General features: G+C 47.3%; 2 protein-coding genes across 4 annotated transcripts; both read right to left on the bottom strand.

Annotated features, from left to right (window-relative positions):
* Positions 1 to 32593: 32593 nt before the first annotated feature.
* Positions 32594 to 34826, bottom strand: LOC144732989 (aerolysin-like protein). Its single transcript, XM_078614665.1, has one exon. The coding sequence runs from the start codon at positions 34815 to 34817 to the stop codon at positions 33876 to 33878; it is 942 nt and encodes a 313-aa protein (XP_078470791.1). The 5' UTR covers positions 34818 to 34826; the 3' UTR covers positions 32594 to 33875.
* Positions 34827 to 53802: 18976 nt separating this feature from the next.
* On the bottom strand, positions 53803 to 70089 carry LOC144732988 (tripartite motif-containing protein 14-like). 3 transcript variants are annotated; one of them, XM_078614662.1, is made up of 6 exons: positions 69528 to 70066; positions 68749 to 68844; positions 67468 to 67689; positions 57329 to 57351; positions 56778 to 56893; positions 53803 to 54384 (listed from the first exon to the last, which is right to left on the bottom strand). In XM_078614662.1, the coding sequence occupies exons 1-6, from the start codon at positions 69675 to 69677 to the stop codon at positions 53834 to 53836; spliced, it is 1158 nt and encodes a 385-aa protein (XP_078470788.1). In that variant the 5' UTR covers positions 69678 to 70066; the 3' UTR covers positions 53803 to 53833. The 3 variants fall into 3 exon arrangements, with proteins under 3 accessions (XP_078470788.1, XP_078470789.1, XP_078470790.1); XM_078614663.1 differs by lacking the exon at positions 69528 to 70066 and adding an exon at positions 69440 to 69503; XM_078614664.1 differs by having other exon boundaries at positions 54220 to 54413; positions 69528 to 70089.
* Positions 70090 to 72089: the final 2000 nt, after the last annotated feature.

Below are 72089 nucleotides of genomic sequence, written 5' to 3'. Positions count from 1 at the left end.
TCCAGCCGAGCGAGTTCGTGTGCAATTAAAGCAGATCGTCGCTCAGGTCGAGTGCTGTCAGCTGAGTCTAGCATGGTTCTGATGTTCCAGCATGCGAGTTTGAGTCCTTTCCCACCTTTTAAGGCGAGTGGGATGCAGAAAATGGAATGGATTTGATAAACAATTTCGGGTCTTAATTGATTGTGTTCACGCTTACGGTGACTTTCAGACCGCATTCCATTTTCTGCTCCCCCCTCCTCTTTTCCGAAAATAGTCCATCTGGCCAACTGCCAAATCGCTGTCTGTGGTGCTGACGTTAGGAAAAACCGCCACTTTTTTCAAATTTTCTTTCTGTGTATTTCACACCTGATGATGATTGCTTGTGTTGCAGTCGAGACGTCGTGAGAATATTTATTGTTTTATATTTATATTATTTTATTGTTTCCCTTCTACGTGACTTTACCGAAAGAACCAAGAATATTAGCTGATCGTGAAAAACATTGTTCGGTCCATTGAGCTGCATGAATACATTCGTTTAGAAGTATTTTAGTCATTCGTTTCGTTAATTGCATAACTGTAGCAATGAATTAATTGAGGAAACTAAAATGTAAAACCATCTATGTTACGAATCTACACACTCGAGGAATCCTATTGTTCTTCTTGGTTCTTTCGGTAAAGTCACGTAGAAGGGAAATATAAAATAATAAAAATAAAGCATATTAGTAATTTTATTAATAATAAAATAATAATAAAAAAATATTTAACTAATTTTATTATGTTTAAATTTCATTATTTTATTATTTCCCTTCTACGTGACTTTACCGAAAGAACCAAGAAGATGAATCCCTGCAGTCACGAAAGCTTTAAATCGAATCCTATTGTGTTGAGATTTATTTATTTTGATGATGGAACCTTGCCCACGAATCAATTCGAAGCCACTGCCACACACTATTGTTCCAGGCCATGTGGCCAAATGGCCACATGGCCTCCACTTTTTGGACCACATCAATTCCAGACACCCATCCATCAGATTCACCATGGAAGTGGAGAAAGATGGTAAACTACCATTCTTAGATATTCTGTTTGAGAGGAGACCTGACGGATCCTTGGGACATTCTGTCTACAGGAAAGCCACCCACACAGATTCCTACTTGAAACCTGATTCCCACTACCACCCATCTCAAAAGAATTCTCTCATTAAAACGCTAGCAGGCGTGACCAAAAGATATCCAAAATTCTAAACAAACATAAGATCCAAGTCCGATTCAGTACAGTACATAAAATCCGTGATCTAATTCCATCTGTGAAATAAGTCATTCTTGACTTACAATACCATGGAGTCTACAAACTGAGTTGCAGTTGTGGTGATTGCTACATTGGAGAAACGAAACGTCATATCTCTGATCGTGTCCGCGAGCACAAGTCAGATCTGAAACACGGCAAAACTGTTTTTTCCGCCGTTGCCGATCATTGCTACAACGCTGTGGGCTCTCATGAAATTGTCTTTTCCGAGACCAAGGTGCTCTGCAAACCTCCTGGCTACCATCAAAGGTTTGTACACGAAGCCATCCAAATATACAAACACAGACATAATTTCAACCGTGATGATGGGTACAAACTTAGTAATCATTGGAAAGATGTTATTAACCATGCAAAAAAAAAGATTTAACTAAACATATTTGGACCATCTTATTGACAGGCACTATTCTTCAGTTACCGTATAGTTTCTTCTTCTTTTTTCACACACTGGTTTTCCTACTTTAAGTTGTACCACACATATTTGGCAAATCTAGAATTAATCCCAGCAACGTAGCAAAAGTGCTGTTTCATCTACATAACAAAGGCTCAGTCCTATTCACAGCAGCCGCACCTTTACATCAGCCGCCCCTTAACAACTCTTAGAACCTCTCAGTTCAACCAGTCTACACAACAAAGACTCATTCCTGGCAGCGGTTTCAGCCTCACCACCTCTACATAACAAAAGGCTCAGTCCCATTTACACGCACCTTCACATCAGCTTCACCTTAACAACTCTTTTCAACCAGTCTACACAACAAAGGCTCATTTCTAACAGCGTGCTTCAGCCTCACAATAATAATATCCAGGGCCTACCTTGGCTCATCCCACCCTCAACCAGTATTTATACAAGGACTGTTTTCTTGGAATTTCTCTTACTTGATACAGCTATCGTGCTGTGACGGTTCCACCTGAAGACGGAGGCTTGTGTTGCCTCCGAAACGTCGTGATTTTTATTTTATTTTTTATTTTACTTTCATTAATTTAAATTTTAAATTTTTACCTACGTGACTTTACCGAAAAAATCTAAGAATATGAATCCTTGCAGTCACGAAAGCTTCAAATCTAGAAGTATCACCCTTATCTTTATGGCAGACGCTTCGAGGTACGCTCTGACCATGCAGTGCTACAGTATGCACTGCGTATTGAGCAGCCATCTGGCCAACTTTCACGTTGGTTGGCAGTCCTCCAGGACTATTCCTCTACTGTTTCCTATCACAAAGGTACCCAACACACGAACGATGGGTGTGCGTGTTTCTCGGGCTCGGGGCACTGTAAGACACCTAGAGAGGACTCGCCCACTCTCCTTGCGGCGTTGGCTGAGGTTGAAACTCTGAGGAAGCCGAGAGTCCTGTGGCGTGTGACGATGTTATTGGATTGGACCATGCTTAGTGGGGGCACCTCCAGGTTGTGGACGCTTCCCTGTTCAAGTTACGACGCCATGTCAAGGAGGCGGATGGGGGTGGTGATCGACGGGGTGTAGCCTCTGTCATCCTCAGAGGTGGATTGCTCGTGCATTGGGATGGAGGGTTGCACCATTACAATATTGTCGTGCCTACTGCCCTACGGGGTAAAATCATCTGGGCGGTACACGAGCGACTGTTGCACCTGGGTGTGCATAAGACACCAGCCACACTTAAGCTCGACTTCTTCTGGCCTGGCATGGCGGAAGATGTAGCTAAAATATTGAAGGGGTGTGTGCAGTGCACGCAGCGGAAACCCCCATCTAAACCCTGTTGTCCACCGTTGCAATCCATTCAGGTCTCCCGCATAAATGAGCTGGTCGCTCTTGATATTCTTGGTCCATTTCCTACTACCCCTCGTGGGAATAAGTATATACTAGTGGACGATGGCCTGGCCGCTTCCCAACCAGTTAGCGGCGGTCATCACCGAGGCATTCCTCGATGGCTATGTGATGGACAAGGGGGCCCCTGAGCATCTTCTGACTGATCAGGGTAATATTTTTTCTTCGAAATTGCTGCGGGAGGTGTGTGACTTATTGGAAACAAAGAAAGTACGTACGTCGCTATACCACTCACATACAGATGGAATGGTGAAGCGCTTCCACAGCACTCTAACTTCGATGGGACATTTTCAAATTACCCCCTAGACCCCCAGGGAGAGTAAGCCCACCTCCCCTAGGGGCCCAGCCACAAGGACTTGATCACAAACTCTTCGGTTTTCGTGATCCCCATACAAACACGCTCCCACACCGTCAGTTGGTTGTCGCACTCGGCAGGCCGTATTGGTTATTGGCTGAACCTGGCCTTTATTGTGCTTGCTGGTGTTGTTACATGGTTAGAGTGGGAGATGCGGGTGCTGGAGGGGGTCCCAAGGTTTTGCGTGTTACTGTGTTTTTTCTCTCTCTCTTCCCTTCTCTCTCTTTCTTTGTCTTTGCCTATTGTTGTTCTGTTCTTCCGTCCCCTTTTCCCATTAGTTACTGTATATTCTGTATATAGTGTACATATTGTATCGATGGGTTGCGGTATTTATTTGTTGAGGGGGTTGATGTAGTGACATCGCGGGAAGGTACGGCGTGCTGTGTAACGACATCACGGACACCACATTGGTGTGGGTGTTGTACCGGCCCTAGAGAGGCCCGGTGTGCAGTGCCAGCCCTACAGTACAAGGTGTGGGAGTGCTAGCCGTAGGAATGAAGTTACTAAAGGCCATGGCACTCTGGTTGACCCGAGAGGACACGTGACCAGTTAAGTCTACAAATGGGCCCAAGTGACGGCGAGGGGTGGTCACGTGGTTGACATCCAGATGCTTCCCGAGGATTCTGGAAGGTGGTCGTGGCCAAGGGCAGAGCCAGCTATGTCGCATAGATTATAAGCCTTGTCCCCAAGGGGACCGGCGTTGTTGTTTATTCGTCTACATTTTACGTTCTCTGCTCAACGAGTCTCCAACACGTGGACCTGGCCCCGAGCTGTGGTCCCGGTCCGTAGTAGCAGTTACGTTGTAATTAGTGTAGTTAGCCTGGTGGTTACCACCATAGGTTGTTATTCTGTTAAGGGGAAGTTACCCCCGTGTGTTGGAGTTAAATAAATGTGTTGCCCCCAAGTATACGTCTCCGACTCAGTTGAACTCACGACACATATATTAATACTGATATTACCTATTTTTTATGTAATAGATTTTCCAATATATATGGATAGCTTTACTATCCGGCTTCGCCCGGGCCTTGGATTCTTGTCTTGGATTAATTTCATATTCCCTCATATTTCCCTGAAAAACCCTGAAAAAATTGATTATTGCAAGAAAGAAAAAAGCCGAAACACAAATTATTTATTCACAGTCTGATTATTTCAACACTTGGCCGTACACAACATTTTAGGTTTCTGTTTCATCATCGGTCACAATGTATAATTTTGTTGGATCCTTTGCTCTTGACATTCCAACATACAGCTGTCCATGTGAGAAGCATTCGTCTGTTAAATCCAAGCCCTGAACTTTAAGTGACTGTCCCTGCGATTTATTAATGGTGATTGCAAATGCAAGCCGAACAGGATATTGTGATCTTCTTGGTTCTTTCGGTAAAGTCACGCAGAAGGGAAGTAATAAAATAATAAAAATAAAACATAATAAAATAATTTTTTTTATTATTTTATTACTTCCCTTCTACGTGACTTTACCGAAAGAAGAAGATGAATCCCTGCAGTCACGAAAGCTTTAAAAGGATATTGTGAGTAATGCATCACGTGGTAACACCGTGGGGGTATTGTGAGTAATGCGTCACGTGGTAACACCGTGGGGGTATTGTGAGTAATGTATCACGTGGTAACACTGTGGGGGTATTGTGAGTAATGCATCACGTGGTAACACTGTGGGGGCCTTAACCCACTTATACGTAAGGTCGATTTTGGCAACTCAGGAAGGGAATGACGTCGCGAGCGTTGACTTAGAAATTCCAGACAGCATTAGCTGTGCAAATTTCATGACGCCAGAGCTCAGCGTTCGAGAGTTTTTACTGCTTCACACAAACAAACAGATGCATTTTCTGGGAGAGGCATCTAGCGGTAATAATTAGAAACTCTATGCCCCACCCTTTCAAGTGGTAAGAGATTAATTCATGGGCGGTTCGTGGTTGCAGAGATATAGCGATTTCAAATCGTGTCCATCTTTTTAAAACACCCTGTATATGGATGTAGCGAGTTCCAAAAAAAAGATGCAGTGACGCATAAATGAGCACTCCTCCCTCGAGACAACAAAAGGCCGAAAGGAACACTCCACCTCTGCCTCGCCCACACAAGATATCTGGAGGTTAATTACTGCGGAAAGTTGTAAAACTGGAATAACTACACTGAGGGACAATTGAGAGTATCTGTGTCCACCACAGGCCATCAGATGACTGAAGGAAGGGGAGAGGGGGGCCAGGCCTTGATGTGACTTAGGAAATTACTTAAATAAATTAGAACAGACAGACACACACACACACGCACACCAGACAAATGGTCACAATCAAAAGGACAGTTGTTCCGTCGTAAGAGGAAATTGATCAATCACAGGCCGCGGAGCGAAATCAAAATAATTCCGGTCCTTTGTGACAAGACGAGACGGAGGCGAAACATTTTGGATAGAACAGAGAAGCCGAACTACCCAAATCAGACTTGCAACGGCAAGCTCTGGGGTATGGTCCTCGAAATCAAACTTTGGGTGTCACTGGCGGAGCCAGTGGAGGGGGGGGGGGTGGCACGTGCCCCCCCAATGATCCGATTGAAATCCCTAATTTCTATCGGATCATTCTGGTTATTAGTTATAAATCGGCATTTTGCAACCCCCACTGTGACTGTGTAGCATATTATTACGTGCCAGGGACTCTATAAGATGATAGGACAATAGACCGAGTCCATAATTGGCAATAAGTAACGGCAAAGCAGTTATAAGTGACCCACAGAATTGTGCGCAGTTGCGCATACAGTACACGACTTCCAAAAGGCATTCACTTTCAGCGAGCAGGCTGCCAATCACCCATGGATCGAATTCGACCCTCAATCGATGGCTGCACCATCGCCGCACACGTGTCGAATAAAAAGCACGGGACAAGTCCTTACTTACTAACAATTCCTATCATTTTTCATTGCTGGAGGGGTTTCCCTCACTACCTGAAAATCCTGGCTCCGCAATTGTTGGGTGTCGAGTCTTGCAGAAGAGAGGCGATGTGTTGCTAAGTGATGAGTTCGGCGCTGACAGAGTATTGATGAAAGTTTTATTCCACATTTATCCTGATGTTTTGAGTCCCTTGCAGAGTCAAGGACTGAGATAAGTTGTATTTTACTAAGCTTTAGAGTTTGAGACGCTAAGAGGTGTGCGAATGCATTTTATGAGTTTTGGAGAAGTGAGTGAGGAGCTGCGATGAGGAGCGACGAGCAGCTCACAGCAGGGGCCCACCTGGAGAAAGGGGGTGGCACCAAGGGTGGTCGCATAAAGCCAGCTGCTACTCACAGGACCAGCAATGCAGCGGCTAACAACTAACCACGAGTGTGCTGACTCGGAAGCCCCGAGCGCACTCCAGCAAAGGTCGAGCTCAAGGCTCAACAGTGTCTGGTGCCAAGGGGGGCGGGGGGGGGGGGGGTGATGCGCTGCAGCCCGGCGGACTAGCTGCGAGTACTATCTGGCGATGGGACCATTTCACACAACGACCCAGACGGAGCCGGACCCATCATCCCTGCCAGCACGGGCACGGGCGCCAGCGTGAGCAGCGTGCAAACTCAGCAACCACCCCAGTGGTTGAGAGAGACTAATGGCACAGCCAAGAGCGTCGTGTGTTCGATGCACATACGCCGACCCAGCGCCCCTTGCGGAGGACCTGAAGTATTTTCGGTACAAGTGTAGGGGTGTTACGGAGGGGCTGTATACATAGGATCACACGATAAACAAACACAGTGGGTGGGGCTTCGTGAGTGCACGGGGAGGTGCTCTCAACGACGTCCGCACAGGGCAGCCTGGGGGGGCTGGCCCCACCCCTCAGCGGGGGGTTTTGGTATAAAAGGGGATGAGCCGGAGAGCTCGGGGTACAATGTTAAAGCTAAACCAGTGAAGACCGAAGATCGTCTAGCTAGAGCCCTGGACTCCCCTGGGTCGCCGCCCTTGTCAGGGCCACGCAGGACCGAGCCAGCGGCGTGGTCCCGAGAACCAGAGCTAGTGCTCTGGGACTCCGGGTACCGTAGCCCGACTTACCAATGTCGGGCCAGACAGCCTCCCCTAGCCCGTTAGTGGAGGACTAGGAGGTAGGTCAGAGATAGCTAGCAGTGTATTCCCAGCTAGCCGGGTGAGGGGGCCGATACCCCCTGCAGTGTTGTATGTCCGCGGTTGTGACAACTGTTGCGGAATAAATACGTGTGCCTCAACCCCGGCATCCAAGAGTCCTCAACGATATTACATCTGGTGACAGAAGTGAACGACCACGAACATGGACACGCGCCGGACAGCTCGAGCCGGGGTACCGGAGGCGTAGGACACCGCTGAAATTGTGGAGCCCGGGACGGCTGAAGAAGGCATCGAGCAGCCGGGCCCGGACGCATCCTTACCGCAGCATCGGGATGAAGGGGAGCCGTCAACAGACGGACTGAGGCTGGCTCACGCCAGACTGGCGGAGCTGCTGTACGCTGCTGCCGCCACGCTCGAACACATCACACGGCTGGGGGCTGGTGGACCGCCACGGGGCGAGGACAGCCGACGACCGGTGCGCCTTCCCGCCATTTCAACGGAGCACAACTTTGAATCTCCCGCCATCGCCGCAGCAGCTGCTGAGGGCGTGGCCGGCCTGAACCTCGGGTCCGACATCGGCCTCACAGGTGCTGCCGCGTCATCACCAGCGGACAGAGCGTCACCACTGGTGCGACCGGCGATGCCATCCGTCGTTCGCGCCGAAGCCCAGCCGAGTAACGGGGACAGCGGAGTGCGAGCTTCCACGGCGGCCGCTGCACTGCACCAACGGCTACCTCCACTCAAAGAGTTTGTGGGCGAGGAGGGCGACTGGGGCGGCTTCCAGCGGCGCTTCCTCGCGCACCAGGAAATGGCGCAGTGGTCGGATGCCAAGGCCCTCTGCGCGCTGCCGGCGCTCCTCGACAGCGACGCCCTCGCCGCTCTTACATCGGCGCCGAAGGACAAACGCTCCACGCTACAGATGGCGCTGCAGTTGCTGGCTGGGGTCTACGGACCATCGTCGGAATGCAGGCAGCTCTTTTATGATCGCCAGCGGGGGGCAAAGGAGTCGCCCCTGGTGTACCGTACGAGTCTCCTGGTGCTGGCAAAGACGGCCTTCCCACGAATGGACGACGAAGGCGTGGACGCGATGGTAACGGAAAAGATCCTCCTGCTGGCGGACGACCTGGACATCGCCGTCGTTGCACAGGAGGACACAGAAATGGGTTCCCTCCAGGCTGCGCGGCTCCTCCACGCCAACCTGCTGTCGCAGCGACGGAAGGCCAGCAGGGCAGCGGCCGGGCGTACGGTGGCTGCAGCCACCCTCCCGGCGGAGGAAGTTTGCGCCATCGACCATCGACTGCAGCAGAGGGTGGGAGTACGGGCGGGCCGGGATGGAGCGAGCCGCTCCGACCATCCGTCATCGCCGCCTGCGCTCCCGCGCTGTTACAACTGCGGCATCCGGGGCCATGTCGCCTCTGGGTGCCGCTCTCCTCGGCAGCGCGGGACGACGCCTCGACGGGACGCCGGCCCTCCTCCCAAGCTCCATCAACATAACCCGGCGAGTCGCGGCACCCCTCATGTTTTGCCCACGCACACACCCGTCACACACTCGCACACCGCAACGAACGGGGGGCCGACATTGCGCACCATCGCGCCAACACGCACCACTATGGGGACTCAGATCGAACCCAGGCAGTGGTCCGTGTTGGCCCATCGCGTTGTGGCTGCATCGTCGGGGTCGTCAGCCGTGGTGGGGCACATTGACGGGGTTGAGGTGCGCATCCTGGTCGATACAGGAGCATCGGCGACCATCATTTCGGAACTAATTTACAATATTCTCCCTGTCCAGAGCCGTCCTTTACTGCCGGTTAACGTCCCATTCTATGCTGCTAACGGGGGCTCACTTGGCATCATTGGACAGATTTGAGCACAAATTTGTATCGGTGATATCAAATTGTCCGGCCAGATTTTTGTTTCCTCCTCGCTGGCGGTTCCGTGCCTGCTGGGGACGGACTTCTTGGGCAAAATGCCGATTCGTATTTTAATAGACCAGGGCTGCATTGAGCTCCCGTCGGGACAACGCATGGCGTTTCTGCCATCCCCTACTGCGGCTCGGACGGCGTTCTCGACGGTACCGGCGTTCGTCGTTAAAACGGTTCGCGTACCGCCGGGGGCACAAATGTTGGTGCCTCTCAAACTTCGTCGGCCCTTCGCTAAAGGCATTGGGGACCAGGGAATTCTGCTGGGGCCATCTAGGGCCGGGGTTAGCGGACCTCATTTGATTCCGGCCCAGACCATCGTAAAAGGGGACGGGGACCCTTTCATCGCGGTCCTCAATGTGGGGTCGCAGACAGTGGTGGTTCCTCAAGGGACCGTGCTTGCTCACGCAACGCCGGTGCCCTGTGAGGAACCTGTCGTGAATCACGTAGGCACTGTCCCTCTGCCGCATCCACATTCGGACACCGATGAAGGGTGGCTCGAGGCGCTTTGTGCGGGATCGACGGACCTGTCGGATTTAGAGCGTCAAAAGCTTAAGACACTGCTGCGTGAATTTTCCGACGTTTTCAGTCAGAACAAATTCGATTTGGGCTGTACCCATCTGCTGCGTCACCATATTGATACAGGTGACAGCGCGCCAATACGCCGAAATCCTTTTCGGTTAAGTCCCGCCGAAAAGGACCATGTCAAATCGGCTGTTGATGACATGTTAGCCGCCGACATCATTTCTCCCTCTACCAGCCCGTGGGGAGCGCCGATCGTCCTGGTTAAGAAACAGGATGGCTCGTTGCGGTTTTGCGTCGATTTTCGCCGCCTCAACAAAATTTCTGTTGCCGACGCATACCCGCTCCCACGGATTGACGAATCGCTGGACGCTTTGGCGGGAGCGCGATTCTACTCCACATTGGATTTGCTTTCGGGATTCTGGCAGCTTCCTCTGGACGATGATTCTAAGCCTAAAACTGCATTCCGTACACCGCACGGTCTCTTCCAATTCAACCGGTTGCCGATGGGACTCCACTCGGCGCCGGCGACTTTCCAGCGATTGATGGAATTGGTTTTGGCTGGATTGCAATGGGACTCGTGCTTAATTTATTTGGATGACGTTATCGTCTTTAGCAGAACATTTGACGAGCATCTCCAGAGGTTGCGGGCGGTTTTCCTCAAAATGCGGGCTGCTAATTTGAAATTTAAACCCCAAAAATGTCATCTGTTACGCGAATCTGTGCGTTATTTGGGACACATCGTTGGACGCTCGGGTATTGCTACCGATCCCGCCAAAACGCAGTGCGTCAGCTCCTGGCCGACTCCCACCTCTGTGGGGGAGGTCAGGAGTTTCATTGGATTCGCGTCGTACTACCGACGCTTTGTCGCGGATTTTGCGACAATTGCAAAGCCCCTACACGCTTTGACGTCAAAGGGGGTCCGCTTTCATTGGGGACAGGAGGAGGAGGCTGCTTTCCGCTCCCTTCGGAACGCTCTGGTTAAAGCTCCTCCCTTGGTTTACCCCGATTTTTCTAAACCCTTTGTGCTCGACACCGATGCGAGCAACACAGGTATTGGGGGCGTGGTTTCCCAGGTGGTTGACGGCGTGGAATGGGTAGTCGCGTATGGTAGTCGGGTGTTGTCTCCAGCGGAGCAAAGATATTGTGTCACCCATCGGGAACTGTTGGCAATTGTCTATTTCATCCAACAGTACCGCCCATATCTGTACGGTCAGCGGTTCACCGTCCGTACAGATCATGCGGCACTACAGTACGCCCTGCGAGTTCAACAACCATCGGGACAATTGTCTCGATGGTTGGAGGTTCTCCAGGACTTTGATTTTGAAACCACGTACCGTAAGGGCGTCCGCCACACCAATGCGGACGCTCTGTCGTGCATGCCAACCACCCCCGAATGCGCATGCCTCCTGGGGTCGGGTCGTTGCAGGCATCCGGGGGAAATATCTGTTCCGGTCTTGGCGGCCGCAGACGACGCAGCATCAATGACGAATTCGATCGCACAACAGGGATCAGATTCCCTGTTGGGCTTGCCTGTCACTGAATGGGGGCGCCTACAGATTGAGGATACCTCCCTCCTCACGTTGCGTCGTCGCGTCGGGGATGCTGGGCGGGGGAGGGGTGATGCCGACGCATGGGAAATGGTCACGGGTCTGCTGATGCATTGGGACGGGAAATCCCATCGACACCGGCTGGTGGTCCCTTCTGGGTTACGGGGTAAGGTGGTGTGGGCCGCTCATGAGCGCCTCCTCCACCTGGGGACCCAAAAGACCCCCGCCTTGCTCCAGCTTGATTTTTTTTGGCCGGGCATGACAAGGGATGTCGCAGATCTGTTGGGGTCATGCCCTCGGTGTGCGCAACGGAAACCACCAGCACGGAAGTCTAACCCGCCTTTGCAGTCTATCAGAGTCTCCAGAGTCAACGAACTTGTTGCGCTGGATATTCTGGGCCCATTCCCCGCCACCCCCAGGGGCAATAGATATTTGTTGACCGGGGTGGAGTACTTTACGCGCTGGCCTATGGCCTGGCCCCTGGCCAACCAGTCGGCAGCAGCCATCGTGGAGGCCTTTGTCCAGGGATACGTCCTGGACAAAGGTGCTCCCGAGCGGCTGCTGACCGACCGGGGCAAAACATTTTCCGGCAAACTGCTCCAACAAGTCTGTGAGCTCCTGGGCACGAAAAAAATTCGTACCTCTCCCTATCACCCGCAAACTGACGGGATGGTCGAGCGTCTGCACCGAACCATCACGTCCATGTTGTCACAGCAGGTTTCGGACTCACAGACCGATTGGGACCTGCAAATTCAAGGGGTCCTGGCAGCATACAGATTGGCCCCCCATGCGGCAACGGGATTTTCCCCCTTCTTCCTCATGTATGGCCGCGAACCTGACCCACCTGTTCGGGCCCAGCTGCAGATCCCCGCGCCGCAGGGTAAAACTAAATTGGCCGACCATGTTAAATTTAATCTTGCGAAATTAACAGAGGCACGGGATGCTGCCATGCAAAATTCCGACCTACGTCAGAAAGCTAATGAGCGGCTCAGACTGGGTCGCGCGCACGTGCTACAGTGGAAGCCGGGGGACAAGGCATGGCTGCACTGTCCCCAGGTACCACTCGCGACCTCCTCTAAACTGGTGCGGCCGTGGCGGGGCCCTGTCGAGGTGGTTGAGGTTTTGCGGCCTCAGTGCGTACGCATCAAATGGGGGAAGCGCCGGTGGTTTGTGCACCCCTCCAGATTGAAACCCTTCATTGCGGTGCGAAGTCACACTCCACACACGCGTGGCCAAACATGTGGGTGGTCGACCGACTGAAAGGGTCCGTCTCCGCTGCTCTCGCCTGACGTGTTGCCGGCTGTCCCGCCCCCAGGTGCACCAGGAATGACGGGCTCACGCCCGACAACCCCTACGGGGGATACCGAGGGTCTCGCGACATCGAGAGGAGACTCACTTGGAAATGGACAGTTGCTACCCGACGGCCCGCCATCCGGGGTTGCCCCGTGTGACGGGCCTGCTGCAAGGACGCGCGCAAGAATGCGCAGACTCTTGTGATGCACAAAAAGAAAAAAAATATTTTTCACATGTTATGTTCACTGTGTGTGGCGTCGGTGGTGTGTTCCTGGCACATTGGATTGTACGTATGTTGTGTTCACTGTGTGTTGTGTGTGTGCTGGGGTTCCCTGCAAATTGTATATACGTTGGTTTTACGGATTTCGTATTTATTCGGGGGTGAGGTGCGTCGGGTTATTTTCCCTTCTTGCTTTTCTGGTTCTTGTTGTTGTTCTCGTTCGCGTTATTGTTGAAAAAATTGTGAGGCACACGCGGGGTCGAGGGGTAAATAAACTTTTATTGTCGTTTGTTGCAGCCGGGACGGCTGCGAGCTGTACAGGGGGGGGGTGATGTAGGGGTGTTACGGAGGGGCTGTATACATAGGATCACACGGGAAACAAACACAGTGGGCGGGGCTTCGTGAGTGCATGGGGAGGTGCTCTCAACGACGTCCGCACAGGGCAGCCTGGGGGGGCTGGCCCCACCCCTCAGCGGGGGGTTTTGGTATAAAAGGGGATGAGCCGGAGAGCTCGGGGTACAATGTTAAAGCTAAACCAGTGAAGACCGAAGATCGTCTAGCTAGAGCCCTGGACTCCCCTGGGTCGCCGCCCTTGTCAGGGCCACGCAGGACCAAGCCAGCGGCGTGGTCCCGAGAACCAGAGCTAGTGCTCTGGGACTCCGGGTACCGTAGCCCGACTTACCAGTGTTGGGCCAGACAGCCTCCCCTAGCCCGTTAGTGGAGGACTAGGAGGTAGGCCAGAGATAGCTAGCAGTGTATTCCCAGCTAGCCGGGTGAGGGGGCCGATACCCCCTCCAGTGTTGTATGTCCGCGGTTGTGACAACTGTTGCGGAATAAATACGTGTGCCTCAACCCCGGCGTCCAAGAGTCCTCAACGATATTACACAAGGAACGCTGCACCGCATAAGCCACTGATTCGTCAGAACAAACATTTAGCAGGAATAGTAGGTGGACAACTAAAACCATTCTGCCCGCTATAATTATTGGACCTCGTGGTGACTGCCCTCCTACACACACACACGACACGCATATCGGTGCGAATAAGATTGTTGCACGTTTCTAAAAGGGTTCCCATCTCAAGGTGGTGTGTTAACTATTAGCTGATCGTGAAAACATTTTCCTGTCCCTTGAGTTGCATGAATACGGTCGTTTAGAAGTATTTTAGTCATTCGTTTCTTTTATCGTGTAGCCTTACCAATGAATTAATTTATGAAACACTAAACATTTATAAGAATCTATATTATGAATCTACACACTCACATGAATACTATTGTTTTGAGATATTTCTTTTGATCACAGAATCTTGCCCGCGAATTCATTGATGTCCCATTAGCCAATTGATAAGCATCTGTTAGCCAAACCTACACACCCGCATGTACACTGTTATTTAGGGACATTCTGTTAATTGCATAATCTTCCAAACGAATTCATTGATGTCTGCTTTTGCCATTGGGCACATGTTTCTTGAGCACGGTCCGTCATTTTTAAGGACTTTTCCTATCGTCGTGTATTGTCGTGCTACTCTGAGGAGTTAGCCTATTGTTCTTTTGCTCAGTTTTAACAACGTAACCATTGACGTTTAATTGTATGGATCGATGAGTAGGACGTATACAGGAGTACTTTGGTGGCAATTCCGATCGTAAGTGTGTTAGGAAATTAGAGTGTTTTTCGATATTAAAGTTGCTTAACACAGAAGAGTCTGAGTGGTTTTTTCCTAAATTCATGCATAATTATCTTAATTATAAGAACTGTATCCTGCAGCGAGCTCTGAATTCTGAGACCGGACATAATTACACTAAACATGATCAGTAAAAGTTAAAGCGAGAATCATTGTATTACCACGATTGGTAATACACCCGAGACAACTGTAGTGGTGATAACTATTCGCTGTTCGCAAGCTGTGAGAGAGCGGATCGTAAACAAGGTTTCCCCGCTCGATCAAATGGTCAGGGTCAAATGGGGTGAGGTAGGATCCAAATGCCAGATTGAGAAGGACCAATCGGAGGGTTCCACAAGGTGGCCAGGGATTGGACAACCCGGCCACGAACAGGTATAAAAGCCAGAGCGCTGAGAGCTCTTGGCCAGTTCTGCTACACGAAGACCCAAGTCGGCCGAAGACAGATAGGACCCTGGACCAAGCCTTCCAGCCCTTGTCAGGGCTGGGGCTCAGAGTAACCAGTGGTCAGGGGAGATAGGTCCTGGATAGGACCCTGGCTCCCAGCCTTCCCGCCCTTGTGAGGGCGAAGGTCCTGAGCGACCAGAGGTCAGGGACCCGCCGGGCCAGCGGCGGGTCAGTGTCCCTCCCCTAGGTCCCAGCCGGAGGACGCTAGGCTAGCGGGGAGATTAGATAGACAGCAAGTCCAGAGGCTGTACCTCCTTAGAATAGGAGCGAAGTGTGAGTGTGGAGCTGTGCAGGGTCAGGAGGCTGTACCTCCTCAGGTTAACGGGTAAGGGGACCGTATACCCCTTGTGTGTTAGAGACTGTGTAATTAAGACAATAAACAGTGTGTGCCATAAATAAGTTTGAAAGTCCGTCCTTTACAACACTACACAACGAAGACGAGCCAAATTTATCCAATTTGAATACATTACGCATAATTCAATAACTATTTTCTTTTGATAAAATTACGCATTTTAAATGTCATTATTTATTTATTCAAAACTATATATACAACAAGGCTATAGGTGGACCTTTGCCTTCATCTCCGTGTCCGTGTGTGGGTGTCTCCTTGACTGTCTCCATGTCTATCGCCGTATCTCTCTATGTCTCGTGATGAGAGCAAATGCCCAATCGGATGAACCTGAAGAGTGTCACTCAGGGGTGGGGACTCAACCATCACTCGGCCCCACGAAAACAAAGCACCTGTATGGGTATTTTATGGGGAAGCTTGTTGATATTTTTGTGTGTAAGTGTGCGTGACTTTTTAAATGGGTAATTTTGAAGCTAAATCATTCCTAAAATTGCCCCCATCAAAAATTAATCAAAGTGTTTTTTGAACCAAGAAAATTTGGATTTGTTCTTCTTGGTCATGGGGCTGCTGTTGGTGGCATTGATAGCGGTGGTGGTGGCAGTGGTAGTGGCGGTGATTGCCTTGGCATTGGTGTCGGTGTTGGCGGGGGTGGCGTTGGTAATCGCGGCGGGGGCGGCAGTTGTGAGACGAAGCGTCTCAATCTCCTGAAGGAGCGTCTCCTTCTTTCGAAGTAGCGTCACGTTCTCCAAATGCAGCCTCTCATTTCCTTGACGCAGCATCTCATGTTGCCACATCGCTCGTTCTTGTAGCATCGTCTCCGCGTGCATCGCCACAAACTCCTGACGAGTCACCTCCATCCCTGCACGCAGCGTCGTGTTTTCCTCGTGCAGCTTCGCTCTTCTTCGCCCCAGATTCTCGTTCTGCTGTCGATGCGTCGCGTTGTGCACTTCAAACGTTGACAAGGCTGAAAAATGTGAAACAGGGATCATTATTAGGAAAGGGGCTGAAATAGAACATGTACCTTCTCTGCAATGTAGTCATGACTTTAATTGCAACTGTACAGTATTTTACATATCTCCACGTCTGTTTACAGACCCGTGCAAAAGTTACCCGCGATACAATTTGAGATTATCAGCGGGTAAAATAGAATATAATTTGAAAATTAAAGCATGTAATGGGTAACGTCGTCAGGCACATCATGAGATGTGTTCATAGCTATGCTCACCTTTTTTCAACTCTGCTTATTACAAATTTATTTTTAATCAACGAAGGAAACGTGATGAAAAAATAAAAGCACGAAATTTCACGCACTCCCACACAAATAGATACACGCACTTTCAGACTCCCTTCGAAACCCACAGATTCATATAGAGACCCACAACCTCACATCAAGACCCATACACCCACACCACATGTTTCTACTTACCATGTTTCCATTGACGCCGCTTCATGACCTGAATGAAAACTGTCATGACCATCAACCCAATCATGAGCAAGACCAAATTCCATGCCAGTGAATCCGTGCCAGGGTTCGGGCATGGTGGCTTGGGGATGAGATGTGCGGCTTTGCATGTGTTGCCCACGAAGAGGGAGAAGTGGAACCGGACAAAATCGAGGCAGAACTTCAACAGCAGCAGCAGTAGAATCAGCATCTTGCCGCTCGTGTTGTCAAAGTCCGCGTGTGAGTGCCAAGTGCGAGCGTGCGTGCTGAGAGCACTCCCAGTGGTGACGTCATCAGTTCTGACCGTGACGCATTGTTACAGATATCCTGTCATGACACGTGGTTAAAAAAGCCCCTGTGACGTCACAAGCACCACTGCACAGTAATTATTTCGTTTAGGGGAAAAAAACATTTACACTAATGTACACTAGATTTCATCAACGTAACTTCTGCATTGCATATTTTTTTGATAATCATTAAAACAATGGTCACATTTATTTTACACTGGATTCAAATGTTTGTTTTTATTCCGTTTAACATGTAGGCTTTCGTGATCAATGTTTATTATAATAGAGGTTTTTGGGTTAGATCTCTTGAATATAAATGCGTCGTTAAACTCGCCACCACTATCGATTAAGGCTGCTCCATCACCATTTAAACTACCATCTCTTGCTGTTCACGTTACCCTTATGCGTTTAGTTTATTTGGCTGCTATAAATTTCAGCGTGAAAAGCTTCTACGTTGAGCTATCATTTGTCACAAGGTTGCTTCTGAAAATGAGCGAATAGCTTAGTAGGTGTTCCATAGTACATGCAATAGTTTAGTTTAAACGTTTAATCATTCAACATCATTGTCAAACTTTATCATCCAACATTAACAATTTACAATTGGTCGTTATTTGGGAAGGTTTCTGAAATGTGCCAAAACTTGGAACATCATTTTGGCCTACACCTCCGATTAGTATGGTTGGCTAAGAAGTTCAACATACATACACAATCTTGATTTGAAGCTTTCTTGACTGCAGGAATCCACACTCTTTGGTTCTTTCGGTAAAGTCACGTAGATAGAAAAATTAAACAAAATAAAAATAATATATAATGACGTTTCGATCGCAACACAAGCGGTCGTCCTCGGGCGGAACAAATCTCCCCCATTAACACAACTGACTTGCTTGCGCCCCTCGATGGAATTCCTTTCCAGCTCAGACCCAGCTTGCTTGCCCATCGCCACATATATAACTTTGTTGTAACAGCTCTCTCACTGGTTCAGCAGTTTCACTGCTGGATAATTTTTCCACCCACACGGATGCCTATCTAAAGCCTAACTCCCACCACCATCCAGCCCAGAAGAATTCCCTCATCAAAACACTAGACCATAGGGCCCGTTGCATCTCCGACCAGCACCACATAGCCGGTGAGTTGCAGCACGTACACCAAGCCCTCAGGATGAATGGATACTCGGACCGTACAATCTGCAAAGCTGTCTCCCCATCACTTTACCGTACATAGCAGGGGTTACCAAAAATATTTCCAAAATCGTAAACAAACGCAAGATCCAGGTTCGTTTCAATAGAGTACACAAAATCCGTGATTTAATCCCATCTGTAAAATATGTTCTTCCTGACATGCAATACCCTGGTATCTACAAAATGAGTTATGTGCACTTTAAGGTCATATGAAGTGTCGAACGTCCGCTGGCAGGAGGTGAAGGGACAGACCCAGGTGCCATGGATTGACTGACTGAGATGACTGGCAAGTGCCCCACCTGTGCCCCCTACTGTGTCATCTTGCTGTGTTTTTTGTTCCCGGCACTTTGGTCGTTGTTTTGAGCGTTGCTCCTGTGGTGTCCGTTGTTGTTGGAGGACCACTGCATTCAATTGCCCAGTAGCAAACTTCACGAGCTTCCACTACAGAGGCCGATCTTGATACTGCTGATACCAGTCATTGGAAAGTCTACTCAGCTCCATATCCTCTTGTACCACATCATTCCGTCTCTTATTCAGCCCGCTCTGTGTCCATTTAGCCCCCTCTATTGGGCTGAACAAAAGCTGTTTGGGAATGCAGTGGCTGGACATGCGGGCTACATGACCCAGCCAATGCAGAGGAGCTCACCGATCGGACTATGTCCTGATCTTTCAAGGATTTGTGAGCTCACACAATACAGCCTGGTTAAACCCAGGATGGATCGTAGGCAGGCCAGCCAGGATATTTCTTACCGGAAAAGAAGTTTTATTAGGGTCTTGTTAACTTTTTGCAAACGTAGAGAAGGGAGGGCATAAGTGTACCCAAAAAGAACCAAAGTTTTGCGTTGGATTACAAACCAGGTATCCTCTATACACTCTCATGCAGCCAATGAAAAGATGCTGCTGCTCGACTAATTCTGAGTGAAACCTCTGCTGTCAATCCAGAGCTGGTTATAAGCACAATGCCTAGGTATGGAAACCGTTTTACTCTCTCCAAAACTGCCCCATCAGCAATACGGAGTTTACGGGGTGGAGAGTGTTTTATGACACATAATACCCAGACAGGTGAGGGGAGGGTGCATTGGCTGAGTCAAGTAGCCTACATGTCCAGCCACTGCATGCCCAAGCAGCTTATGTTTGGCCGGATAGAGGGGGCTTATCGACCCTGGCACGGGCTAGAGTAAAGATGGGCTGATGCGATAGAGAAGGTTGTGAAGCTGATTTGACTTCATGATGACCGTGGCCAGCAGTGTCAAGATCGGCCTCTGTGGATAAGGCTTATGAAGGGTGCTACATGGAAGTTGGAGGCATTCGCCTTCGAGCAAGACTTAAGGGCGGAGGAGCGTTGCTCACAACACTGAGTGGAGTGCAGTGTGAATTACATGCAGAAAGTTGAGAGTCATGATCAGACGTGGTGCATCTACCAGTAATCTCAGTTCGTCAAGCCATGGCAATTGAGTCTGTTGCATAACCTGCTAGCAAGCCTTCGACACTTGACGTGGCCTCAAAGTATACATAGCTTGGCACAAGTCCATGGTGCCATCTCCATCAATTTAATTGCGAACAGTAATGTTGTTTTGATAATCTCAAATCCTCTTTGAGGTGGTCCATTGTTAGACTCGGTGTGTCTTGTGCTGTGAGTGCAGGGGCTCGGTGTCTCAGGAGACTCAGGATGATCCTGGTCCAGTCCATAGCTACCTGGACTTGGCAAAGGTCATCTCAGTTGGAGGCATACAAATGAATCTCCTGGCTGTTTTGTGTAGGTCTTTCTACTGCACTCGTCTATTTTCCCGCTTTAATTACAATCACAGTGGTTGAGATAGCACTACTAGGTAGGCCGGAGTCTTAGTGAAATCAGGTGTGAACGCATTTGGAATTTCTGCTTTTGCAAGGGAAAACTATGATAAATTCAATCAGAGCAACAGGCCCAAAGGCACAGCATGAAATATAGTAAATGGCACTGACTTGGTCCTCAAACGACAAGAGGTGCAACAAGCACGTAGACATTCGTTGCTGGAATATAAAAGGTAACTTGTAAGCTTTAAATCAACAATTTTCGTATCGCATTTATTAGCCCTCTTGTGGCGCTTGTGGTAGTGAGAACATAGTTATGTTGTGATTATTATGGCTGCTGAGTTGGAATGAAGATAAACGTAAGCCAAACAAATTTCACGTTTTGCAGATGTATTGTCATAGATGATGGCACTATAGTGTAGCGACAGTAATGAGTGAGTGGCATTGTATGTGCGGAGCCTCTCACTGGCACCTTGGTGAGCAGACCAGGGAAGAGGTCGGGTGAGGTCATGACAGTCTGGGTGAACCCGAGGGAGCATGTGACCGGATGAGGTGGTAACGAGGACCAGGGAGGTGGTTAGAGGAACACGTGATGTGGGTCCTGAACCATCGAGAAGGATCTGGAAAAGCGGCGTGGCCAGGCTCCGCCCTTGGCCACGCCGCAGCGGATAAAAGCCAAGTTCCGGTGGGGATCTTGTTGGTCGTCGGACTAGGCAGCACGTTGGCTGTCCTGGTCCGATTTAGCAATTATTCCATACAGTATGTAAATATACCCCTCCAAGTGTATATAGTTGCTCGTGGTGGTCACCACCCTTAGTCTTTATCTCGTTAAGTTAAGAGTTACCTGTTGAGTGAATGAAGGTGTTGCCTCCAAGATCGAGTGTGCGCCTTAATTGAACCCACTACACAGGTATGCAGAACAAGATAACGTGCTTATTGTAAATGGGTGTAACTCTCACACTGTATAACTTGAGCACTTTGGGCGAATTGGGATTAAACTATTGAAATAAAAAGGACAGCAGGATGGATGCTGAATGCAATTGCATCACAGCACATCAACCTTCGAAAGCAGGACTCAAAGTGCAACATAAAACGAAGTGATTGTCTAGGTATCATTGCAACCGTGTGAATAAGATTGCTTTAAAAGCAAATGTACAGTCCTTCATCAATCCATTGTTGAATGAAGGCTGTGCTATGCCGTGTCAGACAGCTGGTTGATTTAACGAACCTTACCACACTAGCCAGGGTAGATTGGTGAAGGATAGGCCTAGGAATACTTGGTATAATCGGCTACTCATTTCAGCCGTGGCTGAGAATCAAACTCACACTGCAAAATTATTCAAGCAGTGCACAAATCGCAACATCACTCTCAATCACAAGCTCATTCTACAAATAAAATAAACTAATAGGCCTGTGGCCACACTGCGCCATATAATTTTTGCTGCCAGTTACACTGGTTTAAGTTTCTGTTTTCATTTCTCCTGAAGTCAATAGGGAAGTTAACAGTTGAAGCACTCCTTTATATGCGAAATTGTTTTATTTTAAGTTGTCATGTTGTGATACTCGTGGGTTTGCAGTTTTTTGGGCTTCCTGTTATAATTGGAGGTCACTTATTTGGGATGTCTCTTTACCCCTTTCTGATTTGACCCCCACCCCGTAATTTTTTAGGCCCAGTCCCCTTCTTCTTAGGGCCCCTCCCCATCCTGTTTCGTCCTTCAGACACAGGTTGGGCTTGATCGTGTAGTGGCGAGAGTTGTAAAAGGGCTGTGAGTATCCGTGCACGGCAGCAGCATCTCGTGGTGGGTGGTACACAGGTAGGGCTGCGGCGACCAAAATCGCTGTCAAATAATACAGAATAAGATGATTACAGTCCGATTATTCACATACACCTAACAATAATCGCGCATTATTGCATGAGAAATGAGTGGGGTAGGAATAGTGAAGCTCTGGAGAAGGTCTGTTGATGAATATTTTGGGTATGGTAAAGTTTGATCAAACAACCACATTAACAGTGTAGTGAGGTATTTATCCAGCAATGGACTGACAAGGGAGTTGTAAGTCATTAACATTATGAATGTCAATTACTATTGGAAGAGGTTACTCTACATCTTTAAAAAAAAGTCAAAAGTTGCGTGTGGTAGAAAAATAATAGATCACGACGTTTCGATCGCAACACAAGCAATCGTCATCAGGTGGGACAACCACAGCAAGAAAAAACTGCTGAAGTAGGCGAGAGATCTGCCGTGGCACGAGGTTATATTGGCCTCGGCAGTAGGGGGGAGAGAGAAGGGGGGGGCGGGGCAGAAAGTGGACCCCGCAACAGCACCCAGGTCACTGGAATAAAGTAGGCCACCGCAGCAGTATTGGAGAGGTCGTCTGCAGGGTGGGAAAGAGAAGGGGGGAGGGAGAAAGCAGGGCAGCACAGAGAGAGAGAGTGAAAGAAAGACACAGAGAGTCGGAAATAACAGCTGATATGGGCAGATAGGATGGAGACATCACAGTTAGATAATACTTTACCTGGTTAATAACGTCCTTCCAATGATTTTTCAGTTTATACCCATCTTCTCGGTTGAAGTTGTGTCTGTGTTTATATATCTGGATGGCTTCATGAACAGATCTCTGATAATAGCTGGTGGGTTTGCAGAGTACCTTTGTCTTGGAAAAGTCAATTTAGTGTGAGCCCATTGCGTTAAAACAATGATCAGCAACGGCAGAGGTATTTCCTGCAGTCACAAAAGCTTCAAATCAAGATTTAGTTGTGTGTGGGTTTGTGGCAGGGTTTGTTTATGGCGGGGTTTGTGTGTGGTCGCGCGATTGATTATCCAACGGTGGAGTTCACGTAAACAATAATAGCCAGGTACCACGCCGTAAGCCCCGCGGTGAGCAAGCGCTATTCCTTTTTCACATCCGTCAACTTTAAATTAGTTTAATTCGTGATTTAGTGCTATTTTTGTGCGCTTCGCTGATATTTATTTATTTATGACGCGTGCACGACCAAAAACAACTCACACGCCTTTGGTGAGGGGGACGGCCCATGTCAAGTCGCACGCCTTCGGTGGGAGTGAGGGGGATTGAAATAGCTAGGTACCACGCCATAAGCCCCGCAGTCAGCAAGCGCTTTCAAAACGTTAGACAATAGATCAACTAGAAAAAGGGGACATGTAAAAAGTGGGAGAAGGCTCGGTAAGCCGCTGGTTATTTGCTGGGTTTACCTACGCTCCTATCAAAGATAGATCCCGGGTCCTGAAACCATTCTTGACGGTTTATAACACCTTGGGGAAATGCAACCAAAGACAAATCTCATTCCACTCCTTCATACGTAGACAATCGCCTCTGTGGGGCAACCAATCACTCACAATATAATGCACAAGGGCTAACTGGCCTGGCAGGAGAGCGACAGGCTTGGAAAGGGTTGGGGACCTTCCAAATAAGGATACCAAAATATCAGGGATACCATCTCCAAAGCTACAAACAAAAATTTTGACTGCAGCACTCACCCGATCTTGGATGGTCTGGTGGACAAAAAGGAAATCAAAGGTTTGTACAGGCATAGCATGTGATTTTTAAGGAGATTGAGACCGGGTTAGAGACAAAACTGGAAAGCTGAGGGGGAAAGGCTGCTGGGACAGGACATTCCTCACCAGAAATGGACTCAAATATGGTTGGGCCCAGACAGCAGGCCGCAGGTCTCTTCCGATAAACATGATTTTGTTCAAATTCAGGCATGGGTCCTACATGACGAATGACAGGAGAGCCCAAATTCACAAATTCCTCTTCTAATTGCCCTAGATACCACACGGAACGAAACAGACATAACTGAATGCCTTCTGGACGTGCCCAGATATTCTAGAATTTTACGATAATATAATGGATTATTTTAATCGGAACTGAGGCACAGTGCTGAGCCCCTCAGTAGACTCAACCCTGCGGGGCTTGAAACCAAGAGGGCCTACAAAGCTGAGGGCAGTTTGTCTTCATTTTTAGAAAGGCCACCACTGGCTTATGCAGCTTTATGGAGCAAGGGGAAACGGTTGAATGTATCCTAAAAACGCCAAGGAAAGTACTGTACACCCAAACCCATACTCTCTCACTTATGCCCTCATGCATTATCGAATTCACATGCACTGTGAAACAATGTTGTCTCAGCCCCTGCTAGGCTGTTCTGGATAGCTACACTGGGGTATTGCCACAGCGATTGACACAAGAACACATCTCTTCCGGTCGGTGATACCTCAGAACCGGAGTAGTTGTGATACTTCTTGATGCATGGACCATATGCATAGTCCGGTATACTTCGTCGCAGTCAGTGCAGTGCAGATAGCTGTGCACATTGCGATGCCGCAGCGAAACAGCCACACGCCAGCAGTGGCAGCTGACATCTAATGAACGACAGCCCCGTTAGAGTGCTGACGCAGTCGCGGGCCGTTAATCACAGCACAGCGACGCTTCTGGTATCAGCGGTGACGAAGTGTAGACGCGATCTTCTTATGGATATCGACAGCGAAGTATTCTCGTCCCGTCAGGTGACAGCTGAGCATATAATTATAATAGTTCCATTCATATCGCGCTTTTCGTCAATGATCTCAAAGTGGGGTACAGGATACAGCAGCAGTAGCAGACAATCATCATAAACATAATATTATGAATACATTTAATAAATGTATCTTCACCGTGGTGATAGTCCATGTATTTGTAGTTATCGAGTCACTATTTACCCCAAGTTGATTACGGTGACTTGCAGTGGGTGGTCTCTCCTCTGTGTGGATTTCCTCTTCGAATCCTACTTATCTAAACTTTTTCACCAACACCATTTTACATATTACCTCTAAAACAATTGCAAATATTCAAATCTCACTTTTTGTAACTCGGCATGAGCCCGGTACACAGCACAAAACCGTGACGCAGGGAGGTGGCACAGATGTAGTGACATAAGAAGGGAGGGGCTGCTGGGGGCTATGGGTTCCTAGGTGGGTCCAGACGCTTAAGCCTCTGGGCGCCAGGCGCTGGGTTCCCAGGGGGTCCAGACGCTTAAGCCTCTGGGCGCCAGGCGTTGGGTTCCCAGGCGCTTAAGCCTTTTTGGCGCCGCCAACGGGGTGGGGCTGTGTGTGCTCTGTGGGATGTCTGGTGGCGCACACGGCCCCACCCCTCGTTGGACTAGGCATAAAAAGGGGAGCTCCCTAGATGATCGGGGCGAGTTGTAACTCAAGACCCAAGACCCACGACCAGCCATCGGAAGACCCTGGGATGTTGTGAGAGCGAGTGGTGGGACTCTGGAACTCCCGACTCTACGACCTGGTGAGGGCGAGTTCCAGAGCGTAGCCAGAGTAGAGTATCTAGGCTGTGTACCTAGGCTGTGTACCTAGGCTGTAACAGAGTATCAGGACTGTTGGAGTGTTGTGTTGTAATAAAGAAGTTACCTCTACAAGTGTCTCCGGAACCCGTTACATTTGGCGTCAGAAGTGGCAATGGAGACAAGAAGTAAGCCACGTACCTTCAGTCCTGATGGCGATGTTGAGGAGCAAGCGGCGACGGGGCAGCCAACTCGGGCCGACAACGACGCCGCACCGCCGGCTGAGCAGTCGTCCACCACACCTGCCGATCCTCCCCCAGCGTCGGGAGCAGCAATGGAGGAAACGCTGCTTCGCCTCACCGAGCTGCTCCACGCCACCGTCTCCATCCTGGACGACATGCGTCGCTCACAGGCGGAGGCAGCAGGGAGAGAGGCGGCGCAGCTGCCGCGCCATTCCGCCAGCTCCCACACAAAGATGGCAGCCGTTCCCGCCGCAAATACATCCGGGTGTGTCGTCACTTCTGCCGGGGGAGCAATGACCGCTGGGAGCGACGTCACTTCCGGGCCCAGCGTGGCCCAACCCGACGACGCCGCGCCATCAGCGCTGCGTCCCTCACCGCCGGGTGACAGCTGTTTGCAACCTAGCATCGCCGCGTCATCAGCGCTGCGTCCCTCACCGCCGAGTGACAGCACTGCGAACGCGAAGCCAGCTTCAGCCGGGTTGCCAGGCAACGAGCGCTTGGCTCACGTCCAACAACGCCTGCCGGAACTCAAGGCATTTTCTTCAGAGGGGGGTGAGTGGGCAGTGTTCGAACGCCGGTTTGTCTCTCTTATAGAGACGTCCGGCTGGTCGGAGTATGAAGCGCTCCAGGGCCTCCCGGCCATGCTCGACGACGACTCCCTCACAGCACTCCTTGCGGTGCCACGGGCGAAACGTGCCACGCTCACGGATGCCCTTCATCAGATGCGGCTGATTTATGGACCCCCGTCCGAAGCACGTCACCGCTTCGATGCGAGGAGGAAGAAGGCCTCCGAGTCGGCGATGGGGTACCGCAGCGCGCTGCTGGCCATGGCGCGGGTTGCCTACCCTCGCATGGATGAAGACGCTGTGGAGTCACTCGTGCTGCAAAAGCTCATGAGCTTGGCCCGCCAGCTTCGAGTTGCCATGCCGACAGCCGACGACGACGACGACTTCACGTCGCTACGTGCTGCCAGGTGCATCCAAGCACACCTACATTGCGATGAGGACACGACCATCGCCGCCTGCGCAGGCCCACCTGATGCACAAGCCTATGACGTGCATTCGGGGCCTCATCAGGCCTACGCGGCAACAGAAAATCGCGGATCGTCCAACTGGCGATCCCAGCGAGATCACCACCAGCGGGACCGGCCAATCTCGCGCCAGGACGGGGCGTCCATCGTCTGCCACAACTGTGGCCTTCGGGGCCATGTGGCGTCCGGCTGCCGGGTCCCCCGACGCCGGACTTCAGGACCTCCGGCGCCTCGGCCACCACCGTATCCTCGGCATACCCAGGCGAGTCACGACACCTCGCACTCTCGGCCCCCACTTACAACAAGCATGCACCCTCACACCACACAGGGGGGTCATGCTTCGGAGGAGGGGGATTCGGGCCCATCATTGAACAACCGGGCACTCGGACCAAGTCAATGGTCCGAGTTGGCCCATAGGGTCGTTGCCGCGGCGGCAGGGTCCTCTGCCGTAGTGGGTTCCATCGAGGGCGTTGATGTTCGTATGTTGATCGATACGGGTGCATCGGTGACCATCATTTCAGACATAATTTATAACATTCTGCCCGATACATGCCGTCCCTTGCAGCCAGTTGATGTGCCATGCTATGCCGCAAATGGGGGTTCGTAGGGCATCACCGGACGGATCAGTGCTCAGATCCGCATTGCTGACGTCCAATTAGTTGGGCCCATTTTGGTCTCATCAACCCTCGCCATTCCGTGCCTCCTCGGAACAGATTTCTTGGGGAAGATGCCCATTAAAATTCTCATTAACAAAGGGTGTATTGAGCTCCCCTCCGGCCGACGCATGGCCTTCCTACCCACACCCACTCGGTTGCACTCCGCATCTACGATGGTGCAGGCGTTGGCGGCGTGCACAATTCACATTCCTCCCGGCTCTCAGATGTTAGTTCCCCTCCGGTTTCGTAAACCCCTTGATTACGACGCATTCATGGGGGGTGCTGTGATCGGGCCTTCGCGTTCAGCTGAGCGGGTGTCGGACATCGTGTGTGCACAAACGCTCGTGCGAAGCGACCACGACCCCTTTATCCAGGTCCTTAACGCGGGATTGGAAACGGCCGTTATCTGTCAGGGAATGGTGCTTGCTCACGCGACGCCAGCCCCGCCAGAAGATGTGATCGTGGGTCACGTAGGGGGCGAGTCCTCTTCCGTTGCCAAGCCAGGTCCTGACACAGGATGGCTCGACGCGCTTTGCTCCACTTCTGCCGATTTGTCACCATTACAGCATGCTAAATTACGCACGCTGCTGAGCGATTTCGCTGACGTTTTCAGTCAAAGCAAATTCAACATTGGCTGCACTAAATTGGTAAGCCACCACATCGACACGGGTGATGCCGCTCCAATTTGTCAAAACCCATTCCAGTTGAGCCCGGCCGAAAAGGAACATGTACGGGTGGCCGTCAACGATATGTTGGCGGCCGATGTCATTGCGCCATCAAATAGCCCATGGGGGGCGCCGATCGTTCTTGTTAAGAAGCATGACGGGAGCCTCCGCTTTTGTGTTGACTTCAGGAAACTTAATAAGATTTCTGTCGCCGACGCCTACCCGCTTCCCAGGATGGACGAGTCGCTCGATGCCTTAGCAGGTGCGCACTACTTCTCCACCTTGGATCTCCTCTCGGGGTTTTGGCAGCTACCCCTTGATGACGCATCCAAACCAAAGACGGCCTTTCGCACGCCGCAGGGACTGTTCCAATTCAACAGACTTCCCATGGGTCTTCACTCGGCCCCGGCGACGTTCCAGTGCCTGATGGAGCTGGTCCTCGCTGGGCTCCAGTGGGATTCTTGCCTAATCTACCTCGACGATGTAATCGTGTTCAGCAAAACTTTTGATGAACACCTCACGCGATTGAAGGCAGTTTTCCTTAAAATGCGAGCGGCTAACCTCAAATTCAAACCGCAAAAGTGCCACCTCATGAGGGATTCGGTTCGTTATTTGGGCCATATTGTCAGCCGCTCGGGAATTGCCACGGACCCCGAAAAGACAAATTGCGTGCGCTCATGGCCAACTCCTACCTCTGTTGGGGAGGTGCGGAGTTTTATCGGCTTCGCCTCATATTATCGACGATTTGTTGCGGGATTCGCATCCATCGCGAAGCCCCTCCACGCATTAACGGCCAAAGGGGTCAAATTCCGCTGGGGAGAGTTAGAACAGGCATCGTTCAATGCCGTCCGAAAAGCACTGGTCGATGCTCCTACCCTGTCTTATTCAGATTTTACCACTCCGTTCATTCTGGATACAGATGCCAGCAACACCGGAATTGGAGGGGTGCTGTCGCAAATTGTCAATGGAGTGGAGCGCGTCGTCGCCTATGGCAGCAGGGTGCTGTCGCCCGTGGAGCAACGTTACTGCATGTCGCGCCGCGAATTGCTTGCTATCGTTTTTTTCATAAAGCAGTACAGGCCATACGTGTATGGCATGCATTTCACAGTACGCTCCGACCACGCGGCGCTACAATACGCCTTGCGAGTGGACCAACCATCTGGACAGCTCTCGCGTTGGCTCGAGATCCTCCAGGACTTTGCGTTCACTGTCATTTACCGCAAGGGGATTCAACACGGGAACGCCGACGGGTTGTCGTGACTGCCGAACAATGGGCGCTGTGCTTGTTTTTTGGGTGCGGGGCATTGTAGGCAGCCTGACGGGGTACCGCCCCCATCCCTTGCGGCCGCAGGTACCATTGGCTACTTCCTCAAAACTGCTGAAGCCTTGGAGAGGCCCGGTTGTTATTATTCGCGTTCTCCGTCCGCAGTGTGTCAGGATCCAGCATGGCAAGCGACATTGGTTCGTGCACCCGTCACGTCTAAAACCTTACATTCAACCCTACACACCTCCTTCACTTCTCCGGGGCCGAGAGCGCCACATGTCTGACGAGCCGCGCCGCGATGATGCTGCTTCTAACTCTCGGGCAGGTCCCGCTGTCCCGCCCTCAGGTGCCTTGGGAATGAAATCCGCCACGGCCGACCCAACGGGAACAAGCTTGCCCGCGGGATCAGCAACCCAGGACACAAGCGCAACAGCGGGTCGTCGGTCCCCTCCCGCCTCCGTCGCGACCGATGGACCTGCCACTCGGACTCGCTCAAAACTCAAACAATTTTCATGACCCCCGCACACGAACTCTCGTCCCAACGCGACGCCACTCACCTTGCCATCATGTATAGTGGGCGATTGGGGCGTGCGTTCATCCTGCATATATGTGTTTATACAGTGTTGTTCTGCATCGGTGACCACAGGAGGGGGAGAGGCGCTTTCTTCTCATTTTTTTTCTTGATTTGTCACACACTCATTCTGATGGTTAACAAATAATTTATTGTACAATTGTATTTTTTTGACAGCCGGGTCGGCTGGAGGCTACGTAGAGGGGGGTAATGTAGTGACATAAGAAGGGAGGGGCTGCTGGATTCCCAGGTGGGTCCAGACACTTAAGCCTCTGGGCGCCAGGCGCTGGGTTCCCAGGTGGGTCCAGACACTTAAGCCTCTGGGCGCCAGGCGTTGGGTTCCCAGGCGCTTAAGCCTTTTTGGCGCCGCCAACGGGGGGGGGGGCTGTGTGTGCTCTGTGGGATGTTTGGTGGCGCACACGGCCCCACCCCTCGTTGGACTAGGCATAAAAAGGGGAGCTCCCTAGACGATCGGGGCGAGTTGTAACTCAAGACCCAAGACCCACGACCAGCCATCGGAAGACCCTGGGATGTTGTGAGAGCGAGTGGTGGGACTCTGGAACTCCCGACTCTACGACCTGGTGAGGGCGAGTTCCAGAGCGTAGCCAGAGTAGAGTATCTAGGCTGTGTACCTAGGCTGTGTACCTAGGCTGTAACAGAGTATCAGGACTGTTGGAGTGTTGTGTTGTAATAAAGAAGTTACCTCTACAAGTCTCTCCGGAACCCGTTACACAGACACTACGCTGACTAAAGCCCAAGCTCAGTGGTCCCGGGTTGAAGGAAAAGCCACTCAAGTTGCACAAGCTACAGTGTGAAATATTTTCTCATCACGTGTAGGGAATTCTAGATTGCAAGTGTAACGCTATCCGCGTCCATTGTAACATGGTCAGACAATTGCCTTGCACTGCCAATGCTAAAGGATGCACACGAGTTGAGACGCACACAAATCGGTTAACATGTGGGCTGGGACGCGTCAACACGCTCTCTGTTAGTACAGTTCGTGCTCTTTTGTTAATAACATATTTTACAAATAGACAACATTTATTACTTATGCTAGTCATAAAATATCTTCAGCCTTCCACATCCAATGAAACCCATCCTTCATCCTCTGCTTTATATTGATGGGGTTTCTGTTTCAACTGTAAGGATGTAATTTGTAAGTGATAATAATCTGTTAATACTGAATTGTAATGTATACCATATTAATTACCTTTGTGTTAGATGTTACGTACGTGCCAATGCACTAAAACATTACTTTTCTGTGCAGTCTGTCGACCACCTCCCATAACCGGAAAGGATCTCATCCTAATTAGCTCGGCTTGGAGAAGATTTTTCCGTATTTAAAAACGTAAAGCATCGATATTTCCAATCCCATAAAACTTTGATTTTACAATAGACGATAAGGCAAATTACAATGCATTGTACACTTGACACTTGACTTAATGTGTTTATTAAATAATGCAGGACCTCAATATATAATTAATCTGACAAATAATATTCGCAATTACAAATAAACGAATTTTAATGTAACAAATACGTGTAACAATACATTCATGTATCATTAGTTTGAGAATAGGTTTTCCCCTTTTTTCTGGTAACAAAACCGGTGTTAAGATGTTAAAACACCAAACTGAAACAATTTACAAGGAATCATGTCTGCATTCACCTCAATACTTGTCAGAATGCAAAGAAAACATACTCAGATAATATATGCATTGCCTTTGAAATTGATTGGTCCACATCAGAGACAGCTTGCTTTTGAGCCTAGTCTCAAACGGTGTTAATTCAGACACGATTCCTTGTCAAAGGTTTCAGTTTGGTGTTTTAACATCTTAACACCTGTTTTTTTTCCATTAAAAAGGGGAAAACCTATTAATATATTTTGGTACTGGCAAAGGAGGTCCCATGATGTATCATTCATTTGAACCAATTGTTTGATATAGCATTAATTATCGAAAAAATAACATTAACATTTTCCGTTTCAATGTTGAAGGAATAATTCCTCTATTTCGGTGACTCTCAACAAAAAACAAATATCATCTTATTACTGCCAAGTTCACTTTCGTTTATTCTTAGTCACGGATTTAGTTCAGGATCAGCAGATCAACTAAAAGAAACGCAAAAGCACTTCCATTAAATGATGGCACCATGCAGAGACCATCCATCAGTGGATTTTTCCACGTCTGCTATTACTTTGTAGAGAAGGTGTCGAGGTGTCTCAGAGGTTTGATTGATGAGGTGGCACTGCTAAGGTCCTGGATTCGAAATCAGGTCAGCACTCAGACCTCTGAGCGATGTGGCCATATCTCTCTTTCGAGAATTGAGAATATAGGTTGATCACGCGCGATTGAAATTCTCATTAAAAAACAAGATCTCACTTCTGATACGAGTTATCCGCACACCTACTAGTTTACGTTTAGATAACTGTGATGGAAGGGGTTGTCTTCGTGCAGTCATCCATGACCGGGTTGAGACAATCATATCACCACACTTGACTGTGCAGTTTAATCACAGGCGACTGCCTGGATTCGAACAGAGGTTTTCATTGATGCTGGCTCAAATAATTGTGGAAGTGATAATGATGATACTGAATGCAAACACTATCCAATGTATTTTTTAAGATATTTTATTTTGCATAACAATTCCAAAGCATTGCATAACATACAACTGACTAGTTGCATGCAATTCCCTACAATTAAAGAGCATGCAATTGCAATCTAAATACATAAAACCAGATGGTGGTGCTGATGGAAGTGATGGTACTGCAAGAGCAGTTCTTGATTTTTTTGGTGTCACCTTTGGAAAAATTGTTGCTAATTCGAGGCCAGTTATCATTATTTGTATTTTCATTGTAGTGTGAAATGGAAAACACATGAGCGTTTCTGAAAATAGGTGACCCAACACAAATGAAGAATTGTTGATTGTATGGGGTATCTTTATCATTCCGTCATCGTTTTGTTTGGTATCATTCACACGTAGATGTCGTCACTCTACAATTTTGGTAGAAATGTTGGTCAAGTCCATAGATTATTCTGTTCGTGGCAGCATGCTGAAACTGTCTATGTTTGTATTATGTTGTCGTGGAGAATGTCCTTAGCTGTGTGCTCCGTGTGGGTTTTCACTCTTCACCTTCTCATTTCTGAAGCCGATAAAGCTTCCACCTCTTTAACCTCCCACCAGTCCTTTATGTCGGTCATCCAACTTGTACTTTGATGCTTCGAACCCTTACAGATTTGCACTCTTCCGATCAGCGTTGGCTATTCCAGGGTTTATTGCCTTGTTACATTGCCCAAACCACTGCATGAAGTTTACTTCCATTTGCTTTTGCTAGTTGGGGCTCATTCTCACGTAAGTAATTGGCAAATGTGATGTTTAACTCTGATCCTTATCTGTGAATCGATAGTTAGATTGTAATATCCAATATAATGAAGATATGCTCTGCAGTGTTGGTTTGATCTGAACTGTTTTTGTTGTCGTTTTGTTGCTTTACTCAAGTTTGCATTCAGTGTTGAAAAATCGGCAGGAATGTACTTATGCTATTTGTACTTCTAAACTTTTTTTATTGTTATTTATTTACGTTTTAGATAACTTGCTTGCCATTGCTCTACGTTGTACTCCTGTTGTGTTTTGTATTGTTTGTTGTTGTAATTTGCTCACTCGCCCCTACTGAACATCTATAAAAAATAAATTAATTGATCATCGTATTAGTCCAGGATAAATAAAGATTATGATCATTCCATTGTGATTCCTGAGCGAACAGACTCAATTATGTACGGTATGTGCGAGAAAAATTTGTTGAATATCTGCATCTCCGTGTTAATAATTTTTTCACCGATTCAAAGGTTCCTTAATTGCACCAACTGAACTCTCCCAAATGGCGTATGTATGGCATCATATTTTATACCGCAGGTTTGAATAAACTATTAAAGAAAGATAGGCAGCGTTGAATGCAGCATGCAGCTAGTAAAGCGCAGTACGTGCGGGCTTTTCCGACGCCGTTTCACTTTTCCTTTATTTCTGCAGTCGCCTTGGTGTAGGCGAGGCCCTTGTAGACACCCTCCATTGGGATGTTGTAGGTGGCGCCGTTCAATAAGGACATGCGCACCGTACCCTTGTACGGGAGGTCGATTTGTGCGCGACCGATATTGACGTCGATCGCCGTGGTCTTGCCTGCAGGAACCGTGACGTTGAATGAGAGGAGCTCGGTTTTCGATACTGAATTCTCAACGGCGTGCGTGCTCTCGGTGCTAACAGTGAAACTAAAGCCACTTTCAACCTCCACGACATCCGGAATGCCGGCTGAGACGCTGATGCTCACGGTCGCCTCCAGGCTGTTTGAGATCGACCAGGAGGAGGATTTGGTCACGGTCTTGGAGGTTTCAATTGTATAGGTTTGGGGGACAGAACCAGTATTTTTGTAACTGAGTGATTTGACCTCTTCCATCTGGACTTTTGGAAGCTGCTTGTGCAGTGTAGGGTATGTCACGTTGATCAATTCTGAACATTTCACCGAATTGATGAAGAGGAAGCCCATGCAGTCGATGTCTGAACCGCCTTTGCCCTGAATTCCAAGGCAGATCCCAGAGCGGATGTCGACCGGGTACTCGGTCTTAAGGCCCCAATCTGTCATCTTCACGAAGAATTCCCTGCCTTTGGTTGTCCTGAACTTGAAAGCGCCCAAGCGTGAGCCAGCCCCATTCCCCCACAGTGAGAGGGACGAAAACAGCTCCCCAGGCTGGAACACAAACTCTTTGTGAGATCCCGAGGGATTACCGTACTGTGCAGAGCTTCCGTCCGTCAGCCAGGCCTTCACGCACTTGACCTGCCACCCTCCAACCCACACCCATATTTTTTTCAGCGTTGCTCCATTTTTCCACCCATTAAACCTGAAGTCTTTTCCTCCTTGTCCTCCACAGGTGTGTAAGGCCAATGCATAAGGCATTTTCTCCTCTCTTCCTGCAAATTACAAGATACAGATCTGTTTTAATTATGAAAGGAATTTAAAACATTATGATATTTATAGTTTTGACTTTCAAAACCACATTTTATTGACACATTTGTAATAGTAATGCACTTCCAAATTTGCATGTCGACTCAGACGTTATAGACAATTCAATAACAAACATCACTATTGCGAAAAAACTGTGAAAAAGCAGTACATCATCATGTGGGGAAATTGTAAAAAAACACATATTGAATCAGATTATTAACTAGTAACGGCTAATTTATAGCTAAAGACAATGAAAGAGGAGCAGACAGTGACAAGGTTAGATAATGAACAAAAATGACTGTTTGAGGTTAAGAGAGCCTTGTATGCAAGAGAAATACAGCTTCTATGAAATAAACTTTGACACAACACAGTACAGCAAACCCTTCCCTGGAGGTTTAGCTGTTTTGGGCCAAATTTATTGAGGTACTGTTCACCGATTGTGCCCCTGTGGCTCGACCATTCGCAGTTGATCTCGAGATTCCTGTATGCATGGTAACTGTACTGCTCGCGATTATGCTGCCATGGAAGTACACAAAGCGTCATCTTGTCCCCATCTTATCGCCTAAGTATCCCATCGCGGTGTCCCAGGCCACGTGGTGTTCCTGGCCTCCAGTGGGAAGGCAGTGAGGTTCAGTCGCTCACGATTTTTACTTCCTATAGTGAACAGTACTGTACATGGATACGCATACAGTATTGTACACTACATTTTGTTTTCATTCTATTAACTTTAACACGTAGGCTTTCACGACCAATATCATTCTTAATACAGGTTTTTTGGTTCAGATCGCGTAAATATATAATTGTGTCGTTAAACTTGCCACCACCCGATACAGCCCATTTGTAAGGTTATTCACGCAAAAAATGCTAATTAGTTACCAGTACAACACACTCGTGTATTGGCTTTAGGTTTACGCACATCGGGTTTATAAATGATTAATTATTGATTTATCCTTATCCCTCATCCCTCCCCGTTTGCTCAGTCATTGGGTTGCATCGGTGATTCTCCGGTTTTAAAATAATTGTCACATTCCTGGTGCCCATCATTAGTGTTTGGCACGTACCTTCTGGTCCCTGGACAACCAACTCCTGGATCAGAAGCTGATGGTGGAGGACGTCGGAAAGGAGATCAGAGAATTAATGTCGATCAATTCAAATATGAGAAACAAGCAACGTGTACTGGAAGAGAAACTTGCCTGTTTGCAGGAAGACTACAATAACATACAATCACAAAGTACCATGAGAGAGATCAACCAACTGGAACTCGAGAAGGTTTTAATGACCAAGCTATCCTTCTGTATAAGAAAGCCAGGATCCCCTTCCATGATCCTTCTCCCTCTGAAACGAAATCCTGGCGAGGATGTTTCAATCTCGGGGGAACCGGACACATATCGCCTCTATACGGCCTAACTTTTGATGGCTTTCCATTGGGTATGGGCACCAGACAAGGCTATCCCCTCTCGCCGCTGATATTCAAAGGGCTATCGAATCCTTTACTGAGAGCATTCCGAAATGCAAAAAGGTGGTGGGGGTGAGAAAAGAGACGAGAAAATAAAATCAATCTATTAACGGATGACGTCGTCATCACCCTAACAGAACCAGCATCTTCGATTCCTGTTATTGTTCCTGGTCACGGAATACGGGGAGTTGTCTGGGTTTAGACTAAACGTGACTAACTCAGAGTTGATGCCCTTATCCCCTGCTACCCCGAAACCACCTGGCGGACTTTCGCCCTTTCGCCTTTCAGTTGGTGCCCAGTGCCCATTAAGTATCTTCAGATAATGGTCCCTTCCTATCTCGCATATCTCTTCAGACAAATCCCACCCCCCCAAAAAACCAGCAAATCACAATCTCACTGGAGACATGGACAGATATTAACCTTTCCCTTTCCAATAGGGCACACCGACTCAAGATGATGGAATTGCAGAAGCTCTGGTACCATCTACGAATAGAACCCTCCTTTATTAAAAAAGCTTTCTTTAAGATGCTTTATTCACGCATAGCCTCACTCATATGGAATCACAAAATAGTGAAAATTTACTTTCATCCCCTTACGCTACTTAGGAGAGAGCAGAGCTTGGCCCTTTGCAGATTTCCTAAAATAGGACTAAGTAATCGCTTTCAGAACTTTAGTCAATAGATCAACCAGAAATAGAAGGGGACATGGAAAAAGTGGGAGAAGGCTCAGTGAGCCCCTAATTATTTGCTGGGGTTACCTACGCTCCTATCAAAGATAGATCTTGGGTGCTGAAACCATTATTGACGGTTTCTAACACCTTGGGGAAATACAAACACAGGCGAATCTCATTCCACTCCTTCATACGTAGGCAATCGCCTTTGTGGATCAACCAATCATTAACAATAGCATGCACAAGGGCAGGAGAGCGACAGTCTTGGAAAGGGTAGGGGACCTTCCAAATAAGGATACCAAAATATCAGGGATGCCATCTCTACAGCTATAAACATAAACTTTGACCTCAGCACTCACCCCATTTTGGATGGTCTGGTAGACAAAAAGGAAGTGAAAAGTTCGTGCAGGCATAGCACCAGATTCTTATAGAGATTGAGACCGGGTTCGAGCCAAAACTAGAAAGCTGAGGGGGAAAGGCTGCTGGGACAGGACATTCCTCACCAGAAATGGACTCAAATATGGTTGGGCTCAGACAGCAGGCCGCAGGTCCCTTCTGCTAAACATAATTTAGTTAAAATTTAGGCATGGGTCCTACCTGACTAATGACAGGAGAGCCAAATTCACACATTCCTCTCCTAATTGCCCGATATTCCACAAGGCATGGTACAGATGCAACTGAATGCCTTCTGGACGTGCCCAGATATTTTAGAATTTTACGAGAATGTAAGGAATTAAATTAATCGGAACTGGGGTACAGAGCTGGGCCCCTCAATGGACTCAACTTTGCGGGGCTTGAAACAAAGAGGGCTATCGGTACGCCAACATGCCTTACTGCAAACCTGCTAGATTGTAGCAAGAAAGACTATACGAGCAAATTGGAAACATCAAGAACCCCTTCTTGGGGACTCTGGCACAGAACCCTCCTTGCCTTGGCAGGAACGGAGCACGTTAACTAGGACCTACAAGGGATATAATTGGAGTAAGAGGCTATGTGGTCCCCATTTTTACTGAACCTTGCGTGAATAAGCAGAACAGTAGGGAGCGGGGCAAGGAGATGAACTCCTGACACCGAAACATTGTAGTGGGCACCGTAGCTCCTAGGGGAAAATAATAAGGATAAGCCCAGACATCACGCTTATGTTAATTTGTTTGCTGTCGAGTTTGGTTAAATTATTCCCCTTCGTTTTTAGGCATGGGTCCCCTTATTCCCCTTCGTCTCCCTTTTCCTTCTTCTTCCCCTTCCCGGTTAATCTGCTGCTGCCAATCGTTTCCTCTACTGTGATATGTCAACGAGCTCAAGGGCCTCCAGACAGGTCCCCATTTTAGGGTTTATGGTACCGGGTTCGACACACGTTCGTAATTTGTATCTCCCTCTGTGATGGCCATGTTCTGGACTTTTGAAAAAAAAACATGCATTGTATAAATAAAGGGTGGACGATTGACCCAGGACATCAAGAGTATTGTAATTTCTTCTTCATGTGATGCAGTGTGGATAGCAGAGAGAGATAGAGAGAGACAGGAAGAGAGCAAACTGAGAGAGGAGGCACGAGCATTGTAAAATCGACGTAACTTTTAGACAGACAAACGTGATCAATGCACTTGTAGGTAAAGTTTTTTTCCTGAACATTTAATCCAACGTTGTTTAATTGTCAATTGAATTCACATCTTTATATTTTAGGAGTTACTTGCTGCTGATGCTGTTACCCGTTACTTTTTTCACTGATTTTGAGACTGTACATTGAGGGAAAAACGCATTTGATCCCCTGCTGATTTTGTACGTTTGCCCACTGACGAAGAAATCATCAGTCTATAATTTTAATGGTAGATTTAATTGAACAGTGAGAGACAGAATAACAACAACAAAATCCATAAAAACGCATGTTAAAAATGTTATAAATTGATTTGCATTTTAATGAGGGAAATAAGTATTTGACCCCCTCTCAATCAGACACATTTCTGTCTCCTAGGTGTATTTTATACAGATTAGGAGCACACTCTTAAAGGGAGTGCTCCTAATCTCAGCTTGTTACCTGTATAAAAGAGACGTTTTCACAGAAGCAATCAATCAATCAGATTACAAACTCTCCACCATGGCCAAGACCAAATAGCTTTTCAAAAAATATCAGGGATAAGATTGGAGACCTTCACAAGGCTAGAATGTGCTACAAGACCATCGCCAAGCAGCTTGGTGAGAAGGTGATAACAGTTGGTGCGATTTTTCGCAAATGGAAGAAACACAAAATAACTGTTAATCTCCCTCGGCATGGGGCTCCATGCAAGCTCTCACCTCGTGGAGTTGCAATGATCATGAGAACGGTGAGGAATCAGCCCAGAACTCCACGGGAGGATATTTTCAATGATATCAAGGCAGCTGAGACCATAGTCACCAAGAAAACAGTTGGTAACACACTACGCCGTGAAGGACTGAAATTCTGCAGTACCCGCACAGTTCCCCTGCTCAAGAAAGTACATATACATGCCCGTCTGAAGTTTGCCAATGAACATCTGAATGATTCAGAGGACAACTGGGTGAAACTGTTGTGGTCATATGAGACCAAAATGGAGCTCTTTGGCATCAACTCAACTCGCCGTGTTTGGAGGAGGAGGAATGCTGCCTATGACCCCAAGAACACCATCCCCACCGTCAAACATGGGGGTGGAAACAGTATGCTATGGGGGTGTTTTTCTGCGAAGGGGACAGGACAACTTCACCACATCAAGGGGACGACGGACGGGGCCAAGTACCGTCAAATCATGGGTGGGAACCTCCTTCCCTCTGCCAGGGCATTGCAAATGGGTCGTGGATGGGTATTCCAGCATGACAATGACCCAAAACACACGGCCAAGGCAACAATAGGGTGGCTCAAGAAGAAGCACATTAAGGTCCTGGAGTGGCCTAGCCAGTCTCCAGACCTTAATCCCATATAAAATCTGTGGAGGGAGCTGAAGGTTCGAGTTGCCAAAAGTGAGCCTCGAAACCTTAATGACTTGGAGAAGATCTGCAAAGAGGAGTGGGACAAAATGCCTCCTGAGATGTGTGCAAACCTGGTGGCCAACTACAAGAAACGTCTGACCTCTGTGATTGCCAACAAGGGTTTTGCCAACGAGTACTAAGTTATGTTTTGCAGAGGGGTCAAATACTTATTTCCCTCATTAAAATGCAAATAATTTTATAACATTTTTGACGTGCGTTTTTCTGGATAATGTTGTTGTTATTCTGTCTCTCACTGTTCAAATAAATCTACCATTAAAATTATAGACTGATCATTTCTTTATCAGTGGGCAAATATACAAAATCAGCAGGGGATCAATTACTTTTTTCCCTCACTGTACCTTATAGAACAGATTTGTATTGAAAATAAACACAAAAATCGGATAGCATCTTGTTTGCCAACATCACACCAGGCAGGCAGGGTCTCAAGGGGTGCCAGCTCAGAGGCCCTTACCTGCGAGTCACCTGTCCACCACACACACCATCTGAATTCTTAATAACGAGACCAGTCAGGAGTAACCCACACACTCACCTTGAGGTTCTCTTCCCAGAGCATGCTCTTCTATCCCCGAAAACTCTAATTTATACTCCTGTTACACGGGCCACGTGACCCAGCCACAGCCGAAATTATAGATTGCTTCGCATCACACACGTCAGAATCGTTTATGTAAATATAGTTGGGCATATTTACAGAATGTATGAATATTTAATCTATCATACATATACTTTTTTTAAACTTGAACCTCTCTTTCTTATTTATAATGACGAGGTGGACTGAATCAATGAGTGCTGTATTATCAAACAAGGTTCTTCCAACATTATGGAGCAACCTTGTTTCCTCGCCAAAACATCATAAACCTTCCATACAAATATTCTGAAGCAGAAGGTTAATAGTGCCAGATACACCAGCCACATTGGGAAATGTGTTTTGTAACATCGATATTTACTCGCCATGTAGCAATATTTTAATGTCAATGTAAAATACAATTGAGGGACGTTATTATCTTGGTATGTTCTGGGACTGTTGTTGTACATATCCATGAATGATCTGCGACTGTTGTTGTTGTCTTGGTGTGGGACTGTTTTTGCTGTTGTCTTGGAGTGGTCTGGGACTGTTGTTGTTTTAGTGTGTAACTCCTGTACTTGTCATGGTGTAGTCCTGGACTCTTGCTGTTGTGTTTGTCCTTTTGATGTTTTGCCCCAGGCGTGCATTTGGTGTAAAAAAATTGTCAGGAATGTATGTTCTCATGCAATTTGTATATCTATGAAGGCATATCTCACTTATCGAGCATTCTTTTTCTGATAATTGGCAATAACGAGCGATTTGAATAGAGATTGATTTGTTCCAAAACGAGCAACACTCTCACGGCACTACTTTTAGTTGCGGATATGATCATCTTCAGTAGCATTAAACACGTATAGCCAAAACATAACCCTCGTGTTCCTCAAAAGAGACCTCATTAGGTAACGCGTGTTGGGCTTACAAACGCGTTCGATAACTCCTCGTTGGTTAAGGATTCCCTGTATTTGTATTCTGTTGGGGTACCCAGAAAATCCTTACTGACTCTCAAGATACATTTTCGAAAAGGCCTCTCTAAGTTTCACACTCGGGGGCGATTTAGCTCCTTTGTGTAATCCAAATTGAGTAATTTGCAGATACATTTTCAACATTACAATGCTCGGCCACACCAGAAACATTTAAAAATAAATTGTTGAAGAAGAATAGCAGAGAAACCATGGAAAATCCATCCAGGAGCGGTGGAGAACACACAAACCCCACCCAGAAAAAGCAACCGAGTCAGAAATCGAACACATGACGTCTAAACTGTGAGGCACAAGTGTTACCACTCTGCCACTCCGCCTATCTAATGGAATCCACAAATTGAAAAATAATTGGGAACTACAATGGAAGTAAAATGGTAATGAATTTGAATTATGACTAAAGTTTGTCATCGGAATGCCTAAAGATATGATATAATGTAGTACATTTAGTAAAACATATAACCAAAAGGGGAAAACCCCTATTATTATATTTTGGTACTGTCAAAGGAGGTCTAAGGATGTAGATGCTCACCCCGAACCCTCATTACTTTGATAGTGCATTGTCTTTAAGCTGTACGCCTTTTTGCGTCCTCTGGTCGAGCACCAATTGGGTCGAGGCTCAAAAGAAAGCTGTCCCTTGGTGTGGACCAATCAGTTTCAAGGACAATGCATATATTATTAAAGTGTATTTTTGCTTGCATTTTGTCTGCAAGTATTGTGGTTAATGCAGATATGAATCCTTGTAAAAAGGTTTCAGTTTTGTTGCCAGAAAAAAGGGGAAGAACCCTATTATTATATCCCATAACTGGTTCATTAGATTAATCTGACATACCAGTCGTTCCCAACCAGTGTTGATGTGTACACCTCCCAGCCGAATCACCTGTCCTCATTCCCTGACCAGCACATAATCTACTGCGAATCATCCATAACTTTACTTTACAATCCCTGTTCGTACCCCCTTTCGAGATGTTACACCAGGCAGCCACTAACAGAAGATTAATACAGTGATTTCTCCAAACGTTTAGGCACCGCAGTACAAGAGTGTCAATCCACTATATTCCCAATAACTCGTTTGGTGCGTCTGAGTAATTCGAAAAAAACCTAAAAAATAGATAGACCATAAAAACGAGACATGACAAATGAAACACTATAATCGAGCAGACAGAGGTTACGAATCAAGCCATATGACACAATATAAATAAGAAAGACAAGCACGTGTAATATACACAATATAATAATATAATATACACAATATAGACTATTAGCCAATGCAAATGAGACAAACAGCTGAGATAGTACGTAAGATTCAGGGCATTTCAGATGAGTTATTACGAATCGGATATTAGATGGGCAAAGGGAATAGGTAGGATATGTTAAACAGTAACAATTGACGTCGAATTAAAAAATAAATAATCATGAGCATCCACACGCTGAGAAACATGCAAGGGAAGCAATCTTGCGAGCAAGCTGTTACGAGTTTCAAAAACATGTTGTGTTCAGCAGAGGTGTTGTATAAGAAGTACCGATATACTTTTATAAAAAAATTTCTATCAGCTGTTGACAGCTAACAGAAGTGCAGTATACATCTCTACTTACACTACACGTCTACTTAACAAAATGTATTTCGCTTATTTTGAATGCTTGCTCACAATATTTTTTTTATTTTACTCAGCATCGATGATAGCAATGATGATTTATTTATTAATTGACTTATCAATTGTTACCACTACGTTTCCCCATTTAATATTAAAAATTTCAGAACTCATTTCAAATGCTCTGACTCATATTTACTCTCTGTGTTGTTGGTCTAATTAGCATTGGCTGCATTTTATATATGTTGTGTATAATTCATGTTTTTATGCCGTGTGTGCATTGTCTTTCTTATAGGTTAATGATTCACATGATCTGTGTGTCCCAGTCATAGGGTCTCATTTCTACTATCCTTTTTATTTAGACAGTATTTTTGCGGTTTTTGTGGAAGCGAAAATTCCTTAGCCCACAAAAAAGCATCATAGGGAAGGGAGTGGGGTGGCACTGCTTTGACTCTGGAACCTCAAAGGTTGACAGAAGTAGCCACGATTGTGATTGGCTGGCTGGTCTGCCATCTGGCAAGCGAAATACAAAGTTTGACACTAAATCAAACGTCTAGAAAGTTTTACTTGATTTGGTTAGCCAGGTCACTTGGTGCGTGTGTGATGGGTGGCGGCGCACGGACAAGAGTCTAGTTTTCACCTGTGATGACACTCGACTAAGGGGCCGTCCATAAATGACGTCACGCGATTTTGGACGATTTTTACCCCCCCCCCCTTCGTACGCGGCATCACAAAAAGTCTGACCGTCCCTCACATTTGACGTCACAAAGCTCTGCCCCCCCCCGAATAGAAATAAAACATGCTTCAAATCACTTTAAACTATCGTCATTGTAGTGCGTATTTAATCTGGCGCTGCTGTCTGATATTGAAGGAGAAAACATTTATTAAAAAGTATATTTAATTAAGTATAACGTGTTGTCTATATTTATTAAAAGTTGCGCATTTTGATGTTAAGTCACATTTCTCTAACCCTCTTCACACATCGTCACAAATGTCTGACCCCCCCCCAGGTGCGTGATGTCATTTATGGACGGCCCCTAATGTATGAGTACCTATTAACTAAATATGAATTTCTACGTACTGTTTATTCTTTACATGAAACTAAAATTAGATGCATTTTTAGAGTTATATCGAATACTGTAATAATTATTGAATGATGACATTTTTTTTTAAAATGTTGCATCAAAAGTAAAAGTTTGTTTCATTGGCACTTACGTTGAGTCCTGATGCCGATTACGCTGAACATTTGATGTGCACGAGGCAGACACAACCTCGCCCAACACTGCACTCTGAGTGCACTACTCACGCACCCACTCACACTAGCTGGATAATTCTTGAAAGCAGATAGTCCACACGCGCTCTGTGGCTGGAGGGCGATGTCCACACGAAGTTACCTCCAAAAAGAGAGGTATGCAGAGTCAAGTAATAGGCACGGTGTATGTCACATGGATTAAATTTAGTTAACGTGGGTGCTGAATGTCCGTTTACAATCATCACGCATTTAAATTTCGTGGTTGCTGCTGTACATCTACATTTGATAAGCCAATTTGTTCAGTTTTCATTTGTGGTCAGGATGCTATATAGCTCAGTGGGTCTTACTGAGTAAAATAAAATAAATAGATGGTGCCCATGTCGACCTTGAGATTTTTGGAACGATATATGAAGGTAAAGACGCGGCCCTGCAATGTCTCTCTCACAGCTGGTACAAGGGACTCCACGAGAGGAGATCTATTGAGATTCATGAAGGGGAATTGTCCTCTTGTTTCACGTTGGTCAGACATCCTCGAAAAGGGTGAAGTACCCACACTTCAATACACCGCACACGGCCTGCCAATTATTACATGTGGGGAACCCATTTATTTTGTTGGGTGGAAAGAGGTGGGAGGATTTCACAACTAAAGATAAATCCAAACAAGAACTGGGAGGAAGAGTTGGTTAAACCGTGCTCTCTGGAGGGGTTTTCTCTGGCCATTACTAACATAGTCCACATGGATTACAGCTATTATCGACAGTCACATCGACGCTGGCGTGTTGCTAAGACCATCATGAAAAATTAAGTAATAAGATAGGAGGTAATCTGGTCTCGACAGGGTGAAAGGTCCATTATCAGTGGATGGGTGGGTACGGTCCTTCAAAGCGGTGCCAGCCACTTAAATTCCCAAATCCCAATCTTTAAGTATCTCCAGATCAGAAATGCCAGAGCGAAATACCCTGACAATAAATTTGATGCACCGATTCACCCTATTATTGGCTGGTTGAAACACATAGAGATGGTTACAGACTGTCCGAAGCCTAGCGGCTTCAGAAGGAGGAAGTTTTTCCCGCTCGATAAGCAAGTAAAATTATTTTGCACAACCCTTCTTGGTTCTTTCGGTAAAGTCTACGTGACTTTACCGAAAGAACCAAGAAGATGAATCCCTGCAGTCACGAAAGCTTTAAATCGAAATTTATTTTGCACAAGTTCGTCCATTACGAGATTTCACCGCAGACATTGGTACATATCCAGTGAGCACCACAAACTGGTCCAAGGGCTCGCCCACCCAAACTCATTCAGTTTAAATTAATTCACGGAGCATACTTGACACATTAGAGCAGAGCATAATCTTTGGAGTTCTGGCAAGATTGCTCCAGATGCCCAACCTGAGCACGGCACAAACGTATCTCAACGCTTTCTGGCTTTTTAAAGATGTTATGAAATTTTACCATGAGATTACGAGTTTCTTCAATGACCTGTGCTGGATGAATCTGTCACCATCGGTAGAAGAGACCCTGTGGAGTTGAAAACCCTGCATGGTACCGATACACCAACATGCTCTGCTCCGGACCTATAAAATAATCGCCATAAATAAATGTTTGTTCAAGTGCAAGAATCATGAACCCTTATATGGAAACATTAGAATATTAAACTCCCCGCACATGCGAGCATGGAACGCCTGAGTCATCAGCTCAAGGTGAAACGAGATGGAAAGTGACGCCAGATGACCCCCCCCCCCATCCTTTGTGCTAATGCTGAAGTGAGAAAACCAGATGAGGGGTTGGGAGACAGGGACTGATAATAAGGCGGAAAAAAACCCTTCAATGACCTAGTGGGATTGGTGCCCGTATCGGTGGAGGGAAAGTGTTAACGCACAATGGTCGCATTTATGTTATTTATTTATTTTAGAGTTGTCCCCAGTCCCCCCTCATATTTCCTCCCCACCCCCCTCACATGCTCGGGATCTCTCTATAAATTGGTTGTACCCCCCCACCTCCCCTTCCACAATCGTACCACCCCCTTTCCCCCAGCGCGATGCCCCAAGTCCATGTGGACTTGGGCCCCTATCCTAAAGTCCTTAATCCCCAGCCCCCACTTCCCTGAAATGGCTCAGTTACATTGGGATTATTTAATTGGGAACCATATCGCCTGGTTGTGTCCACTGTTTAGCGTGTTGTAACGGGCCTGCATACTTGTCCATATCAAATATTCATTGCATACCCTAAATATATCTCTAAATGTGCATATATTTTAAATCGGTATTATCGTTGGCATTCATGCAGAGGCAATGTTTAAGATAAACTATTCTACTTTTCGATGTAATATTCTAACAACATAAAACACATATCTCTTAATAGTGGTAACATGGACGAGGAGAGGAAGTCTCCCGTTTTGCAGGGGTTTGCAGTTCAGTTGGGTGTCCACCCCGTTTAATTCTCCAGATGCCAAAGGCCAGTGAGCGATATATATTTGTGAGAAGCAACGTGGCTACCAATGAAAAGCTCAACGACGTGACTTATTACGTGGAAATATATATCAGCCAAATACTATAAATGCGTGATGTTGATGTGGAGGGTAAAACTGGAAAACACTGAAGGACACAACACGCGACCATGGAGAGAGACATGGAAACTGCAAATATACAAGTGTCATGCTCGGGATTGGGATTGAACCCGCGACCTTCTGCACACAAGGCGATAACATCTCATCACTGCAGCACCAATTTAGAGTGGACCTTGTGTATGTATGTTGAACTTCTTAGCCAACCGTATTAATCAGAGGTGTAGGCCTTCGTCATGGTCCAAGTTTTGCCACGCTTCAGAAATCTGCCCAAATAACCTCATCAGGAGTGAGACTGAGGCGAGTGTTTGGACAGTGACCGTCAGCAGCCTCCTAATGTGAGGGTTCAGCGATCGGAATGAAGCACTGGGTATGGTGATTTTCCTCCAGTGTATTATTTGTGAACTGCCTAAACTATTTCAGTAAAATTTCGATTTAAAGCTTTCGTGACTTCAGGGATTCATCTTCTTGGTTCTTTCTGTAAAGTCATGTAGAAGGGACTAATAAAATAATAAAAATAAAACATAATAAAATAATTCTCACGACGTTTCGGCCACAACGCAAGCAGCCGTCCTCAGGTGAAGAACAGGTCTGTCGATAAGACAGAGTCTGAATGACACGTCCTAGGCTTGGAGCGTCTATTTAAGCTGGGAGGGAGGAGGAAGAGCGCCTTGACAACATAATTTGCATATGAAGAGGAATTTAGTATATTTATGGAAAATGCAGGAATGCGACTAGTGCTAATTGTGAAATGCATAGGAGTTGGGCGGGGGGTTTTCAAATTTATATTATGCCCATGCATTATGCAGGATTAGCAGCATAAAATGGAGGGGGTAGGGGTAGCATTAATAAAGGGAAGGAATGTTAATAGTATGTAGCTGCAGTAACTAAACAACCACGTAAAAAGCTAAAGTATAAACTACATAGTATCATCAGTATGCTAAATATACTCTCAATAAGCTGAGCTACTAACCGTAAGTAATACATTACAATTCTAGGTCGCGAAAAATATAATAAGCTTCCAGCTAAACTTTTTAAACTTTTTCCTTACATCACACGGGTCTATCCCGTACTATATGCTGCCATAGACAAACCCAACATTAAATTGTATACTGTATTACTATACACTACCCTATGTCTTAGAATAATGCATAGTGTAATATTACACTATGTATTATTCTACCCACCCAACTGTATACCACACTGCTGTATATTCACTATACAATTACGATACTATATATTACCTTATACATTGTATTAAACATTACACTTTAATACTATTTATTTATTATAAAATATGCTATACACTATACCATTAACCGTCGCGTGAAAGGTACTAAGAGGAAGCAACGAAATATGTCAATGGGAGAGTTGTGGTACAATGCTTGCAGCGGAGCAAAGAATCCATTCTCTGCGGAGAATACAAGATATATAGTCAATGTCAGTGAGTGGAACGCGGTCTGAAAGTCACCGTAAACGTGAACACAATCAGTTAAGATCCGAAATGGTTTATTACGTCCTTCCAATGATTGCTAAGCCAGAATCCATCTTCTCGGTTGAAATTGTCTCTGTGTTTATATATGTGGATCGCCTCATGAACGAATCTCTCATGGTAGCCAGATGGCTTGCATAGAACCTCTGTCTTGGAGAAGTCAATATCATGTGAGCCCACTGAATTGTAACAGTGATTTGCCACGGCTGAGGTGTTTGTCCTACCGTGTTTCAAGTCTGCTTTGTGTTCATGGATGCGGTCCGAGACATGTCGTTTGGTTTCTCCAATGTAACTGCTACCACAGAGGCAACTTAGTTTGTAGACGCCAGGGTACTGTATGTCTGGAACCAGATCCTTTTCAGATGGGACCAGATCACGGATTTTATGTACTTTGTTGAATCGGACCTGGATCTTGTGTTTTATCAGGATTTTGGAGATCTTTTTTGTGACCCCAGCAATGTAGGGTAAGGTGGTCTTGAAAGGCTCCTCAACGGGATCCTTCTTGATGGTTGGAGTGATGGCTTTGCGGATTGTGTAGTTGGAGTAACCATTAGCCTTAAGAGCTTGGCGTACGTGTTTGAGTTCACTGGCAATGTGTTCCTGGTCGGATATGCATTGGGCTCTATGGTATAGAGTCTTGATGAGGGAATTCTTCTGGGATGGATGGTGGTGGGAATCCGGTTTTAGGTAAGCATCCGTATTGGTGGCTTTTCTGTAGACAGAGTGGCTCATTAAACCATCAGGTCTCCTTTTAATTAGGACATCCAAAAATGGTAGCTTGCCATCTTTTTCGACTTCCAAGGTGAATCTTATGGCTGGGTGTATGGAATTGATGTGGTCGAGAAATTGGTCTAGAGCTGGCCGGCCATGTGGCCAGATGATCAAGACTCTATGTGTGTACGTCGATATATGTGTGTGTAACTCCATGTGTGTATATCTCAAGTGGATGTCTATGTGTGACAGTCCATATGTGTATGTGTGTGTACGCCAATGTGTGTGTCACTATGTATGTGAAGTATTCGGAATGATGGCGGGAAACCACTTGATGGGTAGCACACTTTATTAAATCTTGTCTTTCCACAATAACACGTGTGGTCACTATTTCTCACACTACACACTCCACTTGACACGTGTGGTCACTACAACTCACGCTGCACATTCCACTTGACACGTGTGGTTACTACGGCTCACGCTGCACGCTCACGCTACACGCTCACGGTGCACGCTCACGGGCACTCCAGCCCCGTAGCGTCCGTGGAGCCTACAGACCCACCCCAGCTTGGGCGTGGGTCACGACCTCTGGGTCCCGCGGGCCGGCCCTCACACGGACGTTCGGCCCCGGGTCCCAAGGTCCCGCCTCTGAGCCACACAGGGCCCCGGTCCCCACAAGGACAGCGGGACTAGGTGCCTCAGGGCCCTATCTCTTCCTCCTCCGTCTTCTGTCTTCACTGGTCACCAACTCCCTGTGCGCCTGTGCGCACCGCCTTATATAGCCTCCGCTCCCAGGAGACAGAGCGTATGCGGACCGCGACGTGAGCACCCCCTTAGTTGACCAATCCCCACGCGCTGCCACACGATCCCCTCGCTGTCAGCGCGCGTCACCGATACCCAGCCAATCACTACGCACTGGCACACAATCCTTACCCCAGCGCGTATCACCACTACATATGTATGTGTGTGAGTCGCTGTATGTGTGTGAGTCGCTGTATGTGTGTACATCGATATGTGTGTGTAACTCCATGTGTGTGTATCTCAAGTCGATGTCTATGTGTGTGTGAGTCCATATGTGTGTGTGTAAGTCGATGTGTTTGCGTGTGTCAGTCCATATGTGTGTGTGTGTGTCTCAGTCCATGGGCATGTGTGTTAGTCAGTGTAAGTTCATTTCTTTGCGTGTCTGTAGGTCCATGTGTGCGTCTTAGTCCATGCGTGTGCTTTATTGACCTGCTCAAGGCCTATGATACCATCAGTAGGCCTGGCCTCTGGGTTGTTCTTCGTGCTTTCCGAGTCCCTCACCCACTGCTCACCATCCTTAAGGACCTTCATAATGGTGAGCGGCCACGCATCAAACTACGTGGCCGTGAGTCAGAGCCATTCCCTGTACACCTTGGGGTGCAACAGGGATGTCCTCTGGCTCCCACATTATTTTACATATATTAGGACCACGTACTTCGTGAAGCCTTCAATGGCTGTACCGAAATAATTCCCATCTGCTACAAATACAATGGGAGGCTAATCGATGCCCGAGTGCGGTCAAGGGATGGCTTCCTATTGCTCAACCACGTTATGTATGCCGATGATCTGCTAATTTCTGCTCACTCGGAGGAGGAGTACGAGGTACCGCTGCTGAATCTGGAGCTTGCCACCAAGAGGTGAGGCCTTACCATCAGTCCCACCAAAACTAAGCACCTGCCTGGGTCTTTTGTACCATCGGACACTCCACCCCCACAACTCCCAATTGCTGATGGGCCAGTTTTGGAGACAATGGAGAGTTTCCCATACCTTGACAGTGTGCTAATGACCAGCTCCGGTTTAACAGCAGAGGTCTCACTCCAAATCAGTCGAGCCGCATTCTCTTTTCATCGGTTGCGTAACACTGTGTGGAAGCTACCTGGCCTATCACTCCGCACAGAGCTTCAGGTCTTCTCGGCCACGCTCATTCCCTCCCTTCTCTACGCTTCTGAAACTTGGACCCCCCTAATGGATCATCTTCGCCGGTTAGAAACATTTAGGATGGCCTGCCTACCATCCATCCTGGGTTTAACCAGGCTGCATTGTGTGAGGAGCTCACAAATCCTTGAAAGATGTACACAAAGTCCCATCGCTGAGCTCCTCCGGCAGGCAAGGCTGCATTGCCTGAGTCATGTAGCCCGCATGCCCAGCCACCACATGCCTAAACAGCTTTTGTTCGGCCGGATCGAGGGGGCTAAACGGTCGTGGCACAGGCTGGAGAAGAGATTGAGTGACGTGGTACAGGAGGACGTGGAGCTGAGTGGACTTACCGATTACTGGTACCAGCCATGTCAAGATCGGCCTCTGTGGAGGAGGCTCCTGATGGACGCTACTGGGCAGTTGGAGGCAATCGCCCTCCAACAACAATGGAGGGTGGAGGAGCGATGCTCACAATAACGAGCGGAGCGCTGGGTGGCTAATGCACAGCAAGTTGCCACAGTAGGGGCCACAGGTGGTGCATCAGCCAGTCGTCTCAGTCAGTCCACCTGTGCCATCTGGGTTTGCCCCGTGACCTCCTGCCAGTGGGTGTTCGACACTTCACGTGGCCTCAAGATGCACATAGCATGGCACAAGCGTTGTGGTGATGTCACCGCCACTTCGTGGCGAATGGCGGTTGTTGTTGTTCAGTCTATGTATATATGTGCGAGTGCATTTGTGTGCATAACTCGATGTGTGTGTGTGAGTCCATTTGTGTGTGTAACTACATGTGTGCCTGCCTTTTTCGCCCAGGCAACGCCGGGTACTTACCGCTAGAAGTCTATATAACCTCGTGCCACCGCAGCTCTCTGGCCTTCTTCAGCAGTTGTTACTTGCTGTAGTTTTCCCACCTGTTGACGATTGCTTGTATTGCGATTGAAACGTCGCGATTTGTTTTATTTTATTTTTAACTACGTTACTTTACCGAAAGAACCAAAGAGTATGTTTAAATATACGCATTTATATAAAAAAATATATAATGATATAAAATATATAAAAATATCAACATATTTATATTTTTATATAAAACTATGAATATATTTGGAAAGATTTATATATAAATCAATAGTTATACATACTCTTTGGTTCTTTCGGTAAAGTCACATAGAAGGGAAGTAATAAAATAATAAAAATAAAACATAATAAAACAATTCTCACGACGTTTCGGCCACAACGCAAGCAGCCATCCTCAGGCGAAGAATGAAACACCCCAAGCTTCAAGCTTGGGGTGTTTCATTCTTCGCCTGAGGATGGCTGCTTGCGTTGTGGCCGAAACGTCGTGAGAATTGTTTTATTATGTTTTATTTTTATTATTTTATTACTTCCCTTCTACGTGACTTTACCGAAAGAACCAAGAAGATGAATCCCTGCAGTCACAAAAGCTTTAAATCGAAATTTAAAGTCACATAGATGAAAAAATAATTGATCACGACGTTTCGATCGCAACACAAGCAATCGTCATCATGTGGGATAACCACAGCAAGAAAAAAACTGCTGAAGTAGGCGAGATATCTGCCGGGGCACGAGATTATATAGGACTCAGCAGTAGGGGGGGTGGAGAGAGACAAGTGGGGGGTAGGGAGGTGGGACAGAAAGTGGACCCCGCAGCAGCACCCGGGTCACTGGAGTGAAGTGGAAAGGCTCCCATAGGTCCAATAGCTCTTTCTCTCCCCCGGCCGCTTCGGCGTGGATTTCCACACATCTCTCTGTCTCAGTTTGTCAAATTTTCACACTTAAATTTGATCAATCTTTGGAGATCGTAATCAACCAGGCTATGTGTGAATTGTGTGTTAGCCGACTCTCTGTGTTGCATTGCATTAAATTTCCAAAAATGTACAAAATTTGGTTTCCTCAAACTGCCGATTTCTCTCTCTAAAATTTACCAGGCTCTCATAGGGCCATTCGATCTTTCTCTCCCTCGGTCCTTTCGGGGTGGATTCATTGACATGCTAATTTCTCTGCTCCAGCAGCTGCCACAGCAGACCCACCCCTCTCTGTGCCCAACCTCCCCCCCCCCATCTCTATATTTATGGACTCGACACAGAGGCATTGGGACTCTGTGTGTCTATGTTGTGTGTCTCTCTCTGCTGGTGTGTCTGTCTGTGTGTCTCCGTGTCTGTGTTTTCTCTTTCTCTCAAATTTAGCTCTACCTGATGATGGTTGCTTGTGTTGCAATCGAAACGTCGTATTCTATTATTGAATATATTTTCTTTCTATTTGACTTTTCCGAAATAACCAAAGAGTGCATTGTTGTTGTTTGTGTTCTGTATTTTTATTCTAGAATCGACAATACAAGCGTTACGATGCCACTGTCGTACGCATACATTTATACTTCTTAAAATTAATATTATTGTTGTTGTATCTCTTACACAATCCATCACACCACCGGTGTATAAACACATCCCAGTTCACCATTGCTACTCACTGCACCCCTACACTACAGTCACACTCCTCTGGCAGGGTGAATGCATCCACGTTGGTTTCACACAGTGCGGTAATTATTTATCACCCTCCCCCACCCCTATGAAGGTTGTGAGGATGATTTACGCTCAGCCTCACCGTTGCGATGGAGAGCCACATAGCCCCTAGCCACCGACAGCCACCAGCCAGCCAAGGGCGTGGCACTGTGCGTGATGGCGACGAGGATAGCAAGCGCCATGTGTCGTGTTGTCTGCCCTCTGCGCTGTTCACGTTCACCTCTCTCAGGATGCACCACTCAGATCCACAATCGTCACCGAGTCACCAACTTTAACCCATCCCACCCACAGCCCAGGATGTAGGGGCTGAGTGAAGGTTTGGTGAAATGAGTGCAACGGCACCATGGAGTCAGTGCTGTAAAACGACAGCAGCCCCGCGTCCCAGTCCAGATGAACCCCGACTCTTCGCGGAGACTTCAGCTCCGATAGTGAGGTCTCCACCTTGCCATGCAGCACTGAGAAGCTGTCACCAACTTTCTGTAGACACCAGGATACGTCACTCACTCCCGGGAGGCACTCATTACCACTCCCTCTCCGTGGGATCGTCCCGTACGCAACTCCAATCCGACACAGCCTCGCGCTTCCCACGTCCACCTCCCAGTAGTGCTGACCCGATGAGAAGCTCTCAGAGCACAGGGCTTGGTCCCAGAGATCAAAGCGGAGTGGGTGCTGGGGGCGACCCTGGGGGACACGTCTCACTGTCACCATCTTGAGATCCGAGGAAATATGGAGGCGGTCGTGGGCTGAGTTTGTGTCCAGAGTTGGCGAACGTCCATCTGTGGTGAAGACAGCGATGACGCCTGCACTGCGGTCACGGCGGCGCGTGCGCAGTGGAGGCATGAACAGTGCACGTGGCGTGTACACACACACGCTGGTGTTGTGTTGTCTGTTGTGTTGTTGCTGCGCTGCAGCAGACATCGCGGCTACTCTCGCCATTTTCGCCTGAAGACGAACGCTTGTGTTGTGTTCGAAACGTCTTGATTTTTTCTATTTTAATAATATCAACGTGACTTTACCGAAAGAACCAAGGAGTACTATATTAATATGACCATGGGCGTGTGTGCAGTGGTAGTGGACAGTGGTGTTGATGCCAGCACCACGATGTTAATGCCACTCTCGCAGCGTCTCTCAACAAACACAACGCCTGTACAATAGCTACCACAGCCTCGCACAATCACATCCACGCACAGATATTGTGTCACTCCGCTGCTAAATGAGCACCTCCGTGCCGTGCACGTCCTAGGGGTGGTTATTTTACCATAATTCACCTCTCTCGTCGGTGCGCGTTGGCGATGGTGGGGATCATGAACGTAGAAGCTTAGAGGTACAGTACAACAAAGGTTCACGCTGCACTGCCCTCTGCTGGTGTGATGTATAAACATTCGGCACGAGGGAGACAAAGGCGGCCGGGTGTGGTGCTGGCCAGCCACCCCCTCGTGTGCCATGTCGGCTTTCATAGGTGCTGCTGCTCGCTGACTATATATACAGTGTTTCACTCTGTGTCCCTGTGCCTGTATTTATCACTGGACTTACTCTCGATCCACTAGATGTTAACTACTTCGCCTGGTATGCTGGTGGTCATAGGTTCGATCCCAACCCTGATGTCTGCTGTATATTTGGAGTTTGCGTCTCTCTCCTCGTGGACACGTCGATATTTTTCCAGGTCCTCCGATTTTTCCCTCAACATTTATAATCAACATCAAGCATTTAGAGTAAATTTCTGCAATACATTTCTGCAAAATAAGCCACTTTAATAATTGTTTTTTTACCCTTCTATCTGGCAACAAAACTGACACCTTTTTTACAAGGAGTCATGTTTGCATAGACCACAATACCTGCAGCCATAATGCAAACAAAAAACATAACTCTGATAATATATGCACTGTCCTTGAAGTTGATTGGTCCACACCCGAGACAGCTTTCCTTAGAGCCTAGTCTCACATGAGTTGGACCAGATGACGCCAAAAGGCGCACAACTCAAAGACAATGCACCATCAGAGTATGAGAGCTCGGGGTAAGCATTTACACCATTGGAACCTCATTTTCCAGTAAAAAATATGATAATTGTTTTTTTACCCTTCTATCTGGCAACAAAACTGACAACTCAAAGTTGTGCGCCTTTTGGCGTCATCTGGTCCAACCCATGTGAGACTAGGCTCTAAGGAAAGCTGTCTCGGGTGTGGACCAATCAACTTCAAGGACAGTGCATATATTATCAGAGTTATGTTTTTTGTTTGCATTATGGCTGCAGGTATTGTGGTCTATGCAAACCAGACTCCTTGTAAAAAAGGTGTCAGTTTTGTTGCCAGAGAGAAGGGTAAAAAACCAATTATCATATTTTTTACTGGCAAATGAGGTTCCAATGGAATAAGCCACTTTGTTGAGTTATAATTTCTGGCAAGGTTACTTCTGAAGCAGAGCTATATAGCTCAGTGGGTCTTACCTGGTAAGGTAATTGTTTATGTAATAGTTTATACTCACAGCCTTGGTTAATCAGAGGGTTTATCTACAACCAGCGGAGGCACACCAGTTTTCCGCTCCACATTTAGACTCAACGTCTAGCGTTCAGATCATTTGGCTGCAATATAAATGTACACGTGATAATCCACTTTGTTGAGCGGTCATTTGTGGTCAGTTCCTGTCTGAAAAAGAGCCACGTAGCTCAGTGGACCATATCTGGTAAAATTAACCCGTAAAAACAAAGTTTTTCACTATAAATCCTTTATATGCGTGGCGGCTAGAGTCCTCTCGTCCTCTGGCTTGAGATGGCTGCCACCTATGTGTCAGATGAATGACTGCCACCATTAAGCAATTGGTAATTAAATATAATTTATTTTTTCCTAAAAAGTGTAAAATTTTGGAAAAAATTTTTCACGAAAATACATTGTCATGCACAACGAGTCTGTGTGCAAAATGTCAGCTCGATTGGATCACGGGAAGTGGGTTAAAAAACGACCGAAAAATTTGCACGGTCGTAAGCAAGCAAGCAAGCGAACTTAATATAAAGGATTTAAAAATATTTTTTTTTAAAGATACACGCCCCAAGGACACGCCACCTGTCTGAAACAAATTGCAGCAGCCTACCAGGCGATGCCGGTTTGCATCGTTGTGTTTGTAATGAACGATGTTGACAGAGATTAGTGCAGAGTGCAGAGAAAGAGAGACTCACACACTAGAGCCACGCGCATCGTATTCACTCCTCCTAGCGAGATGGCCTCTGTGAGCTCTTGGTGACTGAATGTGGCAGGAGGAGGCGCATCCTGGATCCCCTGCGAGTCCAAGCTCCTGCACTCAGCACGGGACACGCAGAGTTTATGGAGGGTGCAGTCCCTCCATTCACAGCATAGGACACACATAGTCTAATGTGGGTCCATGTCTTTCTGCACACGGACAATATGGGATACAACTTCATACAATTGGGTTTATTATTAATCACATTTTAATTTTTTTTCATTACTGAAAGAACCAAGAATAAGTCTGCATTATAGACTGCCAGTACGCCCACTCAGGTTAAGAACCAGGCTACAGTCTACATTAGTGGTTTTAGTTTTTGTATTATTTATTATTTTAATTATTTAGTTTTTATTAACTTTATTTATTATAATTTTTCTATCTACGTGACTTTATCGAATTAACCAAAGAATACACATCATGATCGTTCACTGATTTGTCCACCAGGTGGCAGACAGAGCTCGAGTTTGAGTCTGGGTTGGTACTGACCTGAGACTCTCATGCAGGGGATCCTGAAAAACACAAACACGCATTTCACATTAACATTTAATCCTAAACAGATGCCCCACCTCCACACAGTCACCTACCACTTACAGTGGAGCGCAACATCAGATAATTAATACATACCTGTAAACGGAGAATTGTGAAAAACAGAGTTATCATTGGGACCTAATTGCCAATATCGATATGATGAAAAAATTAAGAAGAGGCTTAATCCTTTTTGGCAATAAAAATAGGAGGTGTTAAGATGTTCAAACACCAAACAGATACTTATTGCAAGGCATCACTGTTTAACCAGGGCTGTTAATACATTGACACTTGCATTGCCTTTGTACTGTTAAGCCTATTCTAATTATATTATTTGGTTCTTTCAGTAAATACACGTAGATAGAAATAATAAAAATAAAAACACGACATTTTGATCGCAATACAAGCGGTCATCATCAGGGCAAAGGGGTTAGCCTCTAAAGGCAAACTGTTTACTAAGGTCTTCTTGGTTCTTTCGGTAAAGTCATGTAGAAGGGAAATAATAAAATAATAAAAATTAAACATAATAAAATTAAATTTTCTCGACGTTTCGGCCACAACACAAGCAGCCGTCCTCAGGTGACGAACAGAGCTGTCGTTTATACCTTGTAGTTTATACCCAGTTACTTAATGTTAATAGCTCAGCTTATTGGAGATTATATTGAACACATTGATTATATTGATGTAGTTTGTATTTCGTTTTTTCATATTGGTTTATTGTATGGTAGTTGCAGTTCTTTTGCGTCAATATGCTAAATTCCTCTGTTGATATGTAAACTCGTTTGTCAAGGCACTCTGCTCCTCCCACCCAGCTTAAATATACGCTGCCAATCTTAGCAGTGTTCAAATCGACGCTGTTTTTCAGACAGCTCTGTTCTTCACCTGAGGACGGCTGCTTGTGTTGCGGCCGAAACGTCGTGAGAATTTAATTTTATTATGTTTTATTTTTATTATTTTATTATTTCCCTTCTAAGTGACTTTACCGAAAGAACCAATAAGATGAATCCCTGCAGTCACGCAAGCTTTAAATCAAAATGTTTATGAAGGTTTAAAATGGGCGTAGCCTAAGTGTCAGCAGCATGGGCGGGGCAGCTATAATTAATGTAACTGATGGTCAACAACGGCGCTGGTGGTGGGTTTCCACCAATTAAAGGGATGCCAGGTAAAAAATTGCCTTTTAATGTAAGATTGGAGAGCTGCATCCACGGCGAAAGTGTTGAGGTGGCTATGTTAATGTGAGAGATTAGTATGCTAATGAAAAATCTGAGAACCGAAAATAACAACTAACATCAGAAGGTAGCAGGATTGGAACATCACAGCCAGTTAAGACTTAAACTGGTTGATCACGTCCTTCTAATGATTGCTAAGTTTGTACCCATCCTCTCGGTTGAAATTGTGTCTTTGTCTGTATATTTGGATGGCTTCATGAACGAATCTTTGTTAATGGTCAGTGGGTTTGCAAAGTACCTTCGTCTTAGAGAAATCAATTTCGTGTGAGCCCACCACATTGAAACAATGATCAGTCACGGCAGAGGCATTTGTCCCTCCGTGTTCCAGATCGGCCTTATGTTTACAAACACGGTCCGAGACATGCCGCTTAGTTTCCCCAATGTAACTACTGCCACAGACACAGCTTAGTTTGTGGAAGCCGGTATATTGCATGTCAGGGATCTTGTCCATCACAGATGGGATCAGATTACGAATTTTATGTACTGTGTGACATCGGACCTGGATCTTGTATTTGTTCAAGATTTTGGAAATATTTTTGGTTACCCCTGCTATGTAAGGCAAGGTGATGGTTTTGATTGAATCCTCAGATGGCTCCTTCCTCATGGTTGGGGTGATGGCTTTGCGGATTGTGTAGTCAGAATATCCATTCGCCTTGAGAGCTTTGTGTATGTGTTTGAGTTCACTGGATAGGTGTTCACGGTTGGAGATGCATTGAGCTCTATGGTGTAGAGTTTTCATAAGGGAATTCTTCTGGAATGGATGGTGTTGGGAATCAAGTTCTAGGTAGGCATCAGTATAGGTGGCTTTCCTGTAGACTAGAATGTCTCATTGAGCCATCTGGTCTCTTTTTGATTAGGACTTCCAAGAATGGTATCTTGCCATAATTTTCTACCTCCTTGGTGAATTTGATGGCGCGGTGTATGGAATTGATGTGGTTGAGGAATTGGTTCAGAACTGGTCGTCCATGTGGCCAGATGACAAACATGTCATCCACGTACCTCTTCCACAAGGATGGGCGTACAGTGGATGCCTAATTTTTTTTAAATCAAACACAGGGCTCGTTTAACTGGACACGGACTGATGACGATTGTTTGTGTTGCGATCGAAACGTCGTGGTATTTTTTTTTTCTACTTGGTTTTACCGAAAGACCCAAAGAATAGGAGAAAATCACTCTTTGCAGCTGAAAAAATAATGTTCAACAACTCTTTTTTTGAACTCTGAATAAACAACGTAAGGCCCACTTAGCTATGTCACACTTTTTTCAATAACGAGCTGGCTATCACAAATGATAGCTCAACGAACTGGCTTATGTGGACATTTATAATAGCAGCCAAATACTCTGAATGCGTGATGTTGATTCTAAATGTGGAGTGAAATACCAGATGAACTGGAAAAAAATCTACACGATCACAGAGAGAGACGTAGACTCCAAATTTACAGCAGGCATCGTCAGGGTTGGGGTCAAACCCACGACCTCCTGCATACCAGGCGAGGTAAATGGCGATGTTGTACTGGACAAGTCCAGGTCTGAATGTCACACGGAAGCAAACGCGCGTCTATTTTTGGATACTGCCGCTTATTCCCAGATCGAAAACCAATTAAATAAGATTGCCAACAATGTCAACGTCTCACAGGGCGGTTTGCTCTGCTGGTCGTAGATAAACACTTTAGTAAACCAAGGCTGTGAGTATAAACTATTATAAACATATTTTGTATACCTTACCAAGTAAGGCCCACTGAGCAACATAGCTACGTTTCAGAAATAACCTTGCCGGAAATTTTTACTCAACGAAGTGGCTTATCACGTGGAAATGTATAGCAGCAAATTCTAAATGATAATAGGTTTTTCATTTTTTCTGGCAACAAAACAGGTGTTAAGATGTTAAAACACCAAGCTGAAACCTTTTACAAGGAATTATGTCTGCATTAACTACAATGCTTGTGGTCAGAATGCAAACAAAAAGCATACTCTGATAATATATGCATTGTCTATGAAACTGATTGGTCCACACCAGATACAGCTTTCTTTTGAGCCTCGTCTCAAACAGTGTTAGACCAGAGGATGCCAAAAGGTGTACAGCCAAAAGACAATGCACTGTCAGAGTAATGAGAGCTGGGATGAGCATCTACATCATGGGACCTCCTTTTCCAGTACCAAAATATGATAATAGGTTTTAACCCCTTTTTCCTGGCAACAAAACAGGTGCTAAGATGTTAAAACACCAAACTGAAACTTCTTACAAGGAATCATGTCTGCATTAACCACAATGCTTGTGGTCATAATGCAAGCAAAAAACATACTCTGATAATATATGTGTAGTAGGTTAAATAACTAGAGGAGAGTTCTCTGAGGCAACACGTAATATATTTAACAATAACTTCTTAACACAAAGGGGTAACGGCGCCTTACACCCCACTAAGGAGGTATCCCCTCTGGACTAATACGCCTCTCACTGGCTAACCTACACCCTTTTTGAGTGAAGCTTGGGTCTTCAGTGGTATAAGCTTGAGCCGACCCTAGCCAACGGTACTGCTCTGCCAATTGGGATCTTCTTTTCAGGAGGCTCTTCGATGTTTGGGTGAACGAAGACTTCCGGGACCGTTCAGAGGTCAGGCTTTTATACAGAGCTGTGGCTTGCTCCACCGTGGCCACACCTTCCTTCTTGAACCTTCCAACAGGTCCTGGGGGTGATGTCATCCCCAGCCCCCTCCTGGGGTCTGCATGCCATTCCATAGGGGTTACCGTTGGCCCCTGTGGGCCATCGTCCCTTAACACTGGGGCTCAGCCCCTATTCTGCCCCCTATTGGTTCATGACCGGTACTACTGGCTAACTGTATGGTGTTGGCACATCCTCGTCCAATAATACCTTTACATCACCCACCCCCCTCGTAGCACTCAGCCATCCCGGCTGTCAACTATCCCCTTAATAAAGTTTTATAACAACAAAATCGGAACGCATGTGCCTCGTCAATAACAAAATGAACAACAACAAAGAACCCAACATAAATACCCCAGCCCACCTGGACAAATATACATTATGCACATATACACAATCGCGAGCGGCCATACACTCAACCCACCACAACACACCAACCATGGCAAAAACGATGCATGCGACCCACGGAGATGAAACAGGTGACGTTCACCGACCGAGGTGAACCGGCGGTTATCAAGGTAAGTGGTCGGTGCAGCGCGTGTGTGGGTGTGTGGGGTGAAAAGGTCACGACAAACGCATGGTTTTTGTGAGCATTTGCGTAGCCGGTCCGACGTAAGGGACAGGGTGGTGTGGCGTAGGAGTGGACGCGACCGTCTCATCTGTAGGTACAGTTGGCAGCCCGGTTGCGTGTTCAACATCAGGAGTGGGTGGCATGGATGGGCACTGAGCCGTCACTCCTGCACCATCTGGGGCCGGAACATCATGACTTTGGTGAGAGTCAGGTGCTACGGAAGCATTCCCAGGGTTGTCGGGCACATCACATGGTTGGCCCCCATGGTGTGTAAGTGATGTGGGAGTATGCGGTGCGACAAAGGGTTTAAGGCACGAGAGGTGGATGAACCAGCAACGTCTGCCCCATCTGACCTTGTCACACTGGGGGTGGACGACTTGGACAAATTCAACTGGGCCCCTACAGGGCCTGAGCAACTTAGGCGATGTCGCCAAGGGCACCTGGGGATAATGGAGCCAGGCATTGTCCCCCTTGACCCATACATGCGTGTTCAACCGGAGGGCATGTGACCTCTCATTGGCCCTCTGGCGAGAGTCCAAATTTTTAATAGCGGCCTCCCGCATCTCAGCCAATTTCTATATGTTGAATTTCAAGTGATCCACCAGTTTAGATTTAGAGGTCGCCACGTGATGAGCCATCCTTTACGCGCCCAGGACCCCGGGGATCTGTGGATCCCAATCAATTTGGGAGTCACCCACCTGGTGGAACAACATAGAAGTGAGCATCTTATGCAGACGTTCTACCATACCTTCGGTTTGTGGGTGGTACGGTGAGGTACGGACCTTTTTTGTGCCCAAAAGGTTACACACTTCATGCAGCAGGGAGCTTGAGAAATGTTTCCTTGGTCGGTCAGCAGCCGCTCAGGAGCACCATTGTCGAGGACGTAGCCCTGGACATAGGCCTCAGTGATGGCTGCTGCCAACTGGATGTGGAGTGGCCAGGCCATGGGCCAGTGTGTAAAATACTCCACCCCAACCAGCAGGTACTTGTTACCCCTAAGTGTGGTAGGAAAAGGTCACAGGATGTTTAACGCAATAAGCTCGTTGACGCAGGACACCTTGCTAGACTGCAAGGGCGGGCACGATGGCTTCGCTGGAGGCTTCCGCCATGCACACTGGGTGCAGCCCATGAGTAGGTCAGCCACATCCATGCCCGGCCAGAAGAAATCCAGCTGGAGCATGGCGAGGGTTTTGTGAGCCCCCAGGTGCAATAAACGCTCGTGTGCTGCCAAAACTGCCCTACCTCACAGGGCAGAGGGTACGACAATTTTGTGTGAATGGGATCTACCATCCCATTTAATAAGGAGACCTTTGCACAAGAAAAGGGAATCAAAACCTTCTCGACCGTTTGCCAAGTGCCCTGCGCGGCGATGCAAGGTAAGCAGGGATGCATCCTCCATTTGGAGAAGGCCAGATTCAGCGAGAGTCAGGCCGAACATGTCGTCCCGACCAGCTGGCTCAACAGGGTCCCGAGACAAAGCATTGGCGTTAGAATGTCGACTGCCTTTGCGGTAGGTAACCATGAAATTGGAGTCCTGAAGGACCTCAAGCCATCTGGAGAGTTGACTGGATGGTTGGTCAACGCGCAAGGCGTATTGCAATGCTGCATGCTCTGATCAAACGGTAAAATGCCTGCTGTACAGGTATGGCCGATATTGCTGGATAAAAAAACACAATTGCCAAAAACTCACAGCGAGTAACACAGTAGCGTTGCTCAGCCAGGGACAACACCCTGCTGCCATAAGTAATTACACGCTCGACCCGGCCGCTGACCTGTGAAAGCACCCCGCCGATGTCGGTGTTGCTCGGAAAAGTTTGGGTAACTCAAAGGTGGAGCATTCACCAGGGCATTTCGCAATGATCAGAATGCAGCCTCCTCCTCCTTCCCCCAGTGGTATCTAACACCCTTGGCCATCAGGGCGTGTAGGGGTTTTGCGATCGAAGCAAAGTCAGTCACAAAGCGATGGTAATACGAAGCAAACCCAATAAAGCTACGCACCTCTCCCACTGAAATAGGAGTCGGCCACTAGCTGACTCACCTCATTTTGTCGGGGTTAGTGGAAATGTCTGACCAGCTAACAATGTGTTCCAGGTAATGCACAGACTTTCGCAGAAGGTGGCATTTCTGCGGCTTGAACGGCATGCATTTTCATGAATACGGCCCTCAAGCATTCGAGATGCTCCTCGAAAGTGTGGCTAAAGACGATAACATCATCTAAATAAATCAAACATGAGTCCCACTGGAGCCCAGCGAGGACCAGTTCCATTAGCCGCTGGAACGTCGCTGGTGCCGAGTGGAGGCCCATGGGCAACTTGTTGAATTCGAAAAGGCCCTGTGGTGTCCAAAAGGCGGTTTTGGGTTTGGACTTGTCATCAAGGGGGAGTTGCCAGAAACCTGACAATAGGTCCAACATAGAGAAATAACGTGCCCCCACCAAGGCGTCCAGCTATTCGTCCATACGATGAAGCGGGTATGCGTCAGCTACCGAGATTTTATTGAGACGGCAAAAATCGATGCAGAACCTCAAAGTGCCATCGTGTTTTTTTACAAGCACGATGGGAGCTCCCCAAAGGCTGGTGGATGGGGAAATTATGTCCGCCGCCAGCATGTCATTGACGGACAACTTGACATGTTCCTTTTTGGCCGGGCTGAGCCAAAATGGATTCTGCCTAATGGGAGCAGCGTCGCCCGTGTCAATGTGTTGACGCAGTAATTTAGTGCAGCCAAATTCGAATTTACTTTTACTGTAGACGTCGGAGAATTCCTGTAAAAGTGCACGTAATTTGGCCCGCTGTGACTCGGACAGGTCGCCAGCCCCCAAGCAGAGCGAATTTAACCAACCGTCGTCCGGGTCCGAGCGCTTCTGCGACCTAGGTATGGTACCCACGTAGCCCACAACCGGGTTTCCCAGGGGCGCCGGTGTCACGTGAATGAGTACGGTCCCCTGATAAACGACGACCGGTCGCAACCCAGCATTCAGTACCATGATGAACGGGTTCCTACTACCATCCACCAGAGTCTGTGTGGCCACCAGGTCCAACCCCCTAACCGCGGCATTCGACAGACCCAACAAAACACCATTGTCCGACGCCCCCGAGGCAAAGGGTTTCCGCAATCGAAGGGGCACTAACATCTGCGCGCCCGGCGGAATATGCACCGTCTGGGTTACCAACGCCTACACAGTAGTGCAAGCTGTGCGTAACTTCGTGGGGGAGGGCAGAAACGCCATGTGTCGGCCTTAGGGAAGCTCGATGCAACCCTGATCGATGAGAATCTTCATCGGCATTTTCGCCAAGAAGTCTGTCCCCAGCTGGTATGGAACAGCGAGGGAAGAGGAGACCAAGACAGGACTGGGCAATTTAATGTCGCCAATACAAATTTGGGCTTGTATCTGGGCAATTATGCCGAGCGATCCCCCATTGGCAGCGAAACACCGGATTTCAATCGGTTGCAGGGGGCGATGCTTAATGGATTGAATATTGTAGATGAGGTCCGAAATAATGGTCGCTGACGCCCTGGTATTGACCAATACACAAAATTTAACACCCTCGATAGAGTCTATAATGATGGAAGATCCCACGGCCGCAGAAACAACCCTATGGGCCAGCTCGGACCACTGACCAGGTTGGAGTGCCCGGTCAGAGCTAAGACAATCCGGCCCCCCGACGCCCATTGCCTGGTGAACATGCGACACGACGCAGTGAGGTGTAAGCGGGGGCTGAACATGTGTGGTGCCGCGACTTGCCTAGCATGCTGCGAAGCCTTGGGTGCTCGAGCGTCCAAACGCCAGGGTCTGGATGCACGATGTCGAGGTTCTCGGCAGCCCGACGACACATGCCCCCGCAGGCCATAATTATAGCAGGTGACGAAGGCTGGTTCCAGCCATGGAGGAGCTTGTCCCCGCTGGTGGAAGTCCCGTCTTGAGGATGTTCGTTGGACCTCCAACCCGCAGGCTGAGTTGTCGCGAAGGCCTGGTTGGGTGGTGTGTCGTCCAGCGAACCGCAGGACTCCACAGTCATTGAGCAGGCAGCGAGACTTGGTTCTCTTTGCAGCAGCAGATGTGCGTGAATGCTCTTCGCGGCACGCAGGGAGCACATGTGCTCATCATCCACGGCATGAATGACGATCACGTGCCAGCACCAACAATGTATCCAACACAAGGGCGTCAATGCCCTCACAGTCCATCTGTGGGAAAGCGGTCTTCACCAGGGACAGCAGAGCGCTGCGAAATGCGAGCGGAGATTCCGTCTCACCCTTACGTCGAGCAGCGAAGTGGTGACGCATGTCCGAGGGTGGCCCATAGATCGCTGACATGTGGTGGAGTGCCAGCTGGGACGGTGATAAGGGCAGCGAGGGCATCATCGTCCAAAGCAGCCAGAAGCGCTCATATCGCCTCCTCCTCAGTCCAACCTGCCATCTCCCAGTGGGCGAGGAACCGGCGCTGGAATGCCGCCCAATCGCCCCCAACCATGGAGAATTATTTTAACAGGGGCACTCGTTGTTGGACAGATGGCACGCGCCCCGTAGTCCACCGCTCCTCTTCGAACTTTATGCCACTGACAGGCGGCAAGACGGCGGCCCCCAGTGTTGGTTGTGCCGCCGACGATGCGGCACTCTGGTCTGGGCTGCTCCCATGGTGCACTTGGCTTCTGCTTGCGGCGGCAGCTGTGTTGTCTGGGGCGGGAATTTCTAAATCTTAAGCCGGCCCGGTGGCGGGAGCGGCTGTTGGTCGTAGACCCGCTCTGCTTTCCTCCTCTGCCGTCGGCCCCCCGCGATTTATGTTTTCAAGGATGTTGGATGCGGCATGGAGAAGCTCGGCAAGATGGGAGTGCGCAGCTTGGAGCGCACCCCCTGAAGTCGGCGATCCGCCGGGTGGTCGGGCTGGCTGCAGCTCAGCCGGCAGAAACTCGCCGTCCACCCCAGGGTTCGTTGGCCCTACGGCAACCGAGTCACCGTTGTCTTTTCCCGGGCTTTTGGTACGAACTTTCCTTCTAGTTTCCATACTAGCTAATGTGGCCACTTCTGACGCCAGTTGTCGTGGGTTCAATAACCAGAGAAGAGTTCTCTGAGGCAACACGTAATTTATTTAACAATAGCTTATTAACACAAGGGGGTAACTGCGCCTTACACCTGATACACTAAGGTAGCCCCTCAGATGCTCACCCCGAGCTCTCATTATTCTGATAGTGTATTGTCTTTGGGCTGTACGCCTTTTGGCGTCCTCTGGTTTGACACCGTTTGAGACGAGGCTCAAAATAAAGTTGTCTCTGGTGTGGACCAATCAGTCTCAAGGACAATGCATATATTATCAGAGTATTTTTTTTGCATTCTGACCACAAGCATTGTGGTTAATGCAGACATGATTCCTTGTAAAAGGTTTCAGTTTGGTGTTTTAACATCTCAACACCTGTTTTTTGCAGTAAAAAGGAGAAAAATCTGTTATCATATTTTTGGTACTGGCAAAGGAGGTCCTATGATGTTGAATCTAAAATCCACGCATCCACGAGGAGAGAGAGAGAGGCGCAAACTCCAAATATACAGCAGACATCATGGTTATTATCAAACCTACGACCTCCTGCATATCAGGCGAGGTAGTTAACATCTCCTAGCCACCGCGGCGAGTAAATGGAGGTGGGGCAACCTGCAGGAAGGAGAGCGGGTCCTGCACGGCGAGGGCGGCGAGCAGCTGGTTGATCTCCTGCTCCAGGCCGCTTGCTCTGCTCTCATAGTGATCGATGTCCGCCTGAATGCGGGACAGCATGGAGCGGCCCTCCTCATCTACGCGCTCCAGCGCCTCCCTCTCCTCCTTCTTCCGGCGCTCAAACTCTCGGCTGATCCGCGTCTTGATCCCACGCAGAGACTCCTACACAGACAGTGCCGAGTTATTGATTCACTCATAAGGTAACGACGCAATGTGGTGTTGTAAGGCAATGATTGTTACCATCCCTCGATTATGTACACGGAGGTGAGTGACGTGTGCTTTGGGAGCTCGTGAACATATAAAGCACAGGGAGAATGACAATGGAATATAAGGGGAAAATATCATAGACATGGGTAGTATAGGAAATACTTCTGTCTGTAGCTACACGTTTCTGAGTGTCTATCTGTGGAAAATTAAATACATCTCTATGGGTATCATTCGCATCTGTATGTCCGTCCGTCCCATTCTGGACCTCCCAAACAGTGCGTCAGAGAGAAACACGAATTAAATCGTCTCTCTCTTGCCGATGACAATCCCAGAAAAGTGTGTCAAAGGTCTGCGAATATACAGAACAAATACACGTGACATTGCTCTATTGTTTTAAGTGAAAACGTGCTGAAATAGACACTATGCTGATTTCGAAGGCAATACTCACATCCACTCTCCCTTGCACTCAGGCTAAGTTGGTGCTGTCCATTTTTTGGGGGTCAGAAGCTTCCATGGCAAGCTTCGTGGTTGTGATCAATAAAGGAATCGACAGGGCAAGTCGTCAACGCTTTGTCCAGCGTGGATAGATTCCGTCCCCCCTAAACCAAAACTGCTATCATGTTGGAAGTTGCGTCGTAAATTAAGTTCTGTGTCGTTCAGCGGTGGCCTTATATTCATGTCGTAAACGTTTGATGCAAATCGAGCCTTCGTAAACCTGACATAATGTTTCCCAAATGTTGAATACAAATTCCACTGATGTGTAAAAATACACGTAAGCAATTTTTAATTGAAGATTAACGTTTCAGAAATGTTATGCGCTCAAATAAATGGGCTTAAAAAGAAGTCTGGGCAGACAAACAGCCAGCAAGTTGTAATTGCTTGCAATTCACAAACGTTATATCCCGCGCCGATGCGTGGGGCAGTGCTCGTCAATGATGAAAGCAAGGTTTAATGAAATATGATTCTTAGGAAAACCAGAAGAGGGAATTGTGCCGCTGCCGTCTCTTTCTGTACCTCCAAGTGCCGGTAGTCATCCCTGAGTGCCCGTGTCCATGACGCCGCCATGTTCCTCTTCTCTTCCCTCCCCTCCTTCTTGACTCTGAGCTCCTCCTGAGTATGGTAGATAAATAAATAAATACGCGGTGCTGCCCATTGTCATTGGTAGATCACTGATAGATCATCATCGTGCATCTCTGATTAGCACAGTTGGCTATGAAAGAAGTTAAAAACACATACACACTACTGTTATCATTATATTTCTGCAAACGTCTCCATTCATATTTTGACTCTTCCCACAATTGTATCCCGACTTCACTATCCGTGTCATGTATTGAGATGAATAATCCAATCGGAACTACCTTGGTGCAATGCAATATCCCGTGAGACAACATCATTGACAAATATCACTTAAATTCTAAAATGTTTTAAACCTCTTCCAGTGATGGGTGTAGCGGCTTCTCACACGCCCTATGATGCATAGGGACGTTGCTCACTTAATCAAACTAATATTTTTAATTCTCATACAAAATATGATTTGACATGTTAAATTTTGACTGGGCTTAGACGGTTTAAACCATGAGCGTCCAACGAGATTCCAACTCAAGATTTTAGCTTTAAGATCTCAATTTTTCTGACATCTGAGCCACCCTGCCACCTCTACCTTGGTCTCCCTGTAAAGGGACGTTTGGTCTTAACAGGAGCTCACCTGGTCGAAGTGAGAGGTCACGACTTACTGATGTGAATCTCTCAACCTCCTGTAACAATGTGGATTACAACGGAACATTACACTTCACCTGTCTTGTCTGTTTCGCTTTTTCAAATGTGATGAACCTGTGATCGGAGTGGTCTCCTGTGATGGTGCAGACTTGGCAGATCGGGCTCTCATCCTGTTCACAGTAAAGAATGAGCTTCTGTCTGTGCTCCCGGCACTGTCGTTCCTCCATGTTCACGGTGGGAGCCACCAGGACGTGGTCCCTCAGCCTGGGATTCTCCAAGTGAGGCCTCTCGTGTGTTGTGTCAGCAGCTCAGCGTGGAGGGGCAGACGAACGTGTCCAGGCAGATGGAGCAGCGCAGCTCACTATCTACACTCTCACTGAGAGTCGTGCTCGCCATGACCCATGTCTTCGCTGGGATCACTCGCTGTGTGGCTCAGAGAGATGCTGAACCAGGATCTCTCTCTTATAGCGACGATGAAGAAGGAAGTAAAATACTTTAAATAGTTTCATTGTCGTCATTGACATCACAAGATACTGCCCGGAATCTTGACATAAAGCTTTCGTGACTGCAGGAATTCATATTCTTTGGGTCTTTCGGTAAAGTCACGTAGAACAACATTTTTTTGTTCTACGTGACTTTACGGAAATACCCAAAGAATTAGACTGCAGGAATGTGAACCTATGCCCTTGGTGCGCAAACAGCAGCTTCAAGGTTAACATGGTTACAGTACACGCCTTGACATGAACAAAGTGTATCAAAGGAATCTAATATTTTAACAAATATATACATTTAAAGAAATTATTTGTTGTTAATATAAATCGGTGAGGTTCAGCTGCGGTGGATCATGCATGAAATAAGTATCGAGAGATAAACTCACCCTTCCAGAGCACAGCGCACAAGTTGGTGGTTATGGTAAGACAGAGCAATGGATTTGGTGCCACCGTGGCTATGAGATGTTATCTCGCTCGCCTTACAGCTGCTTTATGTTTAAAGTTTGGGTCTTTCTCTCTCTCCCGTTGGTCACGGGAATTTTGATCTGGGTCCTCTGGTTTACCCTCCGCATTCAGAATCAACATCACACATTTATAGTATTTGGCTGCAATCAATTTCCACGTACGCCATTTCATTGCGCTCTCATTTGTGATAGCCAGGTGGCTTCTGACAAAGAGCCACATAGCACAGTGAGCCTTGCCTGGTAAAATAAAAAAAGATTTGTGTAATTGTAGATATCTCATGATGTCCGGTAATTCCATCTTCATGTAATTACCTCAACTTGACGAGTTGCTTGAAAGTCATCGTGGCATCCGAGATGGAATTTATCTGTAGCCTCCCGTTACCCATCCTGGAATAATGGGCCTTTTTCTAGCAGTGTGAATCTATCACCAACTCTACCTGCCTCCATCACCCACTGCTGGCGATGTCACCGTCTATCACCTTGTCTGAGATTGGAGATTCCCATTGCGACCATTCACAGCCGCACCCACAACTTATGTCACCTGCATTGTTCCATATTCGCATGCACGGCTATTCTACACGCATCCTACATCCGTCTTTCTACATCCCCTCCCCAAGTGGTCCGCGCTTTGCTCATCACACCACGATGCCCCTCTAGCGTGTTTAGGCACAGTGTGGTGCGATGCACAGGCAACTTGGCAGCTAGACAAAGCCTGATGGCTGCTCCTCAAGGTTTTTCAGAAGAACCAAAGTTAACTTCCCTGAGTCGAGGCCATTGAGCTAAAAAGTTATTTATCAAGGGGGTTTCGGCCAGCAGACATCATCAAAGTATTCCACAAGTACACAAATACAAATATTTCCTGTATAACCTTAACAGACTGTTGGGGCAAGTCCTGTTAGCGAGCACCTATGAAGGCTGGCACGGCACACTATGGGGTGGGTGGCCAGCGCCCCGCCCGGCCGCCTTTGTCTCTCTAGTGACATTTGAGGCTGAGTTGACCTACGGGAGGCCCAGGAACAGTTTAGATAATCGTCACTGGTGTTGTCCGTGAACGGGGAATCAAACTCGGGTCTCCAGCTTCGTAGCGCAGCGCGCTAACCACCACAATTACACACCAACTGACTCGCCCCCGCACTCACCCACTCATCCACTCATACACCCACTCACTCATCCACCCTCCCACTCATCTACACACTTGAGAATCAGAAGAAACAGAAGTTTACTTTCCTGACGAGAGCCCATTGAGCTACGACCCCGCATGGCAGATGTAGCCAAGTTTTGTCGTTGGTGGCTTGGCCCTCCCCAACTCTCTGTCCACTTCGAGTGACCCAGGCAACCAAAATAACAAGAAGAGCCATTTTTTTCGAATTCGGTAAAAAAAAACTCAACATTTCAAGAGCTACCACAATGAATGTAAATATGAGACGTGTATATTTTTTCACATGGTACGTAGCGAACCGTGATAATCGGAGATTTATAAAAAGACAAACTTAACACAACTAAGAAGCATGTCTACACAAATAAATGTCAATTTAGATGATTTAAAGTGCAAAGCTCTGGTGCCTTCTAGATTTGAAGTTTTCGTGACTGCAAGGATTCATACTCTTTGGTTTTTTTCGGTAAAGTCACGTAGGTAAAAAATAAAAAATAAATTAAATCACGACGTTTCGGGCGCAACTCAAGC

Source organism: Lampetra planeri, chromosome 45 (genome assembly GCF_965212315.1).
Source record: "Lampetra planeri chromosome 45, kcLamPlan1.2.h2, whole genome shotgun sequence".
Taxonomy (NCBI): domain Eukaryota; kingdom Metazoa; phylum Chordata; class Hyperoartia; order Petromyzontiformes; family Petromyzontidae; genus Lampetra; species Lampetra planeri.
This window is presented reverse-complemented; position numbering and strand designations above follow the sequence as displayed.

Bases quoted from the DNA above. Each gene is read 5' to 3' on its own strand.
- LOC144732989 (XM_078614665.1), bottom strand. From the start codon at position 34,817: ATGCCTTATGCATTGGCCTTACACACCTGTGGAGGACAAGGAGGAAAA.
- LOC144732988 (XM_078614662.1), bottom strand. From the start codon at position 69,677: ATGGAGGAACGACAGTGCCGGGAGCACAGACAGAAGCTCATTCTTTAC. The intron at 67,690-68,748 runs GTACAGAAAGAG...CTGTCTGTGTAG, and splicing joins ATGACTACCGGCACTTGGAG to GAGTCTCTGCGTGGGATCAA. The intron at 57,352-67,467 runs GTTGCCCCACCT...TGTGTTTTTCAG, and splicing joins ACCCGCTCTCCTTCCTGCAG to GATCCCCTGCATGAGAGTCT.